At 32.6% G+C, this 68,962-nt stretch overlaps 2 protein-coding genes and 2 long non-coding RNA genes across 4 annotated transcripts; 2 read left to right on the top strand and 2 right to left on the bottom strand.

Annotated features, from left to right (window-relative positions):
* Positions 1 to 974: 974 nt before the first annotated feature.
* LOC139497829 (uncharacterized protein F54H12.2-like) lies at positions 975 to 2,282 on the bottom strand. Its single transcript, XM_071286067.1, has one exon. It carries the CDS (start codon positions 2,280 to 2,282, stop codon positions 975 to 977), a length of 1,308 nt encoding a protein of 435 aa, XP_071142168.1.
* A 28,265-nt stretch (positions 2,283 to 30,547) lies between these two features.
* LOC139499152 (uncharacterized) lies at positions 30,548 to 32,174 on the top strand. Its single transcript, XR_011658128.1, has 2 exons — positions 30,548 to 30,676; positions 30,999 to 32,174. It is a non-coding gene; the product is annotated as an uncharacterized lncRNA (long non-coding RNA).
* An 11,837-nt stretch (positions 32,175 to 44,011) lies between these two features.
* LOC139499109 (uncharacterized) lies at positions 44,012 to 47,024 on the bottom strand. Its single transcript, XR_011658106.1, has 2 exons — positions 46,772 to 47,024; positions 44,012 to 44,610 (listed from the first exon to the last, which is right to left on the bottom strand). It is a non-coding gene; the product is annotated as an uncharacterized lncRNA (long non-coding RNA).
* A 117-nt stretch (positions 47,025 to 47,141) lies between these two features.
* LOC139499108 (tetratricopeptide repeat protein 39C-like) lies at positions 47,142 to 68,537 on the top strand. The gene is made up of 14 exons (XM_071287794.1): positions 47,142 to 47,396; positions 48,097 to 48,145; positions 50,102 to 50,239; positions 51,017 to 51,572; positions 52,685 to 52,782; positions 55,768 to 55,861; positions 56,758 to 56,812; positions 58,550 to 58,602; positions 59,927 to 60,036; positions 61,332 to 61,455; positions 62,628 to 62,725; positions 65,286 to 65,390; positions 65,758 to 65,796; positions 66,604 to 68,537. The coding sequence occupies exons 1-14, from the start codon at positions 47,239 to 47,241 to the stop codon at positions 66,685 to 66,687; spliced, it is 1,761 nt and encodes a 586-aa protein (XP_071143895.1). The 5' UTR covers positions 47,142 to 47,238; the 3' UTR covers positions 66,688 to 68,537.
* The last annotated feature ends 425 nt before the right edge of the window (positions 68,538 to 68,962 follow it).

Here is a 68,962-nt window from a genome sequence, read left to right as displayed (position 1 = left end):
GCTTTTAGCGTATTTTCCTGGAGGGTACAAAGATTGCGAAATGAGAACTACGGATGCCTTTCTATGGTGACTTGTAACAGAAAATAAATGCAAAAGCTCTTCCGATTGTACTATTTTAGATATTAGATCGTCCAAAATAATCAATGAATGTTTTCCATTTTCCGTAAATTCTTCAATTTTTTGTTTATCCGGGAGACCTTCGTGAAATATCAAGTTGGATTGTTCTTGCATGTCGTCAAACAGTGGTTGATATTCGGAATAAGCATACAATATTTTTTCTGGTGGTTCAACGAACATGACATTGGCATTTTCTATGAGTCTTTTAGTAAACATCGATTTGCCTGCCTGAGTTGGTCCTACTACACAAATTGTTGTCGGCGAAGAAAAGGGTAACATCGTTCGATCATTCTCCATCGCGTTTGTTTGTGACAAATGAACTACTGTCATAATAGCGGGGGTTTTTTATTAAGACTTACGTCATAAGGTTCATGAAGAATAAGTAAATAAAAAATATCTGTTAATCTTACTTTATTTAGAATATACCTTTAAAAAATATAACTTAACAAATCGATCATTTTCATGCCTATTTACAGACAACATATCATATACATTTTCCAATGACATTTTAAAACATAATCTCATTGTTACAAAAAATACAACATACAGTCCACAAATGTTTGAAGTGTTAGCTTGTGTTTGTCTCTGGATTGAAGTACATCTTTGACTGTTGTTGGCTATGAAATTAACTAGTCTAGTACCATAAAAATTAACCTGTTTTCCAAGACTATCAAAATATTCCGCTTCTATGGAATTGTAGAAAATTACACATATCCAATGTTTTCCCGGATTGATTATATAAACTTGTGGATAATGATTCTGGACGATATCGTGAAGATTATTAAGATCGATGATATGGATAAATGTCTTTTTTAAACATTCGTAGTCGGTTAATAATTTGGTTAATTGTTTTCCATTCATGGTTCCACAATGTTGATGTTTCTTGTCTCGTCACAGGTCAAAATGGCCTGCGTTTGGTAATAACAGAGACAATTTATAACTTCTGGCGTAGGTACGCTAAATCTCATTTCTAACCTGGCGTTCCCGTGTTTTACGAGATTTAGAAAATCTTCCTGTAGGTCCGAAGGATCCATGTTGAAAACAATGAATGTATAGCCGTTACCGAAATCATTTAAAGTTATGTTTAAACCGGTGTCTTTTTGCCATTTATCGCAAATTTCAAATAGCCTAACATATGCTGCTGTGTAATTTCTATTATTGCTGAAATCTAAGTTTAGGGGTGACCCGTATACTTCTACACCATTCACTTTCAAAGTGATATTGGACATGTTATAGTGTTGGAAATTGAAAGGATTGGCTGTATAGTGTCCATTTGCTGCTTTTTGAGATACAAGTCCAAACACGACTTTAGAAGGCAGTGCTTTTGGAAACAAAGAATCCCAAAAAAATTCAGTTGATCCTTGAGGTATGACATTTTGTATTACATGGCTTCTGTTCATGAGGTATTTAGCAGGTGACTCTTTAATTTGACGTCTGTGATTCAATATTACACCAGGGTCTACCTTGACTCTTGCTGTTCTGAAGAATACGTCTAATATTTTTACTTTGTATTTGGGGGTCTTCTCTGCAGACATTAGTAAAAAGGGAGCATTGGAACGGTAAAGTTTGATGTAGATGTCTACGCCGTTTATCAAATATTTATCCAAAAGTAAAGTGTCTTCCATTAAATTGCTTTCTAGCTCAAAAGTCCTAGATTCTTTTGTATATTCGTATCTGTTTACAAATCCGGCATTTAAATTTAAAGAGTCCATAGGTTCGCTGTCCTTCATGAAGAGTTGACTTTGCAGTTGAGAATTTTGTTCATCACTGCCAGAAGATAGAATGACTTTAAAGTATGACTTCCACGGATAATTGTTAGAATTTGCCGATATTAATTTATTATTCATGTAAACATCGATGTTGGAAAACATACTCTGTAAAGGTAAATTAATTATCCCTGCCTTCTCTTTTGGTGCAAGTTTGGTTCCATCTTCTTTTAAAATTTGCATTTTAACGTATAAACGACTTTTTCTCAAATCAATGTAGTCATTACCAGCTCCCGAGATTACTATTTCAATAGGTGTAGAGTCGTTAATCAAATTTGAAATAGGCCGTTCTTCCGTATATATCATTTTCTCGATTGCCACTTGATTAGGAGGAGAGGCAAAAATAGAAAGTTCCATTGGTTGCCCAATTTCTTTATTATCATCACTCAAATATGCCATAATTTATCGCTTTCTTTTAACCCGGTATTGATTCCACGCGTTATCGTAATAGTTCTTGTCAAATTTTCTTTTCAATTTTTCTTTCTTGTTTAATCTCGATGTTGATCCTTTGTTAGATTTTTTCGTTTTGAGCTTTTTCTTTTTTCTCTTGTCTTTTATAATGTTCTTTACCTTCACATGAGGTTTTTCCTCTTTTTTTAAATCTTTCATTTCCGACATTGCTCTTTCCTCTGCAGCAGCAACAGGTGATACCATAGTTGACTTGATAACATTTTTGTTGACGTCAACAGCATTTGGATTAACCGGAATCATGTAGGAATTTCTAAAACGACCATGAAGTCCACGTCCCGAATGTCTTTTTCTTTTTATGCGTCTATATTGGTAGGGGTTAAATTTATTTGAAGCCATGTTTTTATAAAATTGCTCCCATAATGTAGATTCAGTTGTTAGGTTCATTTTAGAAAACGAACGGGAATTTTTTCAAATGAAGTGTTATCGTCACTTTCTGTTTTAGAAATGAGGCATCTTGTCCTTTATCATCCTTTATATAAAAATGTAGATGTTGTATTTCGCTAAATCGAACGGGTATGTAATAAGGATTATGGTAAACTATATTGTTTTGTTTTTTTCTGTCGAAATATATTCTTCTAAGTAACGGTTGTTCGTTATTTCCAATAAAACTATCTTGACATATGTCGGAAAAGATAAACAATTCCGGCTTTTGGTCTGAATCGTTGCGTTCTGTTGTAGTAAATTCGGTAACAGCGACAACCCAGTAACCGTCCAGCTGTATTGTTTGATTTAATTTGACTCTAAAGTCGTGTGGTTTATTTTCTAAGAATAAATCTTTTCCGTCATCTGATGATACAACTAGTCTCACGCTCATTTTCCCAATTAATGACATTAAACAACATTTAAGAACTATTTAATATCTTTGATGGAATTTTTGAAAATCCAAGAATTAAATTTTATTGGCCAACCTAACCATTTTACTAATACTTGATCTTTACCGTCTAACTTTCTTTTTCTAACAATCTTTTCTATTTTATACAGTTTCGTTTTTGATTGGTCAATTTTTTGGATCTCATACCTGTAGAAAGACCCCTTTAATTCCTGATTTAGGGTATCTTTTAATTTGTAAATGTCCTGTTGTTGTCTTCTATATCTTTTAGATATTTTAAAAAATTCCAAAGTCCAATTTTCTTGATATCCCTTTTCGAAAACTCTTTTCAATTGCGAAATTCTTACTTGATTTCCGACCCTGTATTTGTAAAATTGTCTCCTCTTCTTTTTATGTTTCATAACTCCTGTAGAAACTGACTTTTTTCTGGCCACATATTGCATGTATCGAATTTCGTCTTCGTTCGTTTTTGTCACAGATGCAGGTGTTGCACCTCCCAGTGATTGATGTGGTGTGTTGTTGTAACTGTCGACCAATTTTTGAAGAACATCTATGTACTTAGATGTTTGATTTTCCATAAAATAGGAATATATACGATTCTTCAGAGTTCTGATTACCCTCTCTGCGTAGTTACTTTTTATCCGTGAATTATATGTGTAAAAAACGTGAATTTTTTCCTTTTGTAAATATTTTTTCACACTTGATTGAAATTCTCCTCCTAAATCAAAACGAATTGTATTGGGTCTTCTGTTACCTTCGGTAAAAATTGATTTTAATGCAGCTGTTACTGTCGCACTTTTTTTGTCTATTAATGGTCTTACTATCAAAAATCTTGAAAATATGTCTATCAATACTAATAAAAATTTTATTTTAGAATTAAACTTAGACACATTTTCTTTTTTAGAATTAAAGTCCGATACATTTTCCATTGATGCTAAATCTCCGTCCCATTGAGCATTTAAACCAGCAACAACTACCCTATTCCTTTTAAAGTTTTTTCTTGAAGGTTTTTGAACACTGTATGTATCTTGACCAGCTAAAATTTTTTCAATTGTCCTCTGCTGATGTCGAATTTTCCTTCTTGACGAATAACCTTTAATAATTTATTAGGGCCAGCAAAAGCAGCTGGATGACCTGGATCTGTCCATATTCGTTTGACATATGCTTCTTTTTGTTTTTGTGTCATTTTCCTAATGTATTTATGGACAGTTCAATTTCTATTTGTAAAATGAATATGTCCATTACTACAACTCTTTATAATGAAAATTAAAAAAAATACATCATCTTATATATTTTTATTTACAAATTACATTATTTATATATATATCATCTTTTCAAATACAATGAAAGTATGTAAACACTTGGTTCATGAAAGTCACATGTATTTATTTTCATTCTTTGTCTGTTATTCAGATTCACCATCTGGGTCTAATATGTTTTTCATAATTTCGAAATCTCCTTCTTGATTCTGTGTTACAAAGTCGTCATCCTCATCAATGTGGTAAGGTTCGCATTCAGAACACTTGAACATTTCCATTTGGTTGTTGTGGGTATTTCTACAGATGACTGCGCTATTCAGTTCTGGAACAAAGTCTCTCATTATTTTCATGGAATCGCAAAGTTTTTGCCATTTGATGTTATTCAAAGGTATTCCTCGTTTTGTAGCTATAGGTTTATCTTTATCTTCTGGTTTCCAAAATTGACGGACGTCAACTGTAGGGTATTTAGAATTTAATGTAACGTAAACACCCCCGCCTAAATGAATAAGTTCTTCATTAACCTGTTCTCCAGTCAAACACAGTTTAAAAACACTGTCAATGAAATCCTTTTGAGTTTCCAGTACTAACCAACGTGATAAAGTTAGTGCCACACCTTGTTTCGTAGGATATTTCTTTCCTTCAATTGTTTGATAATTACGGATGTTGATATATGTTTGACCCTTAAAGTCTTTAACTCCCACGAAAGACTCTACCTGTAGTTCTATCATACATCTATTTTCAGATGATTGTCGGGCATCCTTTTCATCATCACCACTGTAGTCACTCTCTTTTTGTTTTGTTTCACTGATATAAGGTAGTAAATCAGGTTGACCTGCCTTGAGTAAAGACATTCTAAGGTGATGCAGTGATATATTCTTCGATTCTACTATCATGTTGATAAGTTTTCTTGTTTTAAGTTGTTTCGATTTACATTTTAGTAACTCATCTTTTTGACCTTTTGTAATTACTTCTCTTGCTGTTAAATGGCATGCAACGGTGTCTGTATCCATATTTTGACTTAATGCATAGCGTGCATTTTCTATCACTTCAACCATTTTGGTACACTTGCTATGATCTTCGTTTGCTGATTCTTCTGAAGGATGTCTTCCACATATGTTTCTGTATTCACTTGATTCCGTATAATCAAAGGAGTCGTGAGCCATTTCCTCAGAATAACATCCACATCGATACTTTGTCATTTTTCTTTCAAACCCCATTTCGTTAACAAGAGGAAGAATGATTTAAGTAGTTTATTCTGAAGGTTTATATAGTAAGCATGTTATGGTGTATGATTAATGAAAACTCTACTGATCAATAAAATGTTGGGGGTTATAATACCTAGGAATTAAAAGTATGTCATAAAATAGGGGTTACAATTTTATAAAAAGTACATTTCAATATCTTATGTAAATGTTGGGGGTTATAATATCTAGGGGTTGAAAGTATGTGAGGGTAAAATTTTATGAAATATCTTATGCAATAGGGTTGTTAAAAATAACAGATATACTTCAAATATGGGTGCTATATATCTATATGACCATTATGCCGTTATGTAATGATAGATGTTGTTGCGATAAGAATGTATATAGTGGGGGTTATAATTATTTATCATGGGGGTCACAGAGCCCCCTATAGTAGTTTCATTATTTACAAAGCAGTAGTTACATGCTATAGCAACACAAACATATTTACATTGTGACACACAATAAACAACAGAGAACAATATAATAAGATATTACAATAGACAAATGATCAACTTATTAGATGTGATCTAATCTGCCAGGCAGATTTCAAATAATTACATAATTTTCCAACTAAAGATCTAGATTTTGTTTGATACAAATACATAAGTTTTTTCACATTTGGCCACGAAAAGTAATAATTTGGTAAAAACTGCAGCCGTACATGTCTAGACACAGGACACACTAAAGTAGGGTACTCATCTTCAAGACTTTTCATATTACAGCAAGTACATAATCTGTTTTCTCTTAGTATATTTGTATAACACCCCACCTCAACATTTAACTTCATATCACCACTACGTAGCTTTGTGAAAAAATGTGAATTATAGTTACAATCTACGTAATCTTCAAAACAAAAATCTAATTTTAAAATTCTGTACATAGTAGTTTCTCACAATCCTGTATAGATGCAAATTAACCAGCTTTGAATATATTGATCTTTTAACCTAGTATTTACTACATCTAATGATATATTTATACCAGACTGCTGGTACCATACAAAGTGTAAACCAATACTAAACAATAGGTCACGAACATTAGAAACCCAATAAGTTTTACCAGTATTCGCATCTCTGAGTAACAATATATAGATATCATACACAATAAGTGGTTTATGAGTTACAATTTTTAACCAGTATTTTAAAACTTTTTGTTTTTTAATTACATTCATTGGCAAACGCCCTAGTTCGCCATATAAAAATACATTTGGCGTACTTTTACCCAGTTTCAAAATAGATCGACAAAAACGGTTATGGATAATTTCAACATCATTTCCACGATGGAAAACCCCAGATTTCTGAAGCATAATTTATCAGACGCAACCATACTATCGAATAAATCACATTTCTTTTTCTTCGTCAAGTATAAACCATTTGTTGAATTACTCAGAGCTGCCAACGATCGTGAACCTTGTAAGGCTAATCGCTTCTGTGTTTTAAAATTTTTACGTTACAGTGCATCAGCATACCAAGATATATACGAACCGACAATTTCTAGTTCTTCGTTGCTGTAGAAAAATTTTGCAGTTACGGGTTGCCAGCCATTTTTGTTAATATTCTCTTCTATATTCCATTTATTACAATAAATAAGTAGTTTATCAAGTAGTTCCTGTAAAATTTCAGGAGATTTCCCAAATAATATAGTATCGTCTGCAAATAGTATTAAGTATATCAGAACTTCATTAATATTAACTATGTCAGCTGAAGGACTACTATTTATGTCTTCAATCAAGTCATTTATAAAAAAATAAAAACAGTAGAGGTGATAAGAGCTCCTCTTGTTTTACACCAAGAAAATTTTCGAATGAGTCGGACAGTAAATCGGCAGTTTTGACACGCATTTTTACAGATGAATATACTGATCTAACCATAGTTACAAACTTTGAGCTAACACCACTCCGTAATAGTTTATAAATGAGAATCCTCCTGCTAATTTTATCGAACGCTTTACGGAAATCCACAAACGATCAATAAAGTTTTTGTTTATTTTGAAGTGTATGCAAAATTATTCCAAGTAAAATAAATATAGCGTCTACAGTTGACTTGCCTGGTCTAAATCAAAATTGGTTATCGATCGATCTGTCTTCTTCTTCGGACCAACTGAGTAAACGATTTGTCAAAATGGTAGTATAAAGCTTCTATAAAACACTGATCAATACAATCGGACGATAATTTTTATGATCGGATAGATCACCACTCTTTGGGACAGCAACTACTAGACATTCTGACCATGAATCTGGGTATATTCCCGAACTATCAATGTAATTAAATAGAGTTTTTAATATTGGCGCAAATACGTCAGGACAGGCAGAAAACATTTCACTTATTGGTCCATCGTTACCTGAACTTTTACCGGACTTCATTTTTTTTATTGATGCTACTACTTCGTCTTCAGTTATATCAGAGTCTAATTGTGTAACATTTATATCGCCAAATACCGTATTGTCAATGAGATTACGAACTTCTTCACATAGATCCTGCGAATTATCTCCTAGTATTGACTCAAAATGTTTCATCATGGTTTCGTTATCAATTTTACACTTGTTGTTCGCTTTTCGTTTTATCGACGACCAGAACTTTCGCGTTTCGGTACTAGCTAAGTCGCGGAGTTCGATACCTTTTTGACGTTTGTATTTAAATTGTGCTTTTCGTTTCATTTTATTATAGTTGTTTCGTGAAATAACGTATGCCTTTCGGTTGACGTCTGACGGTTGATGTTGGAAAAAGTTTCTAGCCGCATGAAAATCTTTACGTGCAATCGCACAATTGTTATCAAACCACTCGAACGTTGTTCGGCCTAACTTTAATTTCATCTTGATGTATTAACAAGTATCTACCAAAAACTTTATTAGCACTATTAAAAAAGATGCTAAGCCTTGTAAATTCCTTAACAGCATGATTTAAGTTATTTGTATTGGTAATGCTATTCACTATAGGCAAAAAATTATTTTGTTCTTGTTGTATAATATCTATATATTCATTAGATCTTTGTATATCCCACTTTATGTAATTGCGAATCTTTGGAAACGATAACTCCGGTCTAAAATTTCGGAAGTCAAGTTCAAATAGTAATGGTGCGTGATCAGAAATTTCGTTGAAATTCAGCACATCAAAATTCTTAATAAGTGTATAATCGCTAGGTGAAACAAGTAGGTAGTCGTTGTCACTCCTGCCATTCATTGTACAGAATTTGAATTCTCCAACACGATTTCCGAGTCTTTCATTAGCAATATTAATCAAATTGAGAATGGAAATGGGGAATGTGCCAAAGAGACAACAACCCGACTATAGAAAAAAAACAACAGCAGAAGGTCACCAACAGGTCTTCAGTGTAGCGAGAAATTCCCGCACCCGGAGGCGTCCTTCAGCTGGCCCCTAAACAAATATATACTAGTTCAGTGATAATGAACGCCATAAAAATTTCCAAATTGTACACAAGAAACTAAAATTAAAATAATACAAGACTAACAAAGGCCAGAGGCTCCTGACTTGGGACAGGCGCAAAAATGCGGCGGGGTTAAACATGTTTGTGAGATCTCAACCCTTCCCCTATACCTCTAGCCAATGTAGAAAAGTAAACGCATAACAATACGCACATTAAAATTCAGTTCAAGAGAAGTCCGAGTCTGATGTCAGAAGATGTAACCAAAGAAAATAAACAAAATAACAATAATACATAAATAACAACAGACTACTAGCAGTTAACTGACATGCCAGCTCCAGACTTCAATTAAACTGACTGAAAGATTATGATTTCATCATATGAACATCAGGCACAATCCTTCCTGTAAGGGGTTTAGTATTATACCATCATAACATATATGAGAAGAACATAACCCGTGTCATGCCAACAACTGGTTTTTGAATAAATGTGTTTAGTTCCGATGCAAAGACCCTATAAGTGAATCAATATTAATGCCAAAATATGCAATCTTTAATGACCTGACAACAGTATCGTAACTATATCCCTTCTTAATAAGTCTATTCAAAGGTTTTGTTAGTTTTTGAGGTGAATACTGACACCTTTGTGCTTTATAAAGAATATTTCCATAAAAAAATGGATGTGAAATACCTGAACGTATAAGAAGTCTGCATGTTGAGCTATATTTACGAATGATGTCCTTATACCGATGATAAAATTTAGTAAATGTTTTGACTAGTTTGTGATATCGAAAACCCTGGTGTAATAATTTTTCAGTAATACATAAATTTCTCTCGTTAAAATCTAAAACATTGTTACATACACCAGCGAATCGTACAAGTTGAGATATATAAACACCGTAAGATGGTAACAAGGGAACGTCACCATCTAAAAATGGATAATTAACGATAGGAAATGAAAAATCATCTCTTTTATCATAAATTTAGTAAGTTCAGTATTATAACATAACTTTAAAAGTTTTCGATCAAATGCGTTAATGGTTTTGCCTACGGAGTTGGAAGACTTGAAAAGGGACCCCAGAGGGACCCATGCTTAACCAATTTTAGGTAAAAAAAAGTCCCGATACACTGGTAGTAATAATCTGAATTATAGGCAACAAACTTATGAGTATGAGTAAGCAAAAAACGATGTTAAGTCTTGAAATTTATTACGAATGTTGTTTGAAGGAATCGCATTTCATAATAATGACAAGAGTTCCGGAGATCAAGATATTAATCTGTTGAATTATTCATCTTGTAACAGGAGGGTCGGGTGGCTATGCGTCACCGTTCCCTCTTGTTGATTAATGGTTCGTTCCACTGGGACTGAGCTCTGGCAAATGAGACCAAATACAGATGTTCAGATACTTTATTAAAATACACATCTCACGGTGGGTATGGTTGTCCTGCGAGAGAACGTACTGTGCTGGTGATTCGGTCCTGACGGGTGCTGGTGATCAATGAAAAAATGTAAACAAAGACGAAAATGATGATTTTTGACGTTTTGACTCATAAAAAATGGAAGAAAACAGTTGAGATTTTTCAATTTCGTTTCTTATGGGTTCATATATAAACCATTAAAAAATTGACCCTCTAAACTGTTTCAGTAAGCGTAACACAAAAATGCTCATTTTCAGAAAATCTCGAACTGAAAAAATAAAACAAAAATGCTCATAGAGTCCGCTTTCTATACCGCAATCCACACGACAAAACAATTTTGTGAAAAAACATTGCAATTTCTTAAAATTTAGCATTTTCTCAATTTATTCATGTCCTGATACTGTGATGGTGGGTCCTGTCATTGTGCTGGTGGGTCCTGATACGGTGCTGGTGATTTTGGATAAGAAGTTGGTCATATTTGAAACAAATGTTACAAAATCAATAAAATTGGGCAGATAATTGTTGCCAACAGGATCTATGACTCCTATTTTAGCTCTTGTGCATCCATTTGGCTGTTTAATATGTGTTTTCAAATGATCTTAACTTGTATTACATAATAACATAAAAGGGCAACATCTTTCGTCCAATATCAGATAACAATATATAGTATCTAAAATAAGTTAAAAATTCCACAATACTATATAATTCATTTTATGTGTCAATTTGTTCGAAAAAAGTCGAAAGGAAGAGAGTTTAAGTTAATGTCATGATTATCTGTCGCTTTCTAGATCTATGCTTAGCATTTATTTCAGATGACATGGACTCCTGCACCCTGATCACCCTGCTGCCTTTCATAACTTCATCCGTATACATATATTAATAGATAAACGAAAGGCTGCAACTGGTATTTTTGTATTTAAAATGATTCGTTGTAACGAGAATATTTGTGGTAAATGCATGCATGGAAACTGTGAGGGTCAAAATCTTAAATTGCTTATAAATGTTGCTGGACCTAGTTTCGTTATCTTATCCGAATTTTCTGAAATGTGCAAGGTAGATAGACATTTTGTTTGTTTACTCGGTAATGAACCCTTGTGTTGATCCCATGCTAAACATAACAAAAATCTCTGTACAAAGGTCTGTGAATTTTCTACAAAAATAGTGATTTTATTTTCACTAAATTCTCTTTTTTCTACTAAATACAATAATGAACTATAATAAATAATAATGCTTTGCAAGAAGTTTCCCCTTGATATATGCACATTTCGTAATTGACATTGTCATAAACCGTACACGAAAAGATAAAATATTGATATAAGTACTTAATTTGCATCTTTGAACCCCCACCCCGGCTTGTCTTTTTTAGGAGCCTGGGGTGTCTAAAAATGGTCGATTACAGACAGCCGAGTACACATTTTACTTTCCAGGCGTGTTTATGTTTTTTAAATATAAATTAAGGCTACATTTTAATATAATAATTCTATGAATTCACAATATAAAAAAATGCAGAAAAAAAATGAATGAAGTGAAATATCTTAGTAAGGAGTCATAACTACAGAGATGGTGTGTTTGACACACAAAACTTAAAAGCTTAGTGATATTACCAATATTAAAATAAAAGTGTATTTTAGTTGGGTATTTTTTCCATTTACTCATTTTCAATTATAATCAAGGCACATTTGATTTTTATTCATGAAAAATATTTAAATATAGAAAAGTAGGACACATTGTTCACTTCCTCCCCCGTAATTCTTTATCAAAAATATTTATTTTGAAATGAAAAAGCTAAGAAATCTTAGGTTTTTTTAGTGTTTTCTAGGTTATCTCGTCTTCATTCTCTGACATATTTTAGCTTGCCCTTTCATAAAATAGTGATTTTTTTAGTGTTTTATCGAATTTTCGAAAAGCAAATACCTGATAACCGCTTAGACAAAAAACAATATGTTGGAAAAATCTTACAGCAAGTGATTCTTAATAGCTATAGCCTCGGTCACACCTTACCGGATAGCTCGAACGGACGCCTAACGGATAAAAAAAAAGTTATCCGTTGACAAAATTTGTATCTGTTGGGAGTCCGTTGGTGTACTAACGAACATGTAACGAATGCCAAACGGACACACAACGGACACTGAACGTACGTGAAACGGATACGTACCGGACAGAATGGACGTCAAACGTACATCCAACGGACGAATACCGGATAAAACAGACACCTAATGGAAACGTAACGGATAAAACGGATGAAAAAAATAATCTGAAAATTAAAGGCAATAAACCATCTAAAAATTAAAGGCAATAAACCATCTAAAGATTAAAGGCAATAAACCATGAGCAATTGGCATTTGTCCATTTTACATCCGGTAGTCATCCGTTTTATCCGTTATCCTTCCGTTAATATCCGTTTTACATCCGTTTTATCCGTTAGGCGTCCGGTAGACATCCGTTGGTGAATTGGTCTACCGGATCTCCAACGGATGCATAACGGATACAAAACGGACGAGTACCGTACAAAACGGATGCCTAACGGACGTTCAACGGACATTTTATCCGTTGGACGTCCGTTCAAAGTTTGAACATGCTCAAAATTTTCCACCGGACAGAACGGACGTCAACGGATAAAACGGACGCTTAACGGACATGCAACGGATATGGACGGACGCCTAACGGATAAGAACGGACGTCCAACGGACATGAACGGATTGAGAAAAAGTTATCCGTTAGGCGTCCGTTCGAGCTATCCGGTAAGGTGTGACCAAGGCTAATATAAGATACATTTTTCTTTTACAATCCACCTTTAAAATTTTACGGGAAACTATTCCAAGCTTTCACTGTAACCTCGCTCTAACTTATCCCCCTCCCTCCCCCCAAAAAAACCACCAAACAAACAAACCCGCAATACTATTGTCATTCTTATAGTCAACACTCAATTGTTCACAAACAAATGTGTTTTAAGCTGCTAAAGACATGATTCAAACGCTCAGAAAGTCCTTTGTTCTATATTTATGCAAAACCTTTCACATTTTTATTTTATGGGTTATTGTTGAAGGTCGTACGATGACGTATGGTTGTTAACACATACTTCCTTTGGTTTCTTATGGAAATTTGTCCATTGACAACAAACATACCACATCATCTACACTATATTAAGTATTGTATAAATTACAACGTATTTTGGTGATCTTGCAAAATGATCGTAATCCCGAAAATCGTAAACATATTTTCTTATCTTAAAAGGGGGCAAGAAGGGTTCCATTAACAGGCCAATAAATAAGATTACAGTTAATTTCAATTTTTTTTTTTTAAAATAGGGGTATTTTTTCTCTCATAATAACAGTAAACAGATTCACAACAATGTCAATTTCAAGAAAGCAGACAACAGCTAATTAGTCAACAACAGTACAGCATCAATGCTCTTGAATATATGCCACTTTTAACTAAAATATAAAAGCACAGAACCAGGACATAGGAGCACAGAACCAGGACCGTTTTTCTTATCACCAGCACAGCGTCAGGACAATTCCGTTAAACGAACTTGCACGACTTTTGCAATATAATATTGTTGTAATACACTTTGCATGGTACTTATGACACATCAGAGAAAAATTAAGCAACAAAACAGTCGTTTTATTGCCGTTCTGATACAATGTAAACAAACCCACCAGCACAGAATCAGGACCCACCAGCACCCGTCAGGACCAAATCACCAGCACAGTACGTTCTCTCGCAGGACAACCATACCCACCGTGCATCTTTAACATGTGAACAGTGAAGTCAAAACATAAATTTGGATGAGTAAGAGCAAATATTCAATGGTCGGATTAATGATAAATCGATGATGTAAATGATGTTAAGCGGATTAATGATAAATCCAAGTGGTCAATTAGAGACCCAGTACAAAATATTTCTTTAACAAGTCTATACTTTTCACAAGTCCATTTCAGACGGTATAATTCCTCCATAAGAATGGCAAAATCTTCTCTTAAATATTCAGTAAGTTTGTTGAAACGTCTACCAAATCATTACTATATAATTTATCTAAATATGCACTTTGTTATTCCTTTCTCTGACAGTGACATAGTTCATTTTGCGTCATTCCGTGTTTAGCAAAGGGAGATTATAACACAGCTGCGAAACTCCGTTACAATCTCATGAATATTTATTAGTAATTTGCATATTAATCTCAGTGTGTGTTTTTGAAATCTGAGTGTGTAATTAATAATTATCAGTGTGTCTTTTTAAAATCTCAGTGTGTAATGTTGAATTCTCAGTGTGTGTTTTTCATTTTTTTAAATCTCAGTGTGAAATTTTAAAATCTCAGTGACTGTGTAATTTCGATTTCTCAGTGTGTTATTTTAGGTTTTTTAATCTCAGTGTGTTTTTTTTTAATTCTCAGTATGTATATTTTTCGAAAAAAGGGTTTAAACATAGTTTTGACGAGAACGGCTTGCCATAGGTAATGTCAAAGAACGTCTGAGTAAACGGTATTTATGTTACCCTAATACACGGAGATTTGTTATTGCTTAAACTTTAATAAACAGCTGCGCCATGAGCGCATGATACGCCCGACGTCTTGTGTTGAAGTTTTATGCAATAATCATAAATAGTTTTTGAGAAAGTTTTAAGCAATAACCATATATTGTTTTTTAGACACGGCGGGACATGTGAAACCCCCATCCTGTTTTTTTTTTTTACAAAAAACTAAATATCACTCAAATAAAATTTTAAAACAAAACCAAAAAGTATACAGATCTTTAGATTAATATAACATGGAAGTGTGTATAGTTTTAAGCAAAAATCATATATTATTTTTGAGATACGGTATGACATGTAAAAAAAAGTCCCCTGTTTAACAAAATACTCAATAACTCAAAAATAAAAATTTTGAATCATCCCCAAAAAGTATACAGATATTAAGATTAATATAACTAAGAAGTCTTTAAAGTTTTAAGCCATAATCAAGAATCGTTTTTGAGATACGGTGCGACATGTGAAAAAAACACACCCCTGTTTTAGTTACAAAATGCTGTAACTCAAAAAGTTTAAATCTTATTTTCACAAAAAAGTATACAGATCATTTGACCATCATAAGAAACAACTATATTAAGTTTCATAAAATTTGGATAAGTCGTTCTCAAGTTACGGTGCGACATGTTTACGCCGGACAAACAGACGGACAGACGGACAGACAGACGGACGGACATCGGACATTTGTATAACATAATACGTCCCGTAAAAATAAAGAAAGATAGAAAAGTAATACTTTTATTGACATTAAAGCACGAATTAGATGTTTGTATACTCTATAGATTGCATTTAAATCAGGATAAATGATAACATAACATAGGCCATAACTTTATGCCTTAAACCACATTTTATTAAAACTTGGGATAATTCAGATTTGATTAGTCTTTTTAACATAATAAACTTTTCACATTCGATTGTATTTTATATTCTCGTTGATGATGACAAACAATAATCTCCTTCGTGTAGTGCGTTGTGTCGATAAAAAATGAAACATGAAAAAAATTTAAAATGTGTAGCAGTACTTTCGGAAGTGAATAGTAACTTCTGAGTAACTTTTTTTAATCCGGCATTTAAAAAAGCCAACATACTTTACACGATTACAAACTTAAGTTTATCAAAGATCAAACGATATAAATCGTCTTATTTTGACATGAAGTCCGCCAGATATAATTATTTATAAAATCGACAGAACAAAATAGCCATTAAAATAACAGATAAAGTAGAACTCTTTCGAGTTGTTTCTATTAAAGTTCATCAAGCGTCTTCGTGATCGTCATTCGATCTAGATTGTTGTTCATCATTCGTAATTTTGAACGACGCCCATAAACACACGAATGGTGTTCTCTAAGTCGAAAATTTTGACGGAATTGACGAACTCGAATTGTCTATAACCCGAATAATTCAGTCGTTATATTCCGCTGATCTACGAAGGCTACATTAACCTCGTGTGGGAGAAAATCGGACACGGAAAGGGCTTGAATTATTCGAGTTAAGTTGTCTGTTGACTTTAATATTGACAGATGGAAGCACTTACGATTATGTGAGAACAATTATAATTTATGTTATGGACCATTACCAACTGATCAAAAGATAGAACGCTGATCTTGTTATGAGTTATCCAGTTTCGATAGAATAAGATTTTAGATTTATATGGTCATAGTTATGCTGATGGTGGATGTTTTTAACGACATTGACTGGCTATACATCCCTTGCACGGTGGGTTGTAGTTATGTTCTTGCTCTGACAGCATTTATACGGAAATAGTTATGATGATTGTTGAAGTTTTAAACTATCTTGACTGGCTATACAGCCCTTGCACGGTCAGTTGTAGCTATGTTCCTGCTCTGAAGACACTTATACGGTAATCGTTATTTCCTTGCTCCAACTACATTTTCCAAACAATTTTGAATAAACATTTTTACATTCCACTCTGAACTGTCTTTCCAGAAACAGATAAACGACAGGATTCCCCGCACTACTAATGAAAAATCCTCTGTACAAAATGGCCGACACGGATTTAAAGGGGCCAGTAGTGTCTGGATTGATAAAATCAATTAAAAAGCTGGTCACAGTTAACAAATATCCAATATAAGACATAGTTGATGCCGCAATGAATAAAAATGAAATATCCCGCGAGTATTTAAGACTGTCATTCGGTTTTTCAGTTTTATCACGTGTCTTTTCCTTTTGATCACTGTTGCTTTTTGGTAAATAGACATTTGTCTGCAGCCTTGTAGAGAACCTACTATTGATCTGGCTCGTAATTATCTTTATAACAATTGAATATGCGATAATGCAAATTATGTATAAAATATTCAATAAAACCGCTAAAAAACCAATGAATATAATAAAATAAGATGACATAAAATGTTTCGGATCGACTGTACACTGGTAACGTTCTACATCCGGGGTTCCAGTTTCTACAGCACCATAAAAATAAACACTTGGTACAGATATTAGCCCTGCTATTATTAGTACTACAAAACAAGCAATGTGTGCCCTCTTTAGTGTAAATTGACGGCCATGGGGATTCCCTAGTTTTCTTTTTCGGTGGATTGCAATGACTGCTAACATGAAACCGGATGCCATCACTAGAGCATGCGTAAGGAATCGAAATATTTTGCAAACGATGTCATACTTAAATGTCATATTCAGAACGACAATGGATATTTCGAATGGGATGCAGATAACACACACTGCAATATCTACCGATGACAACCATTGAACAAAAACACGGCAATTCGTTGGTTTAAAACGGAAAGTGTATATCAGAAACGCATGCGCATTTCCAAACACACCGACAACGCAAAGTATAGATAAAAATATTGTAACTCCAATGCCATCCTTTCGAAAATTATCTTCTTCCAAGTCTTGGATGGTTTGATTTGAAAACATTCCTCTTAGTCTTTCGAAATTAATGGACTTCAATTAATCTACAAAAAAGTATCAAAATAAAGTTTTGTAATAAATAATCGACACAGCTGTGATTTCATTAAGAAGCAGTCTCTGTCTAAACCAAGCAAAATGTGAAATATGATCCAGTAACAATATCCCTCATTTGAGTAATTTTCATAGTGCTAAAAAAAATGATATTTTAAGGTAAAATGGCACAAATTTATAGAAAATGAAATAACTTCTACCAAAGAACTATATTTTTATTATGGGTTTTGAAAAAGTAATTAAGAAGCCTTGAAAATAGTCAAATTTTCCAATTTTTCATAGGCTTGTATCTTCTCAGTAAATGCAGATAGGGGTGAGCATCTTATGGAAAATCTGCTGTATTTTTCATGAATATGTGCCATTTTAAGAAAAAGATTCTTTTAAGAAAAATTTGATTTTTTGCACTACGAAATTATAACTCAAATGAGGGATTGTTACTCATCTGGGGAACAGTTCCCCATTTGGTGGGTTGTCCCCAACCTGTTGATTTATTTATAAACATGATGTGTGTTGTCTGCCTTGTGGTCGGGTTGTTGTCTCTTTGACACATTCCACATTTCCATTTTCAAATTTATTAAAACGGTTTCATATATGATCATTCATTTATATTGACAGTTTGTTGCACTAGTGGCGGATCCACGGGGTCCGGAGTTGGACCCCCCTTTTTGACGATCAAAACTTTTGAAGGGGGACATATGGTTAGAAACCCCACCCCATGACCCCTTTATCTAAGTTTGGAATCTTCTTTTTAAAATGGCTGAATCCGCCCCTGATAATTATTTTCTTACCTGATTTTTTTAGATAAATAAATAAAAACTCACGGTAGCAAGTCCGACCTTCAGAGTCATATACATATAGGAAGTAAATATTATACGTGTTACTGTATGACCAGTTAAGTACTTATGGTTTACATAGGTTGTTCTGACTAATATAAAATATGGTAATAAGCAAACAGTAAAACCCGCCAAAATGTCATCCTATTTTATGTAATAATATCATCACATCGTTTGTTTTTTTATCGTCAGATCAATATATTTAATGTCTGATTGTGATATTATTATTGCTATTGTCGTTAATGAGTTGTCATTTTGTTGATAAAAAAAGACAACACAAGGGGGTAAATAGAAACAATACAGATGGTCGATGAAAACTTAACACACACGTCAATAAAGTGTAAACCAATCGAGAATGGAGCAATAAATTACTAAAAAGCAATTATATACTGATTGTTCTTTGATTAAATTCAAATCAAATGCTAGTATATCATATAAAAAAAGAAGATGTGGTATAATTACCAATGAAACAACTCTCCACAAGAGACCAAAATGACACAGATAATAACAACTATAGGTCACCGCCAAAGCAAAGCCAATACCCAATGCTTTTATCAAACAAAACTACAATAAAAATAAATTTATAATTATTCTTTTTTTTTCCAGTTGCCTCGTACGGGAACATATATATTGACATACTGTTCGCAGCCTCGTACGAGACTAGAAAACCTTGGGTCGGACATACTTTCTGTGTCCCGTATACAATAGCATAAGTGCATTTTTTTTTTTTTTACTTTGTGTCTTTTCTTTCTCTCGGTCGTCCGTCTGTCTGTCTGTCATGGATCGTGTGAAAGCTTTGATATACATAAGGGAGTTTCAGATCTCCTGATGTCTTGGGGATATCAACCTGACATTTATTACACCTGTTCAGTGTGGTGTGAATTTTTTAAAGTATATATATACCAAAATTATGACTTAGAACAAGAATTTTGCAGTTAACTAAAAATAGAAATGTGTCATCAAGACTCACAACAAGGACAAAACCTTCCTTGATCAGATAAAGTTAAATGTTATGTTTTTTTCGAAGCACCTGTTTACGCTTCTGTTCTTGTTAGTTTGTGCATGCTTAAGTATTATATTTGGACATATCCTCCGAACGCATTTTCTCTAACCAGGCATTCAGGCATTGCTCGGCTTACTGATGCAAATTGGAGGTTTGAAATGGATATTATACTGATGTTCCATTGATATTAATTACTTCCACTGAACATAAAGCAAAATCTGTAATGAACATGCTCTCGACCTGATATTTATGTAATATTTGCCACTGAAAATTATAAACCAAACCCTTATAAACACTTTCTCGCTAATATTTATGTAATATTTGCCCCTGAACAATAAACACCAATTCCTAACAATCCACACCAAAATGTTTGAGTATTTACAGACAACATGCAATTATGGTATATACCAAATAAATTACATATAAAGAAAGAGAGCATACGCAGCAGTGTATGTACATGTTTTTCTGCTGGCCTGAACATTTGTGTTTTATTTTGAGTTGTTTAGGGGTTTTTTTGGGGGTGGGGGGACGATAAGAGTGCAGATAGCATGGCCATGATTATTCATGTATTAATGCACTGCAAGAAGGAAGTTGTCAAATTCTTTGATTATTCTAATCACTTTTGCATCTTATATATTTAAATAAAATTGAGAATGGAAATGGGGAATCGGCCAAAGAGACAACAACCCGACCATAGAGCAGACAACAGCAGAAGGTCACCAACAGGTCTTCAATGCAGCGAGTAATTCCCGCACCCGGAGGCGTCCTTCAGCTGGCCCCTTAACAAACATATACTGGTTCAGTGATAATGAACACCATACTTAACTCCAAATTGTACACAAGAAACTAGTAAAAGTTAAAATAATACAAGACTAACAAAGGCCAGATGTACAAAAATCATCTGTTTGCTCTGGGTGTATTTATACAAAATTGACTAAAATTAAAACTACCATTATTATAGCATTTCTGCAATATAAACAGTCAAATCGAAGCGCACTACTTTACACATAAACTTTGTTTTTGTATTAATAATTTATTTTTATTTTGTTCTCAATTATCGATATGGTTTGATATGATTTATCAAAAAATATGAATAGTGATAATAAAATAACTTACACCTCTGAACGGAAATCTACAGCCGGTTTATTTTCCTATGAATACATATATGTTTTTATAAAACGGAAATCTTAAGTTGCAGTTAGTAAAGAGCAATTTTGTAAACCACTTGGATTTTTTATTGTATGTTTACCGGATATGATATGTATATACATATTTTACTTGATAATTTACACTATCAACACAATCAGTGTAAAATAAAAACATTTTAAAACATGTAGTTACATTTTGGATCCAAAAGAGGGGGTCATGGAATTGAACCTCCCCGGCCCTCTTTAGGACGAGCAATGCATTTGAATGACGATCTATAAGTATTATTTCAAAATGACTTGATTCTCCCCCTGAGTTAAAAAACGACACAATTCAGAAAAAGTATGCAACCATTTTTTTTTATTACGGGAAGGGAAACTTAATGCAGATAGAATATGAATTACTTCACATCTGTTGCAAGCCTGTCTTATATATTGGGAGCAACTTTTTTTTCTATTTATTTTATTCAATTTTGTACCTAACTGCCTTTTTACATACATTTTAATATGTCACGGAAAAGGTTTTTGATTTCATGCAGTTTTCACAATACCAGTGTTTCTTTCCCCCTTCCCTCTTAACTATAAGTTTGCCTTCAGTGACCGTTTGTATATTTCTCGAGATTAAAAGGGAGATAATTAGTTGAATTGTCTACACTGGTGTGACCCTGTAAAGTTTTCAAGTGTCAATCGGTTAATCCCGGTTTCCCTTTACTTAATCTATTTATAGTTACCTTATATATCTTAAAAGTTTATTCTTCGATTTATAAAATTTGGTATTGATAGCAAATGTTCATCTAATGCGTCTATTCTTAAAATTTGATTATGATTGATTCGATGAGATTAAGAATTTGACATATTTTACAGCCATTTTCTATTGTTTAAGATGTTAAGGGGTGTGTTTTGATATACGCCTGAGGCGGCCTATGGTTAACCATAGGTACCTATGGTTTGATATTTTGTGCTAGATCTAGCATTTCCTATAATAATAAAGCTTTTGAACAATCCCTTTTGACTTATACAGGTGCCATCACAAATCTGTTGACCGGTTTCCACAGATGGGGAGGGATATGTTGACTGGTATGGAAAATCGGTTCCACAGATGGAGAGGGATATGCTGACCGGTATGAAATATATGTTCCACAGATGGGGAGGGATATTTTGACCGGTATGGAATATCTGTTCCACAGATGGGGAGGGATATTTTGACCGGTATGGAAAAGCTGTTCCAAAGATGACTAGGGATATGTTATAATTATCGTATCTGCAATCTCGCCAGCTTTTCATCTAATGTATCCCGTCGATTATAGACTTATCAACAGGTTTGTAAGTACTGTTGTCAGATGTATATCAGGATCTGCTAAACCCTTCCGGAGTACCTGAAATCACCCCCAGCTTTCGTGGGGTCATATTGCGCAGTCCTTAGCTTTCTATAATGTTTTTTTCTGTACTGTTGTTTTTCTAGGCTTTAATTTGTTAGTTTTAATAAAGCCACGGTTTTTTAATTTGTTGGTTTACGGATTTTCCCCATGAAAAAGTCGGGTCGGTCGGTCGGGAAAAAAAAGAAAAAAAAATATCTTTCAAGACAGAAAAAAAAATGAAAAATAAATATACATTTCACCATTCTAACAAAATGTTTTTTATGCTATTTTGTCATCATTTCAAATTTTAGTTCGATGAAATATTCTTGCTCAGCTGTCATAAATATCGCATGGCATTGTCTAATGATTTGCCGTAAAAAAGGGGGTGTTCACAGACAAAGACGAAATTAAATCGTCTTTTCACAAACAAGAAAAACAAATTCGCGTAGCTCTTAATCAATTCCAGAAAACTTGGTGAGTAATGATATTCAAAAACGAAAACTGATAAAGAAAAAAATGTAAAAAACGTCGTACGAAAATAAGTTTCAACACACGTGTCAAAAACGTAATAGACTCGTCCACGGAAAAAAACGAGAATATCGGGTTTATAATCTAGTGTCATGCATTCCCGTTTTTTATCCAAATGGACGATATTTTTTTTTTATTATCCATGAAACAAGAAAATTCTAAATGACTTGTTGATATTCAGAACTTTTACTTCCAAGGTGCTTTTCACCTGTCCACATTTGGACAAGTCTATTTCTATGAGATTATGCATCTTACAGACTGATGACAAATAAGGGAAACGAACTTATTGTGTAATGGGTTTTAAACACAGATTTCGTTCCGCAAAATTATTTGCGTAAACGACATTTCAAGGTCAGTTATAATTGATTTGTCTATTTTTAGAAACGTAAACTGGAAGTTTTATTTTTTCACAACAGAGAGTGTTATCAATTTTGTTAGTGATTCATGCATTTCATTTCATAAAAAAAGAATCATTTAATTATTTTTCAGGGATAATGTATTTGTTTGGGTCGGCGGGAATAAAAAAGCATGAAAAGTCAATTTTATTTTTATTCTAGGAATCGGCAAAATCGGGTCGGCGGATCCGTAAACCAACAAATTAAAAAATCCTGGCCTAATAGATGTGAATGTCCCTTTGGTGTCTTACATTGTCTGCACATCCTTCCGGAGCACCTGGAATCACCTTCAGTTTTAGTGAAGTCTTGTTGCACAGTCTTTTCTGTTGTTTGTCTTGGAATTATCAGTTTGTTTTCAACTTAGTTTGAATGTCCCTTTGGTGTCTTCCGTTTCACTTTTGCATTACATTATACAATTACTTAACGGTGAGACATATATATCTGTCTCAACAGTTTACATTACATTATACAATTACTTAACGGTGAGACATATATATCTGTCTCAACAGTTTATTATATTATTGAAATCTTATAATTGTTTGTTAGCTTATTTGTTTGCTTTGTTGGCTTTTTTTTATATACTTTATTTATACACAGATGCCACTAATTTGTACTTAGGTTGGGACATGTAATTTTGTAATACGGGACAGGACATGTAATTTTGTAATACGGGACAGGACATGAAATTTTGTAATACGGGACAGGACATGTAATTTTGTAATACGGGACAGGACATGTAACTTTGTAATACGGTACAGGATATGTAATTTTGTTATACGGGACAGGACATGTAATTTTGTAATACGGGACAGGACATGTAACTTTGTAATACGGGACAGGACATGTTATTTTGTTATACGGGACAGGACATGTAACTTTGTAATACGGGACAGGAAATGTAATTTTGTAATACTTGTCAAAATACTTGAATGGTGTTTCTAATGGAACAGTTACAACAATGCGTTTAAAATTACCTTTAAAAGTCGATTAGCTGATTATATATGGAAGTCATGGAAGATGTGGTATGAGTGCCAATGAGACAACTCTCCATCCAAGTCACAATTATAAAAGTAAACCGTTATAGGTCAAGTTCCGGTCTTAAACATGGAGCCTAGGCTCACACCGAACAGCAAGCTATAAAGGGCCCCTACAATTACTAGTGTAAAACCATTCAAACGTGAAACCAACGGTTTAATAATAGATTTCTTAACATTTTAATTACAGAACAAATTAAACAAAATCGGGAAAATGAAAGTGAAAATTTTGATACAAATTTAAGGTATGAATTTTTAGGAGCAAAAGTAAAAACAGAGAAACTAACCCTAAGTCTTCTTAAAAAGTTATAAAGTTTAAATATATATTTAATGACTAAAATCTATTTGATTTTGGTCACTAAAATGGCGTATTTGCCATTTTTTTAGTTGTTGACAAGTAGTATATATATAATAGTGTTATATCGACAAACATATACACTTTTACATGTATATGTTTTATTTATTACTTAGCTAAGTAGCTAAGTGTTATAGTTCGGTTTTAAACAACAGATTGCAAAACATTTTAGAAGAAAATGATTCAATTGTTGACGAACAGAACGGATTTCGAAAAGATCGATCATGTTTGGACCATGTCTTTACATTAAACAGTGTGATTCAAAATCGGAAGTCAATCTTTGTAACTTTCGTTGATTTGCAGAAAGCATTTGACTTCGTTGATCGCAACTTACTGCAGTACAAACTTAGATTGAATGGAATAGATGGTTACATGTACTTATAGTATAACTAATCGCCGTATTTGAATATCAAAAATAAGACAACGCGTGACCGAACGACGCATGGATTAAACGAGTGCGCATTAGTTATTCTTTTTATTACATTGGCAAATGGCTTTTTTTTATGAAATTAATGTAGAAAATGGAAGGAACTATATATTTTTCCTACGCACTGACAATTTGTTTTGATCCGACACAAATGTATTTTCAAACGTCAGTCTGTGTTTGAAATGCACTTCCACTGTTAGTTCGGTATAATAAAACAATTGTGGCCCCTTAGAATCGACGAATATCCAAAATTGTCAACCCTCAAAAATTATTTCACTTCGGGCTGCGCCCTCAATGAAATAACCTTCTCGTGTTGACAATTTTGGATATTCAACTCTTCAACGGGCCATAATTGTATATTGTTGTATGACGTCAGAGAGTGAAATAACCACGTTTATTTCACATGTGAAATTATCGGTTTTTATCTAACTGGGAAATCAATGTAATTCATTGCAACCAATGTAATAAGTACTATATATACCATGGTTTTTACGAGTTAACATATTTAAACAAACGAATCCGAAGGATGAGTTTGTTTAAATATGTTAATGAGTAAGACACATGGTATATAAAATTTGTAATATAAATAAAATGATTGACAGCTCCAAGACCTTCAACTAATATTGGAAATTGATCACGTTACAGTTTTATCCAATGAAATGGAAGCTCGCGCAAGTCACTTTTGCGCTTCGTGTATGATCGTCTGTGTACTTCATGTAATAGAACCCCTGAATTTGCAGAAAGTAAAGAAAATGTCGGATTTTCCCTGATTTGTTTTTAGTTTTGCGCCCCGTGTATGATTGTAGGCGCAGGTAATTTCATAATATCATCAGACTGAGGTAAACAAAAATGTCGGATTCCAGCGACAAGGATTAAATAATTATTCTAATGACGGTAAGAATTGTTTTTTTTTTCAATGTATCATACAAATTAATCATATTTTACAGAATTTTCATCTAATTGAAAAATGCTTCTCTTCCGTTATTTTATTAGATTACTTATTAAAACACAATTTTAATGATAAAATAATACTTTAACAGTGGCGGATCAAGGGGCGTAGATAGTGTACGTCCCCTTATTTTCACAGATATTTGTAGCCGATATTTATTCCTTTTTGTATAGGTACCCCCCTTTTTAAATCGAATTTAAATTGAATTTTCGCAAAGCAAATGATAGTGTTACATTTTATTTTTTTCAAAACTGAAAAAAGAAACATTTAGTAATTGTTTCCAAAATTAAGGGAATTCGTAACAATTCTATGTAGTTTGAAAAGGGTTTCTTGAAATGTGGTACACATAATTTATTGCTTTTTCTTATAAAATGAAAACAAATGAAGATCTTGACCTTTTAGTACGTTTTACAGTTTCCTAAATATTTTAGAGGCGGATACATTTAAAAAAAAAAGGTGGAGCTTCAGCCATGGAATAACATGAAAATGAATATGTTATACCATGGCTGAAGCTCCGCCTTTTTTCCTTTGGATTCTAGTCGAGTTGCATATTTAATTAGTAAAGTATGGTACAACATAAATTTGCATATAATATACCATGGTATTCCCTCACCACACTTTTTAAGCAAATTATTTCATAAAAACATCAAAGGAAAAAATCCAATTTATGTTACAAAATGCTATATCCAGTTTATATGTTAACACTGACTCTTGTGTGCGTGTAAACGGATTCCAAACGAACTGGTTCCCTTGTGTAAATGGTGTCCGACAGGGAGACAACCTTTCGCCGACGCTATTTTCTATCTTTATTAATGACTTAGCTGTTGAGATTAAAAATTTGAACATGGGTATCCCGGTAAATAGTGCAAAATCAAGTGTTAAGCACTTCCGGAAAGGTCGAATTCCACGGACCAGTTCAACATTCAAAATTGGAAATGAACAATTCAACTACAAATCGTTGAGCAATACAAGTACCTGGGCGTTATTTTTAGCAAAAAACTTAAGTATACTGCTGCAGCGGATGCATTTGCCAAAGCCGGTGGTAGAGTATGAAAGGCCGATCATGTCAAAAACCCGATAAAGTAACGCGTTAACATTTAACGCGATAAATTCAGTTTTAACGCGTTAAAACAAGATTTTAACGCGAAAAGAAATCAATATATTTAACGCGTTAAACTTTGCAATTATCAAGTTTGGGATTTATCCCGTAGGTGAAAATATACGTTTATCGCGTTAAAGAAGCTTCTACGTAATGTGCTGCTAATCTCAACATTATCGCGTTAATTGACGAAGATATGACACATCCGGCCATTTCATTTATTAGGTTTCGAGTAAAATCTGATGTCTTAAAACTTAGTTAAGGCGAAAGTAGAAAGTTTTTCTGTCCTCTTTTGTAGTGAATTGCTTAACGCGTTAAATTATCAATTAAATGTGATTTTATCGCGTTAAATGTTAACGCGTTACTTAATCGGGTTTTTGACATGAACGGCCTTTCATTGTAGAGCACTTGGTGCTGCTATTTCAAAAGTTCATTCATACAAAGAAATTGGATTTAAAACCTTTGAAACTGTGTTTAACTTCTGTATCAGCCCTGTTTTAGATTATTGCTCTGGTGTTTGGGGCTACAATACCTATCATGGCATTGATATGATACAAAACAGAGCAGTACGATATTTCTGTGGTTTACATCGGTTTGCACCCACTATAGCATTAAACAGTGAACTTTGCTGGTTACCACCAACGCAAAGACATTGGTTAAATATGGTATGCCTATGGAACCGTCTCATTCTTATGGACGACGAGAGACTCACGAAAAAAGTTTTCGAGTGGGAGTATAAGAATAATGGATTATGGTGCACACAAGTTATGGACATCTTTAATAAACTTGGTTTAAGTAACCTCTATGAAACAAAACAAATAGTGGACATACAAGAAGCTAAAGAAAAACGTTTATGTTATACTGAAAGTGAATGGAAATACAAATCTTCTTTATCACCGAAACTACGAACATTTGTGACCTTCAAAAAAAATTACGAACTAGAACAGTATATTACATCAAATCTGTCTAAACAAGAACGATCGGCTCTTTCCCAATTAAAATGTGGGATTCTTCCTATACGCATTGAGACCGGAAGGTTCCGTAACGAAGCGCTACCAAACCGAATATGTGTACTGTGTGAAAAGCAAGAGGTCGAAGATGAAAAACATTTTATGTTAAACTGTCCATGTTATGACAAACTTAGACAAAGGTTTCTACCTATGGCCGCATTAGACAATTTTAGTGACAACAGCGAAAAACTTATCCATTTATTGAAATACTATCAAATTCAAACTGCAAAATTTGTAAATTCAGCTTCCATTCATAGAAAAAAACAACTTTACGTCTAACTCTGTATTTTTATTTTGTAAACTTTTACGTTTTCGGATATGATATTATATTGCTAAAGTGACATATAGGTCCAATGGGCCGGGTGTAAATATCAAATTGCTATGTATATAATTGTATAAATGTATGTTCTGATACACATGTCACTATAATAAATAATTACTAACTTACTTACTTACTTATTACGCTAACGTAATTTATAAAAAGTTAAAAAAAAAAAAACATCAAAAAGAACTGTATTGACAATTGAAATAACAATTGAAATAACAATCCACTTCTAGGGAAGGGAAGAGTGTTAATATCAGAGAAAATCGATTCAATTAGATAATCATCTGTCATAAATTCCAAATCATAAACAAATACAATTGTCCTGGTTTGAAACTGAAACTAAATGATAAGTATATATATATATATATATATATGATGAATTTAAACGAAAAGTTCAACATATTTTCCCATAATTTTGTTTCCTTATGAACTAAAACGATTTTGTCAACATTTTTTCCCACTGTTTATAATTATACTTAATTTTTAAATAAAATTGAGAATGGAAATGGGGAATGTGCCAAAGAAACAACAACCCGACCATAGATAAGACAACAGCAGAAGGTCACCAACAGGTCTTCAATGCAACAAGAAATTCTCGTCCTTCAGCTGGCCCCTAAACAAATATATACTGGTTCAGTGATAATGAACCCCATACTAAACTCCAAATTGTACACAAGAAACTAAAAGTTAAAATAATACAAGACTAACAAAGGCCAGAGGCTCCTGACTTGGGACAGGCGCAAAAATGCGGCGGGGTTAAACATGTTTGATCTCAACCTTCCCCCTATACCTCTAGCCAATGCAGAAAAGTAAACGCATAACAATACGAACATTAAAATTCAGTGCAAGAGAAGTCCGAGTCTGATGTCAGAAGATGTAACCAAAGAAAATAAACAAAATGACAATAATACATAAATAACATCAGACTACTAGCAGTTAACTGACATGCCAGCTCCGGACTTCAATTAAACTGATTGAAAAATATGTCTTCATCATATGAATATCAGGCACAATCCTCCCCATGAGGGGTTTAGTATCATACCATCAAAACAAATATGAGAAGAACATAACCCGTGTCATACCAACAACTGGTTTATTAATAATAAATGTGTTTAGTTCCGATGCAAAGACCCTATAAGTGAATCAATATTAACGCCAAAATATGCAATCTTTAATGACCTAACAACAGTATCGTAACTATATCCCTTCTTAATAAGTCTATTTAAAGGGTTTTTTTTAGCTTCTGAGGTGAATACTGACATGTTTGTGCTTTATAAAGAATATTTTCATAAAATATTGGATGTGAAATACCTGAACATATAAGAAGTCTGCGTGTTGAGCTATATTTACACATACTTTCTCAATAAAATGGTATATATTATTAACATTTAGTATGTCAATATATCTTACTAGTATATAACCTCCTTGCTTGTACCGACTTCTATGATTGTGTGTCACTGTGTCATTTATTCTTTATTTTCTTTATAACTTAAGGGATACCATTTGATTTTCAGAGCGGAAAAAAGCAGAACAAGAGTTTTTAGATAACAAAAGAGCATCTTTCCCCCAAAAAGAACAGGATAAACAAATAAAAAAGGCAGGACCGAAAAGAGTGAAAAGTAAAAAGGCAGGAAAGAGATTACCACTGAAAAAATAGTTTTTAGTCAAAAAAGGCAGGATGCGCAACTTTGGCACTAAAAATGGCAAAATGACAATGTATGATAAAAAAAAAGTGAGGATAAACAAATAAAAATAGGCAGGACCGAATAGAGTGAAGAATAAAAAATCAGGACAGAGATTACCATTAAAAAAATGCAGGACAAAAAAAGTTCACCCCCCCCCCCCCCCCAGGCACTTCTAAAATAATCAAATGGTAGCTCCATGGTGTAACATTATATATAATAGAAAATACTACATATGGAACATTTCTTTACATACATTGTCATTTTGCCATTTTTAGTGCCAACGTACAAAAAACAGTTTCTTTTACCGATATCGAATTTTTGTGGGTTTTTTTCAGTTAATGTAAGGGGGACACAACAGTCTAACCATATAATTCTAATGTCATGTAAAAAACCAAAGCAATGTTAAAGATGACGTCCAAAAGATAATCCATAGATGTGTTTATTTACTTATTTCCATACACCATACAAGGAAGTATATATCGTAGTAGGACGGAAACGTACGTTAAGTACTGTTATGTTTCATCCTATTTAATCAGATTTCATTTTTCATTATTCTCATCATCAGATTTATAGAAATACAAAGGGTAAGTTTTATTACAAAAAATACTTCTTTGGGTTTTATGTTTTTAAACTTAAGTTTATATTTTCATTACTAACCTATTCTCCTATGTTTAAGTTTTGATGATGGAAATATTTTGAAATAATCTGTTTAAGATGAATAATAAAATAGCGCTGATCAAAAATTGCAATTATACACATTGCTGGCAAATTTTCTAAAAGTTTAACAACGCCTTTGAAATTGTTTTGGAAATAAACACATGAACCATTTCTAGGCAAAGTGCAGCTTATGTTATTCGGATTGATTGTATTTGATCTTTATATATATTATTCTATTTTGATATATAGGATGGAGGTCAACACTACTCGAAGCTTTTTTATGGATATTAAGAATTCAGCCATTACAACAGGCTTATATCAACTAAATACAACAGACAGCAACAATCTTGTGGAACTAGATCTCCAGAACTTCCTAGACAATGAAATTCCAGTAACGTCTATTCTCAGTGTTCTTTCGTTACTCGGAGTTCTCGGGAATCTTCATGCTATTGTGGTATTTCGTAGGTATCCGGTATCTCCCGTTACTATTCTAATCTTATGGATGGTTGTAGTTGATTTCGTTACGTGTTTCGTCTGTATTCCTCTAGAACTGGTGCAGATACGCTTCAAATTTACGTATCCATCAAATGTATTATGCAAATTTACTCGTTTTCTTACTAATTATACGAGTTTTACTGCTGGTATCTTACTCATAATAATATCAGTTGAACGACGACAAAAAATATGCGCGCCATTCCAGTGGCAGTTATCTCTTGAAAGAGCGAAAATATTAGGAATAATTGTTATTATAGTATGTGCTTTTATGTCTATACCGTCAATCTTTTTATATGGATTTTCAGAACTTAGTGTAAATTATGCAGAAACGTTTGATAAAGGTTGTACATTTCTTAAAGGAAAGCAAAACTTAATGCCAAAAACCTACGCCATATTGGTTTTGGTCATCTGCCTAATTGGATTCTGCATATGCGCTGTCGCTTATATTCAGATTGTCAATGTAATACGAAAACAACTTCGGGCAGAAAAGAACAGAACGACACAGTATTTAGACGGAATGTCTAACAATGAAGAACCAGTATCCCCTGGACCAAGGACCAGATCAGAGAGCCTTGCTCCAGAAGCTTGGGACCAATTCACTTCCACGATACAAAGAAGAAAGACGCGACAAAAGCGCTACAAAGACTCGAGAACTATGACTATTATGTTACTGATAGCAACCGGTGTGTCTTTCGCTGGTTTCATTCTACATGTCTCTGCTGTTATCCTACGAATAACAATAAAACCTTACGCATTAGAAGGCGTCCGGTCAATATATTCTGTTTTAGTTAGAGGCTATTATTTACATAGTTCTGTTCATCCAATTATTTACTTTATTGTGGACCAACGATTTAGGACTGAATGTAAAAAGTTTTATAGAAGTATTGTAATGGCATGTTCTGTTAGTAAAAAGTAACAGTAAAACCTTTATTTCTTTTTCTTTTTTAATTCAAAACGTTGGTCCTTTTTCCGTTAAGAGAGTTTGGTTTGATCTATAACTTTGTTTGTTTGAATATATATATATATAAACATGAATATATATTTTTTAAGAAATTCAATGAAATTGACTTAACAAATTAAGAAACCAATTGGTCCCTTTTCCGTTAGTGATAGTTTGAACTATAATTTTGTTTAAATATATTTGAATATTTTTTTCTCTCGCCTTGAGAGTTATATCTTTTGAAAATCTTTGGAGAAATTCAATGAAAAAGACTGAAAAAAATAATAAGGAGCATACACGTTTTACACTTTATTATAATATAATACTTATTGTTCTAAATTCAAAATTCCAGCGATCTGATGCATTCGGCAATCCTCGGTAGAATCCGCTACTCTCAATCTATTTGTTAGATGAGGGTACGGAATCGGCCGAGTTGAGACGAATGAGATCTTATGATGCGTAGCTGTGCACGTTAGGACACATTTTTTTGGATCGGTGCGATAAAATTGCAAAGGGAAATGAGGAATGTGTCAAAGAGACAACAACCCGACCAAAGTGTAGAAAAGATCCGAAGGCCACCAATTGATCTTCTACACATCGAGAAAATCCTGCATCCGAAGGTGGGCTTCATAAGCCTTCATTTGGCCCCTAAACAAACGTGTATACTAGTTCAATGAAAATGCAGTCATACTAAATCTAAAACATATAAATGAATTAAAATTAAAATTCATACAAGACTATCAAAGGCCAGATATGATCCTGACTTAGGACAAGCGCAAAAATGCGGCGGGGTTAAACATGTTTAGTGAGATCTAACCTCTCCCTCTGTACCTCTAACCAATGTAGAATACAGAAACACACAGACGTTCCACGTGATATTGATATCATAGTGAGCGTTCGTTACACGACGGTCCTATAAAATAGGGGTATTTGGTCGATTTCAAAACAAAAAATGTTTCAAGCGTTCGAGCTGATAATTGACGAGGTCATTTATAACTGCAGTAAATTTTGTAACCAGATTTCGGTTTGTCGAAAAATGCATTGTTTTACAAATGAAACTCAAAGTTGTTTAATTAAAAAGGGGTTTTGAATAGGTGGTCTGGCACCTTTAAACGAAAAGATCAGGATCAGTTTTTGATTTTTGTCTCGCCTACAACGAAAGTCGCAAAACTCGAGATAGGTATATATACACTTTTTTGTAAAAAGGGCCTTTTTATAGTTTAAACATATTTATTTATAGTAGATTGTAGATTGGGAAACACGTTTTGCAACTTATATTAATCCCTTTCTACTTTGCGGGTGTGAGTGCTGCCTTGTAGCGGCATTAGCCTGCTCTTTTTCGAAATCTACAAGGGTGTCTTTAACGTACAAGAGATATGGCTCTCTCTTAACACGGGACAGCCATTTATCGTCCCCTTCCGACGGACTATCATCGTTTTCTCAAGACCAACCTCGCAAATGGTGTCAAGAGAGAGCCTTTAAAAGGGGGGTTAAGGGCCTTTAATCAATGAGAACCTGTTTAATATGAGGTATTATAATCATCGGTCTTGGATTGTCCAACTCCCCGGAAGCTTAGCAGTTTTCGTGTTTTTTCTTACTTTTTGGGTGTTTTTTCTAGATATTTCACAGAATCACATTTTCAGACCTCAATTTAAAGAAGCACTCTTTACATTATATATTATTGATATTCACTTATTGATATAGTAAAAGCTGTCTAAACTGAGCCTCTTAGTGATTTTCGTTGTAGGCGAGACAAAAATCAAAAGCTGATCTTTATCTTTTCGTTTAAAAAATTTCGTTTGGTTTTTGCAGATGCTCGATTTAACCAGCTAGGTTCAATTTGATATGACTGGACATTAAAAACATATTTGATTTAAAAAGGTTCGGTTTGAACAGGTTACACTGTATTTTTTGTATTATTTTTTTTTGCTTTATGTTTGGTGAAGATCTGAACATTATCAGCTTATTGTTAAGATCTGTAAAAGTAGTAATTGTGTTATTTTTGGTAGAACTAGTAGAGCTGTATGACATAGCTTCCTTTGTATTTTCTCGTTTCATTAAAAGATATACATATATACAGTGCTCTAGCTAGCTGGGACAGGAACATATCCACAAGATAATGTAAGACTGAAGTTCTATGGACTATGTACCAGCCTTATCCAAGTACTATTTAAAAATTAAGGGCAAAGTACACGTTAAAGGGAAGTATTTCGGATTTTTATGAAATCATTTTTTATGAAGTCAACGAGAGAAATTTATGTATTACTGAAAAATTATTACACCAGGGTTTTCGATATCACAAACTAGTCAAAACATTTACTAAATTTTATCATCGGTATAAAGACATCATTCGTAAATATAGCTCAACATGCAGACTTTTTATACGTTCAGGTATTTCACATCCAATTTTTTATGGAAATATTCTTTATAAAGCACAAAGGTGTCAGTATTCACCTCATAAACTTACAAAACCTTTGAATAGACTTATTAAGAAGGGATATAATTACGATACTGTTGTCAAGTCATTAAAGATTGCATATTTTGGCGTTAATATTGAGTCACTGATAAGGTCTTTGCGTCGGAACTAAACACATTTATTCTAAAAACAGTTGTTGGCATGACACGGGTTATGTTCTTCTCATATATGTTTTGATGGTATGATACTAAACCCCTTACGGGAAGGATTGTACCTGATGTTCATATGATGAAATCATAATCTTTCAGTCAGTTTAATTCAAGTCTGGAGCTGGCATGTCAGTTAACTGCTAGTAGTCTGTTGTTATTTATGTATTATTGTCATTTTGTTTATTTTCTTTGGTTACATCTTCTGACATCAGACTCGGACTTCTCTTGAACTGAATTTTAATGTGCGTATTGTTATGCTTTTACTTTTCTACACTGGTTAGAGGTATAGGGGGAGGGTTGAGATCTCACAACATGTTTAACCCCGCCGCATTTTTGCGCCTGTCCCAAGTCAGGAGCCTCTGGCCTTTGTTAGTCTTGTATTATTTAAATTTTAGTTTCTTGTGTACAATTTGGAAATTAGTATGGCGTTCATTATCACTGAACTAGTATATATTTGTTTAGGGGCCAGCTGAAGGACGCCTCCGGGTGCGGGAATTTCTCGCTACATTGAAGACCTGTTGGTGACCTTCTGCTGTTGTGTTTTTTTTTATTTTGGTCGGGTTGTTGTCTCTTTGACACATTCCCCATTTCCATTCTCAATTTTATAACATATATTTGGAAATCGCCGACCCATCTGAATGTTTACAAAGTGAAAGATATGTACAATTCATATTTTTAAGAGGAACATTTAATTAAAATTTATGAAAAAAGGATCTTGAATATACATAAGAAGCATCATTGAAATATCAATTTTTATTTAAATTCACGGAATTTCTTGGATTCTTTTTCATTCAGGAAACGGAAATCATTTTCACAGCGATCACATTCATTTTAAAACCAAGTTCTTTGGAATGAATTTGGATAAAATCCCGGTCTCATGAGATAACATGTCTTTTGTCGTTGCTTCTTCCGTATACATCATCATTCTATATTTATTTATCAGTTTTTTCTTATATGATGAAATATAGAAGAAAAAAACAGGACGTTTCATATTGTCATGCGTTCGAAGTGCTTTTCTGGAAATACTTCACCATGAACGGTCAAAGCCGTTAAACTGTGAAAGTCGAAAATGTACATAAGAACCGAAACAGTAATGTTGAAGAGCTATAATATGACAAATACACATAAATGGTCATCTTTGCCTGAGGGAGTTGAAACCTTGCTTTCGTAATTATTTGAATTTATAAACTGAAAATCTTAGTATGGTTTAAAGTTAACAATTAATTGACCAATGACGATTAAAAAAGAAGAATTTAGACACATTTGACGCATTAGTCACGATAGAGAAATATAGTGTATGTTTTACTGTGACACAGTCACTTGATAATACAGTGAATCTTGTCTAAACCGAACCGTTTTTCTGAGCAATGATAAGATTTGCTTCGGTTTTGACAGATGTTCGGTTTCTTCAGGTGCACAAATGAACTCACCATAGACATGATAGATACCAGGATTAAAATTTTATATTTACGCCAGACGCGCGTTTCCTCTACAAAAGACTCATCAGTAAGCCAAATAGAGTCGGCGAAGTTGAAGAGCATTGAGGAACAAACATTCCTAAAAGTTTGCCAAATACAACAACGCATACACTTTGATATGACTGGGCGTAAGAACATGTTTTGTTCAGCCAGGTTTGCGCTTTATACAAGGTTCGGCTTTCAATGTTCTTACAGGGTTCAATGTTACTATAAAAAAAATCCCTTAAATCTTTAAGTGCAATTGTTTGCCCCTTGGAGAACTGAGTCCAAGAAGACATCACAAGTCATTGTTTAAACAACAAACGAAGACTTTTCATAATTGTATACATAATCTATTGTGAAAACGAGGTTGATATGTTCTAAACGTTTTTTTCTAAAGAGTTATCTCGCTGGTAGTTGTCTTTCACATTTTGTTGTTATCTTATATTCAAGAAATAGTTCGTGGCAGCCAAAGGTTTGTTTTAATTTAACCATATGTCTGGTATTAGTATTTTGATTATTGTATCCGGAGCGAAAGCGAGTGGTAAAATACCATGATAATTAATGTGAAAGGCTCTAGCCTATTGTTGGTATATTTTGATTTTTCATTAGGCATTTCAACTCGCTGGAATTATTTACTTTAACGTAGTCGACAAAGGAGTATGTTCGGTAAGGTCCTAAAATGGCCCCCTTTTTTTAGCGTAAATTTCAAATTCGGATTTATTGACCAATATCACGATAAATTATAGCTAATACATTGACTAGATAAGATATAAGCCATTTTGTTGAAAAATTAACGTCTCTGCGTTTCATTATGACTCACAAGTTGTACTCGTATTGATTTTTCACGAAAAAATCAATGAAAATGGGTAAATTTCCAAAGATTATTTGTCAGGAAACACAGAGCGCATACGTCGACAACAAAGATCTTTTAAAATAATGTTTGTGAAGACATTTAGCATGTCTTATTTGAATATTAAGCTTGTCGACGCCTGCGCTCTATGTTTCCTGGTCCTTTATTGGGTTGAAATCCAGCTGATTTTGTCAAGTTTCACCAAAATCCCTTATCTTGACCTTTTTGGGATGTAAAAATCAACGTGTTAGAATTAAACTTTGACAAAAACAGCTCTGTTTAACTTTCTCACATGTCTCTAAGGCAGTTTTCATTGATATGACTGCGGCCTTTGGCATTATAATGTCTCGGCAAAACTATCCTCAGCTCCCTAAGCCGTGAAAGAAATAGCAATCCACAAATCTGCGTAAACTATATCCTATTTCACGCAGTAGACTTATCTTTGTCAATATAAGGAAAAAAACAATCTTTCCGCGGCATTTGCGCCACAAGCTAGGTTATATTTCATTTGCGGTAAACAATAAAAACTTCATTTGCAGGGGCGGATCCAGACATTTTTATCTTGAATAAGATTTGTTTCTACAGTATTTCCGCTGGATAATTGGGTGAGTTCGTACCGTTCTCATTTCTAATACAAAACTGAGGTTTAGAATCATATAGTGTTCACATTTATCCTTTATGTCTTAAAGGAGTAGGTTCAGTAAGACCCCTTTTTGGCCCCAAAATATAGCAGTTTTACAAAATTGTGAAAGTGTAATCTTTTAGTTACTTATTGGAAAGTAGAATGCTTCTGCTACATAAATATGGACTGTTTTTGACAATACAATGCACATATATCGGGTACTAGCATCATTAAGTCATGCTAAATTACTGAAATCTTCACAACTTGTTTTATCATTTTTATAGCTAGATTTTGAGACGGTTTCCGTCTTAAATGAAAGTGTCCGCATTCGTGTTCATTCATAATATTGAAATGTTAGTTGTATTTGATGATCATACATAACATATATAAAGGTTGAGGACGTTGAGGATGAACACGGATGCGGCCACTTTCATTTTTGACAAAAACATCTGAAAAGTGGCGTTTTTTTGCATATTTGATAGATTTTTCATATTTAAGCTTGAATCGGAGCGTTTTAATGACTAAATCAGTTCAAATCTGTCACACAAACTAATCGTACTAATTGAAATAGACACTTAAGTGTTTTTTTTAAAGTGTCTAAAATCTTTCGTTAGATGAACTTGAAATTTGAGGCCAAAATCGGCCCTTATCGGACCTACTCCTTTGGAATTATTTTCTTCTGATGGAAATTTTCGATCTCTTTTATTTAGATGTTTTATTTTCTGGTTATTATCAGTCACCCTGAGATTGAAGCCCCTCATGGGAGTGTCAATGGAAGTGAATAACACTGATAATCACACACATATTTTTTTACCAATATATAATAAACACATAATCATTGATTATTTGTATGAAAAAGTTGATCATATAATCAAAAGTTAATTCCTAAATCATTGAATAATCAAAAGCTTCTGATTAAAAGTTATACATTATTGTCTAAACTGGGTTTTTCTTTTCTTTTAAATAGAACTCTTCGTAGATTACTTTGTTTAGCCGACCGTGCAAGGGCTGTGTAGCCAGTCAAGGTCGTTAAAAACTTCCATTTGTTGTACTTTGTTTCCCAAGAAAATTTGTGTTCGATGGAATGTATTACAATTTTTATTTTTTTTTTAACTTTTTTTAATTACCCTGTCAGACCATTGTAATTAAACTGAAATATTCAAGTTACATCATTGTCAAATAACGTATTTTGTTTGTTTGTTTGTGTATTTCATTGCAATACAATATTACGCAAAAAATACTGATCTATTCCGGTATAAACTTCTTCTTTATATTAATAGGTCAGGACTACGTTTGAAGAATCCTGATATAATAACTACCTGTTAATAACTTTGAAGCACTATATTGACATTGAGGAAGTAAAAATTCGATGGCGATCATTCAAAGAGCACTGTTTACATGGTTTATTGTGCTTGTGTTCCTTATTTTAATGGTACTTCGCCTTGATAAAAAAGTCAGTTGGAACTGGTTCTTAGTGTTCATACCCATGTGGGTTTTTGATGCTGTTGTAATTATCTACATAACATTCAAAATTATAGTGCATTGTAAAAATGGATTTGATCACCGATCCGATTTAAACATTTCTGTTTCAAAGAAAGTTCTTTACATGATGGCAGTGTTGTTAAAACTTTCATTTCAAGTGTTATTGTGTATGAGACTTCAATACTATCCACAGATCGACCTCAAATACGTAATGATTCCTTTCTGGATGTTACTGTCAAAAGCCATTTTTGATGTTTTCATGAACCTTGTACATGTAGCACGAACGCCGTCATGACCAATGCGAGTTCATGCTTTGAATTATTTGAATATGTGCGTTTCTTTTTCATCATCATTGACTTGACTTCATAAATCGGAGAACTAGATCATAGACATTGTCATTGACTACAAACCATATCACAAACATTAGCTGAAATTATTGGAATTTTAACTAACATTAAGGCATTTCCTAATATGTGATTGGTGGATGGAATTTCAAAAGTGCAACCAGATGGAAGGAATAAAATGTGCAATAGGACAGCACTGGACATGAACATGTACATTGTAAAGTACATTGTACTTCAGACTTTTGTTTTAGAAATAAGAAGTACATATAATTTCTGTTATTAAAGTGTGTGTATTGAAAACTTTTCCATGGTTTCTGTGATACATTTTTCATCTGTTCTAAATTTTATTTCTCTGAGGCTTAAATTAAAATATTGTTTGTTTGCCCTTTACCGACCGACCCTATAAATTCGTTCCGCCTGAAAATCTTTTATTTGTGTTTACCAGCAAGATTTTATTTTATTTTATTTTTTGTTCCTACCAAAAATTAATCTTATATTTGTATTTCCCGCTCAAAGCTTTTTTACCGGAATTCTCAGGTTTTATCTTTCCCGTATAAGGTCTAGTCTGTTTTGTATCATGTGAGCGTTTGACATGAACGAACACTTGCGTTTGGAGTTTCAAAGCATAAATTTGTTTGAAATGGATGTTGTATTGAAAGCTTTGAAATCATGATTTAACAAACGTTACTCTGTGTCTTTATACTTGAAGAGCTGGGTTCATTCAAAAAAAGTTCCTCCAATACTAAATTATCAATGTGTGTACAAAATATTTTGTAAACAGACTTTTTATCCTATGTAGTGATGGCTTTTGGTCCGTTGATCAGGATGATTATGTTAACGATGCCTTTGACCAGCATTGATATATTCTGATTTATATCTAACATGAACCAAAGGTCTGTAAAGGGGAGAATATTTGGCAGTAAAATCGCCAAGTTTTTCCATACAGATCATATATAAATGCGATGTAAAAAACGTGACAATTGAGTTTCAAGTCTTGTAGCATTTTTATTGGAAACACAGGCATACACGAAAATTTAAACACTCTAGGGACTTTTTCTACTAGTAATGTACAAAGTATGCATGGTATGTCTACCCGGACATATTTTACCAGGACAAAGTTATCTCTTACAGAAAAACTTTAGGTCCAGGTTAAGTGTACAAGGTACATGTACGTAGTACAGAATATTAGTAAGTTAAAATTCTTGGGACTATTATACTTAAAAGCAAAAGCATACTTAAACAAAAGCAATACAGACAAAAATGATATCATGCAGATTTTGTATCTATAAAATAAAATATTATACCTACCTGCCTACCCATGACAAAAAATGTACCGAGCTTAGTTATTTTTTGGGAAAGAAAAATAAAATATTTTACCTACCTACCTACCCTGTTTCAAGACATAGGGTCGGAAAAGGGCAAACAAACAATATTTTAATTTAGGCCTGACCATCATTTAGCATTGTTAAGCATACTGTATATGTATTTGCTTTTTTTTGTCAATGTTCATGATGTTTAAAATATAAACATGATATGTCATATACATGTACATTTTGTACTGCAGAATGTCATTTTAACATGTGAACAGTTTCTGTATTTAATTTAATACATGCCATGCATGAAAATGCTATTAAATTTGTTGTTATAAACAAGTTGGTATCTGTTTATTGATCTATCTGGACTTGTTAAACTCAGAATAAAAGGAGGTATGTGATATCCTTACCAAAAGGCTACCAGAACTGAAGGCATTAATAAGACAACTAAAATGTGCAAAACAAATAAAGAGATGCACACATATTTTTACAAGAAGTACAAAATGTATGTCAACAACATACATCAAATATTCAAAGAGCAAAACCCATACAGCAGAGATAGTGGACGGGTGTCAAATGTGGAGCAACACCTGAGAACCTGAGATTACCAGATTTTTTTATGAGTTTATATTGCTCAGTTTTTGTCCAGGCTTGACATAGGCAAAGTGATCCGGAGGTGGCAGCGTTAGCTAACTTCTTAAAAGCTTTGTTAAATGTTTTTATTTTAGAAGGTAGAAGACCTGGATGCTTCATACTTTGTATATAGATGCCTTATGATACAAAGTTTCCGTTTGTCACTTGTTCATTGTCCTTGACCTCATTTTCATTGTTCAGTGACTACATGTACTTGAAAAAAATAAGATTTTTTGTAATGTTAATTTCTCTCTTATGAGTAGTAGGATAACTATATTTGGTATGTGCATACCTTGCAAGGTTCATATGCCCGTCAGACAGTTTTCACTTGACCGCAACCTCATTTCATGGATCAGTGAACAAGGTTAAGTCCATATCTCAGATGCTATAAGCAATAATGGCAATAGGTCACATGTATTTGGTGTAAGGAATGATTGAAAGGTGTACATGTCTAGATGGCAGGTGTCATCTGACCTTGACCTCATTTTCAGGGTTCAGTGGTCAAAGTTAAGTTTTTGAGTTTTGGTCTTTTTTTTTCTTATACGTCATGTACTATATGTAGCAAATTAACCTGACGATATCGGGATATGGGTATTTAGTCGGATCTTAACACGTACTTGTGATTTGTTTAAAACCGGTTTTAATGAAGAAATGTCGAAATGTTCAGAACTTAATTAAATCTGTTTTTGGGTAAGATGATGCAAGCATACGATTTTTATTGCGTCTTACACTTTGAGAAGCGAATAATCTTTAACTACTTTATTTAAATATTGTGTAAAAACGTTAATTATGAGCTATAAAAGTCAAGTGGCTCAAGCATTTTACTGAGGAAGTTTTAAAAAAAATGCAAAGAAATATTTTAACAGTGGGTTAGATTTCATTAGTCTTTACTATCTATAGATTAACAATTTTTGGTTATATTTATAATTTAGAATCATCATTGAAGGTGGAGTGCGATTGCACAGTTAATTAATTATATTGATGTGCCATTTGTATGCAAGAGTGACATTCCGTTGTATTATGTGCCAATTCGAAAAAGTTATGCGAGTATTGTCTCCCTTTAACAGGTTCATTATTTTATAATTAAGTTTAGGTTTCTGATATAAAGTAAATTGAATAGTTACAAAATGTATCAATTCAATATATTTCAGTTTTTGTTAATTTGGTGTATCAAAAACATTGATGTACGAATATGATTTCATAAATTTGTAACATTTAAAATGATTACATACCAATATAAAGAACCGTTCATCATTTTTGAAAAAGACTATGATTGAAAATCGTATTCATTATCTTCCCTTCATGATAGATTGATTGGGAAATAAACCAAAGTTCTCTACAGGAAATCACAGAGAGGGACTAGAAAGCAATTTTTAATTGTAGCTTATCTAACGTTAAAACAACCTTCCACTATAAACAAATGTTATTTTGTACAAATATAAGGATCTTCTTAGCTAAATCTACAAATTTTATTCGATATTATGAATTTTTATTACAATAGATTAATATGCTACTATAGTCTATATGCAATAGGTCAACTACATGTGTACATTTGGTGTATGGAAATATTTTATGATGTACATGTCAGTTTTGCAGCTTTTTATTTGACCTGACCTGACCTGGTTTTCATGGTTCATTGCTTAGTAAAGAAGGTGAGACATTTCAGTGTGTGCACTCTTGTTGTCAGAATAGTTTTTCTATTTTGTATTTGTAGCTATATATACTGTCACAAATGTTTTATCTTTTGGTCATTTTTCGAGTTTTTTTCCCACCCTTTTTCCACTATTTTAGCATGCCTCATTAAAGTGTTTTTTTTTCATAGCTAGAGTCTCCCTTCCATTTTCACATCACTGGCCTGTGTCATTAATTTCCCTTCTCCGTAAAAGAGGATCTGGATTAGGGGGATTCAAAACATTGATTTTTTTTCTGATGCAGTTTTTGTTGCTTATTTCATGAAAACTTATACTAAGATACATGACATTTGATTTGGCACTCATACCACATCTTCCTATAACTATGAACCTACCAGTAAAAGAACAAAACTTGAAAATTTCAAAGATCAAAATAATAAAGTAATTTTAGGTACCGTAGGATTCTTTGTTATGATTTACAGACATTTACATATATATAATTATAATGTTTAACAAAGTCTACTTTTAAATTCAGTAGTTTTGACCTTGGCCTTTCAGTTCATGATCTCAAAATTTATAGGGATCAACGTTATCACATGTAAACAATTTAAGAAAGTGGTCACTATCTTGGTCAGTTGATTTATGCTGACCATGCTTTTAATACAACTTCAGGAAATGCTATTAAATATGAAAACTATATTTAAAAAAAAAATATTTTAATAAAAAGTATATTTTTTATTTTTTTGTGAGGCATGTTGTTCTACTATTATCTATTAAAAATGTCAACATCTTTTACGAAAGGTCAACATGGTCAACACAGTATTGTAACTGTACCTGGAAACATTTTGCATTAAAAAAAATATAAGATAAATTAATAAATTTATTTTATCAAATGTAATTGTATTAAAAATGTCAACATCTTAAGTTCAACACAGAATTCTAATTGTTTCTAGATTTTAACATAATCAATATTCAAGTCATTCAGCATTAAATCTTTTCAATTGCCTATGCATCCATATGATGACATGAAAATCACCATGTTCACTAAACATGCTTAATATCCATTCATTATTTTGTACAAGATTGTTGCGCCAATTCAGCACATCCATGATACATCTTATTACCATGATTACATCCTAATCTGTAATCAGGAAACAACCTCCTTGGAGAATCATTTAAATCATCTGTTGGATGTATTGAGATCAGGCACTTCAATAGAAATTACATCTGACATCCTGAGTACAGCATTTGGGATGTTGCCCATTGGTGTAGTTAAATCCGAGACTTGTACATGGTGAATATCAATATCTACTTGTCCTAAAACACATGACACTGATGTCCTCTCATGCATCTTAATTTTGGCGTCTTGACCTGATAAATGGGACAGAAGACGAAGAAATCTTTCACGTAAAAAAGTCCTCTGCTCTTGTTTTGTAACTGATGAATTGTTCATTGTTGTTTTAATTCTGAAAAAAAGAAGAAATTAATGTACATTGTACATGAAATCAAAATCAAAGTCACTAACAATGTATTACTATCATGACTATTGGGTCTAATAACTTGAGGCCACAATAAAATGTCTTTTATTTGTTTCTTTTTAAATCAATTATTTATTTTTAACATCAATTCAACATGTTCAAATTAAAATACATTGTTGTGATATCAGTGTTCTCCCCAGCATCACATTTTGCGTAAAAAAAAAAAACAATTTTTTTAATGTCGTTTGTCGCGTCGCGTTGATGCTCTATTTCCTTTATACGTTTTAGTTTATATTGTTTAATTCATAACTGAGAATACAATTAAACTATAACCACAAAAACAGTAGTTTCAGTTTATGTTTTCTTTATTCATTTATAGTTACAGAATTATTTTTTTGCTTTTGTGCCAAATAAAAATAAATATGTGGTTTCAGTTACCCAACAATAAGTCAAATGAATGAATGGTTCATTATAGTGCAACCTGTATATATACAAAACTAAATATCTAGTACACAAAATTAACTATATGTTGTTTCTTATCTTTACATCAAAATGATATGTAATTTATCAAAGTTATCTAACAAATAGTCTGTTAATGCATAGTTTTCTCTCTTGGTATATTTTTTCTGTCTACTGTCCATCTGTTGTCATTATCATGAAAATGCGGATTTTTGTCATATCTGGTCCGGTTCCTATCCGTAGTTTACACAAAAATGTGCAATGGCGGCCGTAGAAAAATTTACGAAAATGAGTCCGAGAATAAACATTATTTGACAAGAGATTGTGAATGAATAAGACGCTTTTAATGCATTAAATGGATTCAACATAGACTTAAGCCAATTATGATAACTTTTTAAAGAAGTATAAAACTTATTTTAGCTCTAAACCAAAATTCTCGCTCTCATATTACCGGAAGAGTAAGAAAGTAATTTTTGGAGAGTTTCACAAATAAACGACCTTTTTAAAAAAAATAAAAGTCATTTCAATCTTTGAAATTTCTTAATACAAAACGTAGATTTCGAATTGTTTTGTGATTGCATTTTTCCATGTCGAAATTGGTGATTGCAGACACGTGGTATTAGTCATGCCACAAGTGTCAGCGTGGGATATTCGCATCCAAACAGTTATCACCCTGAGGGCAATTAACACCTAGCTATTTAATCTCTTAATTGCCTTAAGTGTCCGACTTAAAGGGATTACAATTAAAGGTGATATAATTTTTATGATCATAATCGATAATAGATGAAAGTTCAAAATTGAGGACAAGTAAAATAGCATCTTCAAAATATTTATAGCGTCGCGGGAATTATTATAGCATCACGGTAAAAAAATATAGCGTCGCGGCACCGCGACGCTAAAACGGCCTGGGGAGAACACTGGATATGCTACACTTCTCACAAAAGTGGAGGGTATACATGTATATATCATACTGAAAACTTACAGCTGATTTTGATGAGATTGCATTAAATCAATCTTAATTAATGCTATATATATGACAGCAAAAAAAAATGTATATGCTACATGTACATACATGTACAAAATGTATCATGTCAGCAACGTCGTCAATGTTGTCCAAAAACACATTTGATTTCCTTATAATTTCTTAAGTTTAAATGGATGGATCTCTATGAAATTTTACCAGAATGTTCATTGCCAAAATAATTTTGATTTTGGGGGTTATATTTATGGTATCAACAGTTAAGCATTTAGAGGCCTAAAGAGAATTATTTTTCCAGATTTTCCAGTTTCCAGACAATAATTTGTTGTATTTAAGCTTATGGATCTCTTTGCAGTTATAAAAAAAGGTTTGGGTAAGTGGTAATTACGAAAAAAAAAAATTGGAGGTTCATTTTTTTTGGGTCAAAATTTATGATTTTTTTTTTTTTACAGGGTTTGACTGTGCGGTCGTATCGGGCTGCGCCCAGCGAAACATTTTATTTATTTTTGGGGCCGAATCGACTTGGGGACGGAACGACCACAAACCTTGTAGGATTGGTGACACTCTTAAACTCGATGGCAATATACCTGTACACCGCTAGATTTATTATCTTCGCAACAGATTCATCAATTATTCAGTTATTGGAACACTATATCTTAGCATGGAATATTAGACCAACGTCAACAAATCTCAACGTCAAATGATTCTTACCGAGTTTTCACTTTTGTTATCCCCTTTGTTCGTAAAACCGTTGTTGCAGCAAATATATGAATCTTCTTTTACGATTGTGCTTCGTGTGTTTTGTAAGAGATTGGTATTAATGATATAAAAATAATAAATTTTGTCAACATGTGCCGTCACTTTTTGTTTACCGGTGGAATCATTTAACTTCCTGGGAACGCAAGGACCTTTTTGGTTTTCGATTATTTAATTTAAAAAGTCACTTGATACAGTATTTTCAGAATTGAAAGTTATTAGTCGAAGATTTTAAATTAAAACAATATCAAAACTATCAGCTGATTTACGTTGTTATGTCTTCGAAATTTTAAAAGATTATTTCAGCAATAAAATTCCTTTCGGTTCTCTTCCAAACCGGAAGTAGTAAATTATGGACATCGTTACAGAACATGACCCTGAAAAATAAACTTCCCAGCTGATTATACACACACATTTTCAAAATGGCAGGAAGATCTGAAATGTCAGATATGACAGATATGGGTAGTTCGGAATCAGAAAGTGTCCTTGGCCAGGATGACTCTGAACTTGCGTTGTCAGGAATAAGGATGTTACTTAACAATGGTTTTGAAGAGGCACAAGCTCTTTTTGACAAATACAAGTACGCCCCCTTATTGTTTTCATTAGAAACGTACACTCCAATAATGTTCTGTTGTATATATTTCTCACTTGCCCGAAAAGATGAGTTTTGTTTTGTTACTTACAACATTTTTTACACTTGCTCAGTATTCCATTTCTTTGTATTGCAATCTCCTTATTCATTTGTCATTGCTTAAAACACTAAGTTGCACGATCTTAAAGGTGTTATAAAAATATGATAGTTGTCTTAGGTTAAAATTAAGATATAATTCCTTCATGTCATGCTCTATGCTCATTTTAATTTACACTGCAATCCAGAACTTTTCCTAAAGGGGGAACGCTGACTGACCAAAGGGGGGACCCGCTCCAGTCATGTTTCAGTGATATATATAATCAACCCAAATTTTTTCCACGAAAGGGGGGCCTGGGCCCTCCTGGATCCACCTATGCACGGAGTCTGAGGCTACTAGTACTTTGAATGCTGTTTATAGTAGCCATTATGTTGTCAATATTTTACACCAAGCTTTAGAAAAGAGAATAATGTTAAAAAAATATATAAAAAGACTTCATAGAGAAAAATTACAAAAAAATTTTTGAACACAGAATTAAATGACCTAGGACATGTCAAACATATTTCAAGACTTGGTATTACTGTTGCATATATCATTTATATACTAATAATTTAAATACATGTAGACTGAGTATTTCAATATATTTTTCAGAAATGACAGTTCTTTGATGCATGCTGGTCACAGCTTTGTATATTTTATGGTTAGTACTCAGAAAGTCAAATAACATACATGTGATGGATTGTGAAACTCAGATCAGGAAATTTGGAAATTTTGGTCAGGAGATTAGGACTCGGATGTGGGTCTCCTTGGGGTCTAAGCGTGACGCGGGATTGTCGATTTTTTGTAAGCGTGACACGTGAAATTCAAATTATTGTGTCGTGAAAACGGGAAATGAGGTCTAGCGGGACCCGGGAAATGTAAAAAAAAATGAGAATTGCTTACGTACATAGTGTAAGCGGGATACGGGAATCTGACAAAACAGTAAGCGGGATCCGGGATCGCCCCAATGAGACCCCCTCGGATCAGGACTTTTTTTTATCGACATAGATTTTGTTGTAAATGTATCCGTTTGATGTAGAAATTGTCTTTTAAAGAGTTTTTTTTTCTTCAAATTTCCATCAAAATGTAGTATGTTTATAGTACCCTTGTTGCCATTCTATTTGAATGATATCACATTATTAAAAATATTATTTAATAAGGTTATTATTTGTGGGATAGCAATTTCTGTGGGTATTTGTAAAACAGAAATTTAACTTTGTAACATAACACTTATTCTACAATGTTCTATAGGCTTGTATACATCCATTGGCAAAACCTTGAAATTAAGCATCCACGAAAATTTGAAATAATCGGTACCCTCGAAATTGATTAACCTTTGAATGTAGTGACCAATCTCCATTTAAAATGGAGTTTGTAAACCTAAAAATTTATTATTTCTTGTTTTATTAATTTTAATTGATTAATGTGACAGTATCACTGTATACCTAAATAATAATCAGCTTACATGTATGTGTTTTATATCATGTGGACACAGCGATTTACCTTCTAATCATGCGAAGTTTCAACTGGTACCCTCTATTTACTTGTTTGTTTGTAGTTTTCAATAGGAGCCCTCTATTTACTTGTTTGTATTTTTCAATAGGAGCCCTCTATTTACTTGTTTGTAGTTTTCAATAGGAGCCCTCTATTTACTTGTTTGTAGTTTTCAACGGGTCCCCTCTATTTACTTGTTTGTAGTTTTCAACAGGATTCCTCTATTTACTTGTTTGTTGTTTTCAACTGGTCCCCTCTTTCTACTTGTTTGTTGTCTTTGAACATTTTTCAAGATTTACTTAATTAATTGATAAAAAAAAAGTGGAAATATGAAAGCTACAATAACTGACAGTTTTCTTGGCAAGATACATTCACTTAAGGTGGTACCGAAAACCTGAACTAAAATTAATTGGGCTGTTTAATTTTCATAAACTTTTGACATAATATTGTATCTGACCCTTTGACAAAATCATAAAAACACTTGAACCACACACTTTATAGGAAATACTTGATAAGATATAAAGCAGTTTGAATGAACTACACTTAAGTTTGATCATTGAGAAGCTTGATATTTCCTTAACAATAAACATGATAAAAGAGGGTAGGAATGCCCTTTACATTGTACATGTACCTTCCGGTGTTAAACAGTCATTTACGGCTACTGTTAGCGTCAAATTGGTTCAAATTTTACCCTGCTTTGTAGAAATATCCACATCATGATCATTACCCATATTTAAAAAAATGAAAGTGTGATTCTTCAAAATCAGTTGATTATTTTAAAGACTGAAAGAAAGTGTAAATTTTTATCTTTATGTTCCAAAATTTACGTTAAACATCATTCGACAAGATTATTTACTGTTATTCATCATGAAGGTACCCTCATTACGACTCTCAAGTATTTTAATTAAAATGTTCAGCTGGTTTTTACAGAGTTATCTCCCTGTAGTGTTATGTACCACATTAAATGTATGGAAGCCTGGAAGGAAATAGATAGTTGATGAATATAAATAAAGAGAAATCTGAACCAGTGGAATGTCTCAGAAGTTCAATATTTGAATTTGTTGAAAAAATTATTCAGACGTTGTTTAAAAAGTTATTTATTGTATATGCTCTAATCTTTCAGACAGCATTGATTTCATTTGAAGATGAGAAGATGGCAGAAGCCTTGAAAAAATTAGAAGAAACAGAAAAATTATGTGACACTGATTCTGGTATCTTCAAATCACTGAAAAAGAAATTAAAATCAAAAAAGAAAAAGGAGGTTTGTTAAACATTTCATGTCTGTGTTCTCATGCACTTCTTATACATATTATAGAATCCTGGTAAACATGGAATTTTGAAAGCTTGTTTCTAGAAATAATAGCATTACATCCGCATGTCCATATATATATAACACAATTCATAAGAAAATCAGTTCCGATTTCTAATATGGAGGAAAAAAAATTCAGCAAAATTTCAATCTTTCTATATGATGTTGGCATTATATTACCGGTACCTATAAAGGAAGCCTCTTCCTCCTTGGATTTGGAAAAACAGATCATAATCGGTCTAGATCTTTAATGAAATGTGCAAATTTCAAGAGTAATATGTATCAATATGATGTAGGCATTACCTAGAAAGGAAGCTACACTGTAGACTTGTCTCCCTTTGTTTATAAACATGTATATAAGGTAAATATTAAAAACAGATATAAACCTTTAGAAGTAATCTAAAAACACAGATATTTCTTGAAACAAATTTAAAAAATAATAAAGAAAGCAATTAAGGTCCTCCTTCTTTGATTTTTATAAAGCAGATCATAATTGGTCTAGATATTTCATGAAATGTGCAAATTTCGAGAGTAATATGTAATTCATGTACATGTGTAAGACTTCATTTTGATATAGAATATAATGTATTTTATCATATTTACGTCTGTATTTTACAAAAATCAGATTATTTTTGTTTAATTATTTTTTTTTTTAAATTTTGCCATATAAGGCAAGTTTTTTCAAGGACACTTAACATTTATCTGTTCTTTTCTTTACATATTTGACAGGGAGAGACAACAATTAGTATTGAAGATAAAATACAACGACAAGTCATAGTGGCAGATTCCATTTTATATCAGGGGATATTGATTTTCACAAATCAGGACATTTCAAGTTATATCAAAGGGGGTTGGTATCTTCGTAAAGCATACAAGATTTACGAAAAACTTCACAAAGATGTTAATCAGCTCATTGCTGCTTCTAAATTAAAACAGAGCAAGTCTCAAAACAGTCTAACTAGTGCTGGTTCAGGGGTCAGCTCAGATGGACCAATCGACAGCAACGATAATGAACTCACTCACGATGTCCTTTCGCGTTTATTAGGAGCTGTAAACTTTGGTTACGGAACCTTTCAATTGTGTATATCAATGGTTCCACCAAAGATTTTAAAACTGATAGAATTTCTAGGATTTGAGGGTGATAGAGAGGCTGGACTTGCAGCCTTAGATTTTACCAATCATAGCAAAGATATGAAAGCCCCATTGGCTACCCTGGGATTGCTATGGTACCATACAGTATTACGACCGTTCTTTGCATTAGATGGTGCTAATGATTACGACGCAGGTAAATTTATCTTATCTTTGTTATACATACATGACATAGTTTTGATGGTGATAATGATTAGGCAAAAAAATATTATACATGCATTTCCCCTTACCATACCTTAACTAATTTGTAATGTCTTAAGGGGAATCATGGATACCAAAGGGTCATTCAAACTTATCAGTGGAAAAAAACAACAACAAAAAAACTGATGATGTGTCATAGGAAAACTTCAAATTTAAGTATCTATATGATGTGGAAAAGAACCCAAAAGACAAACAGTAGTACACAAATTATAACATAGAAAACTAAAGACAGCAACCCAATCAAAAACATAGAAAACTAAAGACAGCAATCCAACCAAAAACATAGAAAACTAAAGACAGCAATCCAACCAAAAACATAGAAAACTAAAGACAGCAACCCAACCAAAAACATAGAAAACTAAAGACAGCAATCCAACCAAAAACATAGAAAACTAAAGACAGCAACCCAACCAAAAACATAGAAAACTAAAGACAGCAACCCAACCAAAAACATAGAAAACTAAAGACAGCAACCCAACCAAAAACATAGAAAACTAAACACAGCAACCCAACCAAAAACATAGAAAACTAAAGACAGCAACCCAACCAAAAACATACAAAACTAAACACAGCAACCTAACCAAAAACATAGAAAACTAAAGACAGCAACCCAACCAAAAACATACAAAACTAAACACAGCAACCCAACCAAAAACATACAAAACTAAACACAGCAACCCAACCAAAAACATAGAAAACTAAAGACAGCAACCCAACCAAAAACATACAAAACTAAACACAGCAACCCAACCAAAAACATACAAAACTAAAGACAGCAACACATACACAACCAAAAACATAGAAAACTAAACACAGCAACCCAACCAAAAACATAGAAAACTAAAGACAGCAATCCAACCAAAAACATACAAAACTAAAGACAGCAACCCAACCAAAAACATAGAAAACTAAAGACAGCAACCCAACCAAAAACCAGGTGCTCTTGAAGGATAGGCAGTTTGTTAATATGAATATTATATTTATGATAAATGGTATTGGTCTAATTATAGTTTGCTAAAATGTTGACTATATTTTTCCCTCTTTCAGGCACTCATGATGCAGAAGTTATTATCGCAGAGAAAGAATCAGAATTTGAAAATTCAGCATTATTTTTATTTTTCCGCGGTAGAATACAACGACTAAGGGTAAATATATGAAATATAATATAAGAAGAATTCTGTCAACCAAAATTGTATATTCTGGACCGATTAATATTTCATTGTAGAATAATAATGAGAATAAATATTAACAAATACAGTGTACAATGAAGGGGTGTGTTTGGATATATGCCTGAGGCGTCCTATGGTTGGATATTTTGTGTATAAAATATCAAACCATAGGTACCTATGGGTAACCATAGGCCGCCTCAGGCGTATATGGACCATAATTTGCTATTGGGCTCGTTTCCTATAACTATAGAAAAGTGATAAAAATGTGTATTACTGTAAGAAAAGTTGTAACTACATCTAAAGATGCCTTTATTTTATCAACATACAAGTGTATGCTACTCTTCCCTAGAAAAAAAATTGAATTTAACAAATTTTAAAGATTATACGACCATATTTTTGTGTCGTTTCTCGCGTTACTTTTCGCTTCCGAAGTGCATAACGCTGACTGATTTATAGATAATCGTCACCGGCAAATTCGTAACTTTTGCTTTCAAATAATAAAGAACATCACCCAATAAGAATAGTCAGAAGAAAATGCCGAGAACTATAAGTATTTCTGTAGCAGGTGTAAGAACATTAGCGTTACTTTGGTTTCCAATTTCATAACGTAAATTTTAGAAGATGTAATCTGCTTTGTTGTATTGTAATAGAATTCTTTATAACAATATAACAATGCAAATATGAATTCTCGCGAGATGTTCAAACAGGTAAATCAGAGATGATTTACATTCTAGTTTTGTTCTTCGTAATAATTAAGTTAGAAAATGACGTTATCGTTATGCATTACATTTCAAACGAAACAGAAGTCCAGTTATTTCCTTTTTTTTATTAAAATTGTTTTTGTTGTTAAGTTCTAATCATTTCCGGTCATACGTGAAACATGTGACTAACATGTGATCACGCCCTTACGGCCGAATGTATGAAATACTAGGTCTACACATTGTTTTTGTTTCCAACGGGATGTTAGCAAACATAATCTGTAGACTTGTTTCGTCTTGTTTAAAAAAGGAAAATACAATTTTCAAAGAGATTGCGCCGGGGGTCTATTATTTTTCCTATGTGCATAATGTTACATACGATCTTGTGTGAAAATAAATGCCCAATGACTTGACAAAATCGATTTCAGATTTGACAGACGTTATAACACACTTTGTTTTCTGATAACGATGTAAAGGGTCCTTGGAAAATTCAATAGACATTACGTCTCTTATCATTGTGCCGATGCTCGTTAGATTGATTTTGCTTCAGCAGTAAATATTACTGGATATTTTAGGTGAATAAAGTTAATTTAATAAAAAATACATGTTAATATACCGTTACACTTGGAATGTACAAAGTTGGTATCTTTGTCACAATTTTTAATTATTTGTTTTTATTCATGTTCTGCAAACACTTTTCAGAAACGCAATAAACTTGTCAAAGGAGAAGTAAACTTTTACCATGCATGACTTGAAAGGAAGTACTTTATTGATTTTAGCCCACTAAAGTAGGTTAAAATGTGGAAACCATGTAGATGGTGTACAAGTCACAAATATCACATGGTGCCTATTTTAAAGATTTTAATTCCAAATTAAAAGTTTTTTTCTTTACTGGATTTAAATAATTTTACATTGTCAATGATTTGGAATAAATTGTATATAACTGGAATTTCAAAACCAAATATAAATACATTTTTTTTGGCTAAAACATCAAGATACAACGATTATGGTATCCTGTATCAATGAAGAAAATATGGAAATTTCTGAATAAATTGTACTAATTGTTTTCAAAACAAGCACATATTTAGGAGTTTTATAATACTGTTACATTTAAAATGGATTTTAAGAAAAAGTATACTGTTCAGATTATTTTAAGCAGATTTTGCAATAAAATAAAACTAAAAAATGCTTTCGGTTTCTTATGGTTTCCTGTCGCGTTTAAAAAAATCTTTAATTTAACATTGAAAATAGATTTTAAATATTAACATGAAGCAAGTAACACTAGTAATGGTGTTCATTTATGTCTTTTGAAATATATTGTGCAAAATAAAGAAAATAAAGATTGGTTTCCTGTTTGGTTTCCTGTCATGTAAACAGTGAATCAAAATGTATTATTTTTTTCTTGAAAAACTCAATTGTTCCATTAATACTATTCTAACACCATCACAACCCACAGAATAAAAGTTAAAGTTTTAGAACTTATAAAAAAGGATACAAAAAGAAACCAAAGGCTGAATACCAAATTATGGTCCATATCCAAACACACCCTATGTCAAACTTAAATCTTGTCTTTTACGAACACTTATCAAACAAAGTTAGGATGCCTCGGTGGACAAGTGGAACACTCATCAAACAAAGTTAGGATGCCTCGGTGGACGAGTGGAACACTTATCAAACAAAGTTAGGATGCCTCGGTGGACGAGTGGTCTAACACTTATCAAACAAAGTTAGGATGCCTCGGTGGACGAGTGGAACACTTATCAAACAAAGTTAGAATGCCTCGGTGGACGAGTGGAACACTTATCAAACAAAGTTAGGATGCCTCGGTGGACGAGTGGTCTAAGTTGTTACTACTGTAATCACTAGACAGTCAACACTGGGGTTGTGAGTTCAAAACCCCGCTCATGTGGGTGCACTCAACTCCAATCTTAATTGACTAGGATTGTCAGTTTTCCTATCGAAAGTTATGGTTTTCTCCGGGCACTTCTGATTTTTCCACCAATATAAATTGGCTGCCGCAAATAGCCTAAATGTATTGCTTAAAACATGTAAAAGTGGTGTTAAAAAAAATAGTAAATATGAATTGCAGGCAAAAATGTTTTTTGAATTTAAAAGATAAATACAGGTTATGATCACGTTTGATATACCATAAGTTTTAGAATTTTCACATTTTTCCATTTTATCATTATAATGTACTTCTCAATAAAGTTTTTTTTATTGCAATTTTCTGTGTTTTTAAGTTATGAATTTCTTCTTTTGGTAGAAAAAGACTGATGAGTCATTAGAATTATACAGAAGAGCTTTGGAGGCAGCAAAAGGCCAGAAAGAACTGGAACTTATGAATTTGTATGAAATAGGTAAACTAGTTCCTTTATTAAATATTGTATTTGATTTCGTCTAAAGTGTAACTAACTTAATGATGTGAAAAGAATACAGGGTCACAGAAATTTAATTTACTCATTTCAAATTCATAATGGTTGACTTTTATTCAAAGTATTTCTTTAGGAACAGTTTAAAGTGCTTCAGTATAAAGAGAACAACCATACCTTGTTTTGAAATATAATATAACTAACATATGATTGTCATCCAAAGCAAATGTTTTTAACAAGAGGTACCTGCTCTTTAACCATCTCATATATGTTTTTGAATTTATTATACTGAATGTTCTATCCTTCTTGTCTTTCAAATTTGAAATTGAAAGGACATACTTTGACATTATGTACATAATCATGATAATGATACATGTATTGACAAAAACCTTGAAAGACGTATTAAAATTATTTTGGCAATCTATAATAAAATTCTGAGGCCAAAATGTAGAAATTGAGCATTGTCTTGAAAATTCTAGATTATAATTTGTTTGATTGTTGTTTATATAATAAATTTTGATTTGTACAAGAGGTAGTAATTCTAAAAAATAAACTCAGCTGAGCCAGGGGACTGAGTAAATTATCTCCCTTGTATAAGCCAAACAAAATCTGGCATTTGAACATGAAGTACAGGTATAATTAAATTTTATATGTATTCTGTTTGAAAACAAGGTAGAAATACTAAAAGTTTCTTCTGCTTCACCTGTTTTTAAGCCATGTACACATAAATTTTATATTTTAAGAATACAACTATTCTATATACATGATGTACACATTTATGAATGCATGCCATTATTTCTGTATTTACACAATTACAGTATTTTATAAAGAAGCTTATGATTTAACTTATTATAAATTCCTTTTATATTTTCATATTTGAATAGGTTGGTGTAACATTATGAAGTTAAACTGGAGAGAGTCTCTTGGAGCTTTCACAAGGTACATATACTCCAGTGATTTATTATATTTCTAAGTACTGTAAACAGACATATATTTTTTGAGGCCTTAATATATATGTATATACCTGTAATCAACAGGGTTAAGCTTTAAACTCATATCTAAGGAGATGGATTAATATAAGCATATTGTTTCTGAATTCTTATTGTGAATGTGTTTATAAAATGTATTTGTATGATTCATAATAAAATATTGTTTAAACCAACTCATTTTCAATAAAAAAAAAATCAGAAATCTTAAGAACCTCAACACTTGGTACTATTCTTGTTGTTTATTTGCATTTGCGGATCCAGGGGGGGGGGGGGGGGTTCCGGGGGATTGGAACCTCGCATTTTTTTGGACGATCAATGCATTTGAATGGGAGCATATAGTTGGAACCAAGGGTCCGGAAACGGTCATATTTGCCAGTCATGTCCTAAACTGAAACTATTATGTCCTAAACTTTTAATTTGGATTTAGGTCAAATTTTATTTTTCAACCGTAATAATTTCGGTCATTTCGTTGAGATCGACTTTCAAAATCGCCATTTTGATTATATTTTTGTTTTGTTATCGACTTCCTGTAATTAAACTGCCACTTCATTAAAGTGTTATAATCCTGAGGGCCCTCCTTATAACTATATTAATGCCTCGGGGAGGTATTGGCTAATGATTGCTAATCTCTTTACCTGTGTTTTTAATTCACACCTGGCAATTAATCACAAGCTCCAAACTATTATTATAAAGAAATAAAAATTCCATACCAACTGGCTTCATTATTTAATTACTCAACAGGTCAGACAATTGTCAATTATGATTTAAAATTAAATTAAAACTTGGTTTAATTTACGTAGAAAAAAATATTTTTTTACTTCTAACACACGTGCTTTGTTTACTATGTAATACGCATGTTTGAAATTCTCTTCCACAGATTTAGACAATTTATTGTAAATATAAAATAATTTCATCCTAAATAAAGCTAGTGCACCTATTTTAATTAATATTCTTACACTATTAAAGGTAAAATATTAAAAAGCCGATGATTTCCTGTGATTTGGATAAACAAAACTAATCCCGGAAATGAGTCCGGAATTGTTCGTTTTAGTATTGTCGCAGTACATCCGGTTTGAATTTTGACTTCAGAATCAAAGGAAACGTAAGCAATAACTGAGAATATTATCGTTTTGAGTCATTAAAATCATTTTATTTATAAACTGTTGCCTTCCCTTAATTGCTCTTAAACGATTTTTGGAAAATGGTAGGACAAATCATGAAGTAAATGCGATGCAACAGTGAAACAAGTTTGTTGATGCTACGAACATGTTGATCGAGTATGAGCATACTCATAATGAGTCTCATGCAGTAATGTGATTTTGACAATCATTTTTTGAAAAGGGGCATCAACTTTTAAGTTGTATGAAAATGACCGAAATTAGGTGAAAAAATTTCCGGATCCTTGGTTGGAACCCCCCCTTTACTCTGGGTTGGGAACCCCCCCTTTTTAAAATGACTCGATCCGCTCCTGATTTGTGTATGTTGAGTTTGTATGTTCCAGATCTGTTCCGTCTTATCCATTATCAATGTATGGATGTAACTATATTATTATCACCTTTTTTTGTATATTGCAACCATATACACAGAATTTTAAACCTTACTTTTAGTCCCTTAAATAAATTCAGGTATATTACACTTACATGCATATTGACCAGGACAAGATTAACAAATATTGAATATTTTGTAGGTTAAAGGATGAGACTAAATGGTCCAAGTGTTATTATACATATCTAATGGGAGGTACGTACAGCTCTAGAGTAAACTAAAATAAAAAAAATAAAAAATTTCAACAGATCTTGTTATATAGCAATTTTTGAATTAGTGACACTTGACCTGATAATTTATTCACTTGAAATATTGATGTCACTTTTCTTTTGTTGAGTAAGACATTTTCTCGTGACATCAAACTTTTTAAAGTGAATATTTGTTATGTCCCGTAATGGCAGACAAAAAGCAAAAAAAGGTGTATTGTATTTTTTTTTTATTGTCCACCTAAACTTTAAAACAGTATCCTATTAGTGTTTTTGCTAATTGTCATCTTTGCTAGCCAAGGGTTACGATCCACTTCCCTCCTCTTGACCCTTGGCGGATTGAGATAAAATTTTGGAGACAAGGTAATGATTTTCATTGGTTGCAGTTGTTACTGGCTGTATCAAAAAGCACATACACATAGTTACCTGTTAATGTAGAAAATGTAGGTAAACAATTACCACATGCTGATTGTGCAACAAGTCTTTACACCTCAAAACATAAGACCATAATAAGAAAAATGTTAAGTGACAATTTAAATGTTCTTAATCAACTAATAGAAGTTCCTGTGTATGTTACTTGCATAAATGTTGAAATGTCAACATATATTTTCGTTTCCTGCTTCACCAAGTTTGTTGCTACTGTGTTTTTACCTTCACACTGAAGAGAGTTCAAGTGCTATCATTGATCAGGAATATTAATATGTGGAATGGGTGTGACTTTAATCAGCTGATAGATGGCACAACATTGTTATCAGCCCATACTACATCTTCGGTTAAACCACAAAATCAAATATCTACAATACAATATATCAGCAACCCACAAATGGTATTCAACAATACAATTGAAGGCATAAAACTTTGCTCAGTGCTCTGAGCACAAAAATCTTGCTCAAAACATGAAATTCAGCAATTTGATTGGTTGATTTTCAAGTCTGAGTACAAGAATCATGCTCGAAAGTTTTATGACCGTGAGGCCTGATATGATCTTTTTAATTTTAATTCCGAATTAGAGTTATGACTCCAATTTTGTGCGGTCCACTGAACATGAACATTTGCGAGTGGGGCATCCATGTACTAGGGACACATTCTTGTTAACATACATGTATACAAAGACCCATTGGTGCATGTAGTGGTCTATGTCTGTTTTCTGCTCTATGGTCGGTTTGTTGTCTCTTTGACACATTTCCAATTCCATTCTCAAGTTATTTGTATTTGCATTATTTTTCTACTCATAAATATTAATTGGTATAGTAATACATGTAATGATTTCCAGTATATAAGGTAAGACATGATTATATATGTTTATTTTCCAGTATCTCTTGGTGCTATGGGGGATGTTAAAGGTGCTAAAGACACATTAAAAGATGTCCCAGGACTGCTGAAAAAGAAAAATAACCAGATTGAGGCTTTTGTTTCTAGGAGGGTAAGTTATAAATAGACAGTGTGTTTTAGGATAGGGCTATTCCAAAATTAAAAGTATGGGGAGTTGGAAGGCACTTTTTCCCATGGTCTCCGACAGTACAATTGAAAAAAAAATATGTGTTTTTGTGTGAATATATTTAAATTATATTTATATTAGGTGTCTTTCAATATCCCATCAATTATAAATTATGGTAAAGCCCATAGACAAATTAGCAAACAAATTGTTTGTCTGATGATCAGTTAAATAACATGCCTCTAAGAAAAAAGAATATATTGTGAAAGGTATTGAGCTTTTGTGGGAGTGTTTGTATATACTGTGGATACATTTATTTTCCTGGACTGAGGAAAGATTGTATTTTTGTGGTTTTGCCATAGTTTAATTGCCTTGAACATGTTGAATACTTGCACTACATTGTACCCTTTATTTGGGGTTCACCAATCACTCAAAAATCATGGGTACCCCACTAATAACGCTGAATTCACAGTATATATTACAATTAAATCTGGAATAACTGATAGACAAATTAGCAAATTACTTGTTTCAGCCTTTCAGGGAATACACAGAAGATTTTATTGAGACATAGAAAAAATTGTGAAAGATAAAAAAAAGACTTAAAGTTTTGGCAACCCTATTTTATTTAAAAAAAACAATTTCAAATGAAAGGAGATTTTTTACGTCAATTGCTTTGCCTATTTAAATTTACTATTATATACGTTATTTACCTTTAAGCCTACTGTGGATTCATTATTATTCAATAAACTCATCAGAGATACCAGGACTAAATTTTGTATATACGCCAGACGCGCGTTTCGTCTACAAAAGACTCATCAGTGACGCTCGAATCCAAAACAGTTAAAAAGGCCAAATAAAGTATGAAGTTGAAGAGCATTGAGGACCAAAATTCCTAATGGATACCAATTTTCATGGACTTAATGGGTACAGGTGAATAAATTTTTTAAAGGCTTTTATGCAGACTTCAGTAAGACCATGATATTTAAATATCCATGTAAGTTTTCTTTAATCTATGAAAATTGGTATTGAATCCAGAGTATATGGTATACTTGATAAAGGAGAGGGGATAGGACCTTTATCTCCCTGGACTCTGTGATCTAGTGTTTTTAAGCTCGGGATTTCGGGATCCAGGAAATTCTTTTTTCGAATTTCGGGACCTCTGGAATTCGTGTTTTTAAGCCCGGGATTTCAGGATCAGGACCCCTCCTACCCCCTACAAAGGATCAGGTTGAACTGAATGTTATTTGAATATTTTGAATATATTGAGCATTATTTTTTGATAGGCAGAAAAGATGAAGAAGAACCCGCCTACCCAGGAGATCTGTCGTCTGCTGAGTTTAGAACTTATATTCCTATGGCATGCTCTTCCTACATGTACAGAGGACGAACTTAAACCGTTTTTAGATGGTGTGTAAAGTTATGTGTTAAAATTAAAATTTTAAATTTCAGGTCTTGTATATGTTGTCCCTCTTATCCCTTTTTCCTGCAAATAATATTAGAGCTTACACTCTTGATAAGTATATTTTAATGGATACTAGTTTTCTTAGATAGATATAAGATGTGGTATGAGTGCCAATGAGACAATGCAACTCTAACACAAAGGTTCCTGGTTCCGTTTCTGTCTGGGATGAAAATTGTAGGAACTGAATTTTCGGCTCTCCCTTGACACCATTTGCGAGTATGGTCTCGAGGAAACGATGATAGTCCGTCGGAAGGGGACGATAAATGGCTGACCCGTGTTAAAAGAGAGTCATATCTCTTGCACGTTAAAGACACCCTTGTAGATTTCGAAAAAGAGCAGGCTTATGCCGCTATATACTAGGCAGCACTCGCACCCGCAAAGTGGAAAGGGATTAATATAAGTTGCAAAACTTGTTTCCCAATCCACTATAAATAAATATGTTTAAACTAAGACAACTCTCCATGTTTATGAAAGTTGCTGAAATAAAGTACCAGAAATTTTAAGAGTTATTTCCCTTTACTACAAATGTTTTCTAATTTTAAACATTACCTGTCTGATGAATAGTTTTAACTTTTACTTGTTCACTTTAATTTTTGGTTAAGGATGTACTTAGGTGAGGTTAGGTAAAAATTAATAAATTAAGAAGTTAAAATTGATACCATTATCTGGTAGAGCATCAATTAAGGATAAAAATAAGCAAAAAATATTGATAGGTCATGGACCTCCTTTTCGAGATATTTGGGATTTAAAATATGGCGGGAAAAGGCTGAATCTGACTTTTACCTTATATTTGCATTGGTATTATAAGGTCTCAAAACAAAAGAACGAAAATTAAGAATCTTCTAAAATTTTGGTAATTGACCTTTCATGGGCTATTTAGTCTTATATGAAAAAATAAATGGGTGTTATGGGGCAAAATATTTTACATTGTATTGTATGGAAAAACACCAAGGAGTCCGAACATTTGTCACAAATTCCAAAACCTCACCTAAGTACATCCTTAATTTATTGGTCTCCCAATAAGTCTTTAAAACATATAGAAATCAAATATATCTGTAATAATTATAAATTGTTACTGAATTAACAATATATATTTATCATGCAATTGTATTTTCAGTATGTGATATGCAGACAGATAAAAATGTATTCCACCTAAAGTGTCTACTAGAGGGCGCTATATATAAAGAATTGGGTCAAGATGAATATGCTTTACAAGTAAGATTTATTCATGAGGAAACATGTATAAGACTGTTTTTAGGGTGTTTCCTACAAAATTTAATCTGTTTAGGAAATCTAATTATTATAACATTAACATAGTGAATCTTGCCAATTTACTGAAATACTTATAATCATTTGTTAATCAAGAGCTTTTTGACAATTTTATTTCTAAATTGACATAAAACAATATTTTTCTTTAATTATCAGTCAAATATTAAAAATTGTATCTGTTTAAGATTATCACTGTAAGGCCAAAAAAAAAAATATGTGTGTTTCCGGTTACCCGACTTACCCTATTTTTTTCCAGCCAAAATCCCGACCCTAAACTTTTTTTTTACGATTTCTGAAAAAAATCGGATATTGGCTAAACGAATATGGTTATTGTAATATTTTGTTAATTTCATCGTGCAATTGAATATCGGATAAGAAAATGCAGTAAATTTGTTCAATTCCATACGCAATTGGATATTTTCAATGTTTTTCTGACAGAAAATGGTCCCGGAAGTTGCGAATTTACAATCTTGCAGACAAGAAGATTTCTTTTTTACTGAATAAAAAAGAACTATTTCTTGATAAATTGTTGTCTTAATTTATTATCTTCCTTAACCATGATGCCCTTTTACTTCAAATGGTTTGAATTTACAAGACTCGGTTGACAAGATCAGTACGTATACGCTGCTGTTGGGAGAATTTAATAAAACTTTAAATGCTCACAGAATCAGAAATATAATCTTAACAGAATGTACCTCCTTCTGAATAATTTATTGCAATGTAAATATAAATCCCATTTGACAAGAGAAATCTGACTTCGGTCAGAAATATTTTTTTCACAAGTGCAGAAGTAAACACATGGTCATGGACGCCATATTGGATTTTACTCAAATTAGTTAGGAAGCCTCTAGAACCATGACCTAAAAATAAATAGTCTTCATAAAACGTAAACCTTATGCAATTATATTTTATCAATAATGATTATTTTCATAAATTAAAACTTGATTATTTAAAGAAATAAAATTGTAACAAATACGATTTTAGTTTGGAGATTTTGCACAAACATGCTTGATCTATTTATAGCCAAATTCGTTTACCTGTGGCTGTGTGTTAATGTAAATAATGGATATTAATTTGTTTACAAAACAAATAAAGACACTAACTATGGATGGTAGATAATGATTCATATAAATATTTTAGGACATTTAATTTACATGATTTATTTTAATAAATATAGGATTTAAAAACTGCAAACACATTTAATCATTACTGATGACTACATAATCAGCTGATATTTTTTTTATTTTATTTTTTTACAATATATATGTTGAATTTCAACCCCCCTTTTATTAAAAAAAAAAAAGAAAAAAAAAAGAAAAAAACACCTACCTACCCTATTTTGAAATTCCATGTAATAGGAAACACACATATTTTTTTTTTGGCCTAAATAAAAAATATGATATAATAATGTTCAATGAGACAGCTACCTTAAAACACAAGATAACAAAACATAGATGTAACTGTAGTGGATCTCATTGGGGTCCCAATGGGGTCCAAATGAGACCCCCACTGTATGATCTTCAATGATGAAGTTGAGTTTGAACCCCTTACATAGCAGGAGTGCTCATCTTAATCAAATAAAATTGTACTTCAGTTTTGTGCAGAAGGTCAATGGTCTGATGGCACCATGGCTTCTCCACCAAACAAAACTGACAGCCTCAAAATAGCCAATAGTGTTAGTGATGGCAACATGGCTTCTCCACCAAACAAAACTGACAGCCTCAAAATAGCCAATAGTGTAAGTGATGGCAACATGGCTTCTCCACCAAACAAAACTGACAGCCTCAAAATAGCCAATAGTGTAAGTGATGGCAACATGGCTTCTCCACCAAACGAAACTGACAACCTCAAAATAGCCAATAGTGTTAGTGATGGCAACATGGCTTCTCCACCAAACAAAACTGACAGCCTCAAAGTAGCCAATAGTGTTAGTGATGGCAACATGGCTTCTCCACCAAACAAAACTGACAGCCTCAAAGTAGCCAATAGTGTTAGTGATGGCAACATGGCTTCTCCACCAAACAAAACTGACAGCCTCAAAGTAGCCAATAGTGTTAGTGATGGCAACATGGCTTCTCCACCAAACAAAACTGACAACCTCAAAGTAGCCAATAGTGTTAGTGATGGCAACATGGCTTCTCCACCAAACAAAACTGACAGCCTCAAAGTAGCCAATAGTGTTAGTGATGGCAACATGGCTTCTCCACCAAACAAAACTGACAGCCTCAAAGTAGCCAATAGTGTTAGTGATGGCAACATGGCTTCTCCACCAAACAAAACTGACAGCTTCAAAATAGCCAATAGTGTTAATAATGCCATTAAACACCAAACAAAGAATCAATCAACAATAAATATATGTAAACAGCTCTAAAAAAGGGTTATACTTATTGGTTTGCTTTTACTAATTGTGACTGGGATGCAGAGTTGTCTCATTGGCACTCACACCTAATCTTATATCTATTTATTGACAATTTTGAACGATTCGACCTTTGACCTTTTTTTGTAGTGTTTAGATGAGTCACTAGCCAGACACCAAGGCATGAAGGATGACAACCATGTACCAGCCTTTACTTTGTATGAAATAGCTTCCATTAAAATGAAATCTCCCGAGGTAAGACAACAATGTATGACAAACAAAACAAAAAGAAAATGCAGGAAAAGCTTTCATACTATTTTTGCTGTTGGTTATATATATTATTTGATTTCCTGTACACATTGAATGGAAAAATCTACTTGCTATGGAGAAACTTTTCTTTTTACTTTTCTAGAAAAAGGCGTGCCCGAAATTAAAAATATTGTGTACCCATTATAATTACACAGCATGTTTGTTTTCATTTTCTTTTCTGTACAATTAAAAATTATCTTTTAGGCCCATTTCAGATTAATAATCAAGAATTCTTAATCAATAAAATTGAGAATGGAAATGGGGGAAAATCTACTTTTCCTAACATACTTACATATATTCTTCATAATTTCAGACAAAAGGAAAAGCAAAAGATCTTTTACAGAAAATTAAGGTTTGTTAACAACGATTTATATCCATTTAAGATAACCAATGTGTTGCAATTTTATTGGCTTGATTTTAATTGTTATCTTTCTACCAAAGTATGTGTGTTAAGACGACAAAATATTGCTTCAATTTAGTATTTTGAGCAAAGTGTGGTAAGTTAATCGTTATCTTTACGTGAAATTATTTGGTTTCAGACATGTCATTTTGGTACTTTGAGTATAAAGGATGAATATCTTAATTGAAGCATCATGGCTTTAATAAATTTGATATAAAACAAAACTAATACATTTCATTGGTAGGGTTGAAGAATGTACATAAAAATACAGACATATGCTTAAGAATTGAACTGGCTTAATGACCTTGTCTATTCAAGGATGCAGGGTTCCAGTTTGCCCATGAAGCATGTTAAAAGATAGTATTATTTTTTTTCTGCAAATGGAAATGATATTAATCAATAAATAGAAAAATGGTGTTATCTATTTCCTGCATACAATTTAGTTTTCTGTGAAGATTTTGCATTATTTTATTTAGAAGTACTCTTGCCTATGGTGCACTAACTTGAAAGGAGGGAAATGAATATGTGACAGTGTTTTCTATACAACTACAATTTGAATTTTGACATATTTTTGCCATTTAATAAATAGACCTTTTGAATTGTTTATTTATGGTTGAAGAAATTGCTCTTAAATTTCCCCACATAATAATTTTGACATGTTATTTTCAGCCACCATTTGAACTGTCTATTATATTGTTGGAGAAATTGCTCTATTCAATATTCCAATATTATATTTTTGCTTTCTGTTTATTTTTTCAGGATAACTATAAAGACTATGACTTTGAGAATAGACTAACTGTGCGAGTAAATAATGCTCTAAGGCAGTTAAAAGCTAGCGGATAAGTAGGATAGATCTAATAACCAAAGAGAAAGAACTGAGATTAAAGTGGATAGGTTGGATAGATCTAACAACCAAAGAGGAAGAACTGAGATTATAGTAGTAAACTGTCTCTAATGTTGTTGATAGTCAGTTCTACACACTGAATCAAAATTGTTATACTGTAATTTATTATTTTTCATTTTTAGTGCTAGGCATTGGTTTCATGAGAGTTATCTTTCTTAGAAGCAGGTACTTCCTATATTATTGTCATGGAACATGTAGTATTTTTTTTTTATATTATTTTTGATTTTTATGGCATTTAAAATACTTAAATAGAATATAAATGTATAAAATCCATGACATAACTTTTGTTCTAAGTCAGAAAATTTTGAACCAGCCTCATTCTGAGATACACCGATGATTTAAGCTGTCATGATTATAAATAAAATTATTTCTTTTATGTCATCGTTTTTGTCAAGATATTACAAAGACTAAACAATCTTTAAAAAAATTCTTATTTAACATTTTATGGTAAAAGAAAAACTAATTGGGTGCAAGCTGTTTTCTGATTTTATTATACATCTATTAAGGTCTGGATGGGGTTATCAATATAGAATAATCGCCTAAAAAATTTAATAATACAAAAATGTATCCCCCCCTTTTTCAGACCCTATCTTGGACCCTATCTTGGACTTAAGATTTATGGTCAGTTAATGGTACATTTTCCAGTGAAATTCTGATTGTTTGCGCTATGAACTTTTTGTACAATTTAATTGAAAAATTTGGTATACAAGTCATAGAAATTGGGGTTTTGCATTTATAGGACAGAATTAATTATTTTTTAAAATGTTCATAGGAATGTAATAAAAATAAAATAATTAACAAAAATCGTCAGGATCGAATATATTTTTTCAGGAGATGTCCTATCGGTCCTGTACTAATTTTGAGGAATGTACTACCTTTATACATGTATGTATCTTTAACATAAGAACAACTGTACAAAAGGGAGTGGTTCTTCAATGTAAACAGAAGGTTATGTTGTTTTACTGGACAATCATGAGATTAAAAATATGACGTCATATGATCAGTGTGTAGTAACTATATTTAGACTGTGATTTGATTTATAAATGTGATACACAGATGTAGAAATAGGGTTCAAAGGTTAAAGGTCCTGGACCTGTTTTATATTGTGTAAGGTCATTCCAAATTTTGTTTGATTGACCTTTTTGAGAAAATCTGGTAACTTGAAAATTTGGAAAGTTTAAAGCTACTTCACATTTGAAAATTTGTAATATGTTTAGTGGGTTTTTCACCATTTTTCAATACCTCCTGAGTCTCATATTTAAACTCATAACATTCCATATTTTGATTTTGTTGTGAACATCATAATTTTGTATAGACCGCCAGAGGAAATCGAAACATGATGTGCAAAAAGAGTCATTGCAAATTGAACTTGGTCAATCCTGTGAAAGCAACAAATTAAAATTAACACCATAGGAGCTTATCTATATCTGATTATAAGCTTTGAATTTTCATTTGTATTTTAATGAAAAGAAGGAGAAAAGATGACCGATTTTTTTATGAGAGATAGAAAAGCATAGAAATTAAGATTGATAAGTCCAGGACCTTTGACTCACAGAAGATATATTTTTGAACCCTTGGACACAATAGAGTAGATTTATTTTGTATTTAAACCATGTCAGTAATTTTTTACAGCATTTAAGTCACTGTAAATTTATAATTTTTTTAGAGATGTTTTTCATTTTTTGAGAAAAATTTATTTAGAAATCACAATTTGATTTGTTGAAATATATCTCACGTGTGTGTGAGCTGATAAACAAATCAAATCATATAAAATAAATGAGGGCAATTATTTCTGACTTTTAAACCTTCATACTGAAAAGTTCACTATTGATCATCAATATAAAAAAAAAGTCTTGTCTTGATGGATAGATATAGGAAGATGTGGTATGAGTGCCAATGAGACAACTCTCCATCCAAGTCACAATTTATAAAAGTAAACCATTAAAAGCAAAACATAGGTAGGCTGTTTCCAGCAGTGATGGCAATATCAACATTGTATTAGTACTGTGATTATGTCAGTTCATTGAGAACCACTAGTAGCAGTTCCATGATATTAGGAATGCTGTTGAATTAGCATTGGCATATTTTATTTCCATGGAGATTATTTATTTCACATATGCCAACTCTTTTAAAGTATAGTAAAATTAGTGAAACTTTTTTTATATCATCTTTATTCACCATTTATATATTTCCATTGAATTTCACAAGAGCAAT

The sequence above is a fragment of the Mytilus edulis genome, chromosome 12, assembly GCF_963676685.1.
Source record: "Mytilus edulis chromosome 12, xbMytEdul2.2, whole genome shotgun sequence".
Classification (NCBI taxonomy): Eukaryota; Metazoa; Mollusca; class Bivalvia; order Mytilida; family Mytilidae; genus Mytilus; species Mytilus edulis.
The sequence above is the reverse complement of the archived record's forward strand: the minus strand, read 5'-3'. Positions and strand labels throughout refer to the sequence as shown.

What these genes read in the sequence shown, in the direction of transcription:
- LOC139497829 (XM_071286067.1), bottom strand. Translation starts at nt 2,282, where the DNA reads ATGGCATATTTGAGTGATGATAATAAAGAAATTGGGCAACCAATGGAA.
- LOC139499108 (XM_071287794.1), top strand. Translation starts at nt 47,239, where the DNA reads ATGGCAGGAAGATCTGAAATGTCAGATATGACAGATATGGGTAGTTCG. An exon ending in TTATACATATCTAATGGGAG is followed by an intron (nt 58,603 to 59,926) that starts GTACGTACAGCT and finishes TTTATTTTCCAG; the next exon opens with TATCTCTTGGTGCTATGGGG. An exon ending in ACTTAAACCGTTTTTAGATG is followed by an intron (nt 61,456 to 62,627) that starts GTGTGTAAAGTT and finishes TTGTATTTTCAG; the next exon opens with TATGTGATATGCAGACAGAT.